The sequence below is a fragment of the Tauraco erythrolophus genome, chromosome 6 (genome assembly GCF_009769465.1).
Source record: "Tauraco erythrolophus isolate bTauEry1 chromosome 6, bTauEry1.pri, whole genome shotgun sequence".
Lineage (NCBI taxonomy): Eukaryota > Metazoa > Chordata > Aves > Musophagiformes > Musophagidae > Tauraco > Tauraco erythrolophus.
In genome coordinates this window covers 27,672,246-27,727,684 of record NC_141470.1, presented here as the reverse complement: position 1 = coordinate 27,727,684, position 55,439 = coordinate 27,672,246, and the positions used below count along the sequence as shown (strand labels likewise).

Here is a 55,439-nt window from a genome sequence, read left to right as displayed (position 1 = left end):
TCGCCTTTATTCTGCAAACCGTGTGTGTATGTGTGTAAAACGGGGTGGGGGGGGTGTGCCATGGACATAGGGTGGGCACAAAGCGTCTGCAACACCCCCCACCCCCACCCTGCATGTGGAGGGGGTATACAGGTGCCGGGATGGGGGGCCTCTGCCATCCTCAGGGGAGAGTGTCCTGGGTTGTCCCTCCCCCCCTGAAACCCACTGCCCCCCCCAATGGGGCCTGCCCCAATGCCACACCAGTGTGCCCCCTCCCCGGGGAGGGAGAGTGTTGGCGGGGGCCCAGGCTTCAACACCAGCAGGTTTTGGGGCTGTCCTCGCTCCCTGGGGGCTGCTGCTCTTCCTCCTCCAGGCTGGCCAGGGCGGGGGCATGGGGGGGACCCCGCAGCACCTCCAGCTCCTTGCGATGTGCCTGCAGCACCAGCTCCGTCAGTCGCGTGAAGGACTGCGGGAGAGGAGGGGGGGGGGTTGATCTGGGGGGATCCCCCATAGTCCCCCCTGACCCACCCCCACCCAGTGCCCCCGCACCTCCTTGATGTTGAGGTTGCTGCAGGCGCTGGTCTCGTAGAAGTCCATCCCGTACTCCCTGGCCAGCTGCAAGGCGAGGGGCCGGCGGCGGCACCATGATTTGGGGGGATCATCTCCCCTTTCCCCTCCCCCCCACTTCCCCACTGACATATACACAGACGGATGAGCTATGCTGCCCGTGGTGGCACTGGGGGGGCTGGTGTACGGGCATCTTCCGGGGCTGGGCACTGGGTGCAGAGGTCCTTGGTGGGGGGCACTGGGTGCTTTGCGGGTGCAGGAGGGTCCTTGGCCATGCTGGAGGTATGGAGGGGTAGGTCCTGGACACCCTGGAAGGGGAACGGGGGGGGGCACAGGGGCAGCCCTGGAGGTGCACAGGCACTGGGGGGACGGGTGTCCCTGTACTCGCTGGGGGGTGCAGGAGCCTGTAGGGGAGTCCCTGGACACCCTGAGGGCTGTGGGGGGGTTGTAGGGGTCCCTAGCTAGAGAGGAGACTGCAGGAAGGTGGGGAGTCCCTGGCCATGCTGGGGGCGGCTGGGGATGCTTGGGGTGCAGTGAGGTCCCTGGGGAGTGTTGGGGGGCTCGGGGGGGCCTTGGCCATGCGGGGTGGTGCAGGGGGGCGACCTGAACCCCCTGGGGGCACATGCCAGCCCCCACTCACCTGCAGCCCTTGCTCTTTGGCCACTTGCCTCTTGTGCTCCTCGTCCGCCTTGTTCCCAATGAGGATTTTCTGGACACCATCGGGTGCGTACTGGGGACGGGAGGAGTTGCATGAGGACAGTGTGTTTCCCCCACCACGGAGGAGATCCCCTTCCCCTACACCCCCACCTCATCCACGTCGCTGGCCCACTTCACGATGTGCTGGTAGGAACGCTCGCTGCTGATGTCGTACACTAGGAAGATGCCCTGCAGGAGGGGGGGTGGGGTTGGCCATTTACCTCCCCTCATGCCTCAGTTTCCCCTCTTCTGCATGCTGGACCGGGACCCCTCCTCGTACCTGTGCCCGCCGGTAGTACTGCTTGGTGATGGTTTGGTACCGCTCCTGGCCTGCTGTGTCCCTGCAGCCGAGGAGAGTGGGTCGATGTCACCACCCATGGCATGAGTTGGTCAGGCCTCAGCCCTTAGCCTGGGTGAGGGTAACGGGATTCAGACTCCCCCCTCAAACCCACCCCCCCACCCCAAGACCAGGCACCAGCACTCACCAGATCTGTATCCGCACCTTAATGCCATCCACTTCGATGGTCTTCATCTTGAAGTCAACGCCTAGGATGGGAAGGGGAGAGGTTCCAGGTGCCCCGGTGTCCCCCCCATCACAGGACCTGCTGTCACCAGGGTCTCTCTGGTCCCCTCATCCTCTCCCTGCCCACCCCCCACCCCAAGCCACACCGGGCTGCCAAAAAGGGTGCCAGGGCTTGCTTGTGCCCATCCTGTGCCCAGAGCCGTATCCTCACCATGGCCCAGTGCCCACAACTGGTCCCAAGCCTGGCAGGGCTGGGTGCTAGGTCACCGTGCCTGTGCCAGCCCCAGCCTTGCTGCCGGGTGGGTGCTCTGGTGCTCCTAATGCCCCTAGTTTCGCCATGCTGTGGCTCCCCAGTGCCACTGGTTCCCCAGTACTGTGGCTCCCTGGTGCTCATGGTTTGTTTCCCTGTGCTGTGGCTGCCTGGTGTTCCCAGTGTCCCAGGTCCCCAGTGCTGTGGCTGCCCAGTGCTCTCCACTCCCCGCTTCCCCACTGCCCCCGATTTCCCGGTGCCGCAGCTCCCCAGTGCTCTAGGTGCTGACGGTTCCCAGCGCCACAGTTTCCTCGTGGCCCTAATTTCCTGATTCCCCAGTGCCGCGGCTTTCCGGTGCCTACAGTTTTCTGGTGCCTACAGTTTCCCAGTGCCGAGGCTGCCCGGTGCCCCTGGTTTCCCCATACTGCGGCTCCCCGGTGCCCCTAGTTTCCAGGTGCTGTTGCTCCCCAGTTCTCCTCGTTCCCCAGCTCCCTGGTGCCCCTGGTTTCCCGGTTCCCCCGTGCCGCGACTGCCCGGTGTTCCCAGTTTTCCGGCGCCGCAGCTTCACAGTTGCCTGGTTCCCCGGTGCCCCCGGTTTCCCAATTCCCCCATGCTGCTGCCCAGTGCTCCCGGTTCCCTGGTGCCTCGGCTTCCTGGTGCCCACGATTTCACAGCACTGCTCTTGCCCAGTGCCCATGGCTCCCCGGTGACCACAGTTTCCCGGTTCCCTGGTGCTCCCGGTTCCCCGGTGCCCATGGCTTCTCAGTGCCCACGGTTTCCCAGTGCTCCCGGTGCCACGGCTCCCCAGTGCCCAGGATTTCTCTGTTCCCTGGTCCTAGGGCTGCCCGGTGCTCCCGGTTCCACGGTGGCACTGCTCTCCAGTTCCCTGGTGCTGCCGGTGCCACGGCTCCCTACTTCCCGGCTGCCCATGGTCTCCCGTTTCCCCGGTGCTGTGGCTCCCCAGTGCTCCCGGTTCCCCGATGCCCACGGTTTTCCTGTCTCCCGGTGCTGCGGCTCCTCAGTGCTCCCGGTGCCCACGGTTTTCCCATTCCCCGGTGCCCACAGCTCCCCGGTACCCCCGGTTCCCCGGTGCCCACGGTTCCCTGGTGCTGCGGCTCCCCAGAGTTCCCAGTTCCCCGTTGCCGCTGCCTTCCCGGCGCCACGGTCCCCTGTTCCCCCCCGCTCCCCGGTGCCGCCGCTGCCGGTTCCCCCGTTCCCCCGCTCCGGTGCGGCGGTACCGATGGTGGAGATGTGGGCGGGGTGGAACTGGTTGTCGGTGAAGCGGCAGAGCAGGCAGGTCTTGCCCACGCCCGAGTCCCCCAGCAGCAGCAGCCGGAACAGCACGTCGTACTGCTTGGCCATGGCGGGCCGGGCCGGGCCGGGCCGGGCCGGGGGCGCCGCTGCCGCCGTTACCGGAGGCGGGAGCGCTGCGCCGCCGCCGCCGCCGCACCGGGCTGGCACCGGGGCGGGGCGCGGGGCGGAGGCGGGATGCACAGGGGGATGCTGCGGGGGGGACACACACGACGCGGGGATGCACCGGCGGGGATACCGGCAGATGGTCTGGGGCAGCGGGAGGGGAACACCGCGGATGGACCGGGGGATGCTGTGGGGAACGGGGAGGGGAACACCGGGGATGCACCGCGGGGGACATCGGGAAATGGTCTGGGGCAGCAGGAGAGGGACACGGGGGATGCGGGGGATCATCGGAGATGCACCGAGGGATGCTCTGGGGAACGGGGGAACACGGGGGGTGCACTGGGGAGTACTCTGGGGGCACCGTGGGGGACAGGGGGGGCTGCAGAGTAGGGGGCAGCCAGGGGACACTGTTGGGGACACCGGGAGATGCTCTGGGGCACGGGGAGGGGGACACACGGGGGATGGACAGGGGAACGCGGGTGGGGACAGCAGGAGATGCTCTGGGGCATCAAGGGAGCATGGGGGATGCAGCGAGGGACACCTGGGGATGCACTAGGGAATAGGGGGAGTGGACATCCAGGGACACACCAGGGACCCCCCCCCGAAGGAGAAAATGGGAGATACAAGAGGGAACGGCTGAGGGCACTGGGGTGACACATGAAGCTCCACCGGGGGAGCCTCAGGGGACCCCACAGAGGGACTGGGGGGGGGGGGCACCCAGGGGTGCACCAGGGGACACAAGCGCGTCCCCGGGGCTGAGGGACCCAGAGCAGAGCAGGAGGCTGGAGGGTCCCGGGGCAGAGCAGGGCACCCCCATGGGCAGGGCTACAGTGGGTGCTGGGGTACAGTGCTGGGGTGCAGCACGCGGCAGACGAGGGTGCAGTGGGGTAGTGCAGGGCAGGGTGGTGCAGTGTGGCCCCTCCAGTGCTGCCTGTGGCAGGGCAGCACCCTGTGATGGCGCAGCATGACGGTTCAGCACACATAGCACCGTTGTGGTGAAGAGGCCATGCAGCGATGCAGGGACGTGGTGCAGTGAGGTGGCACTGCAACAGTGACGCAGTGCAGCGCTTGCACACCGCCATGCAGCAACAGCCTGCTGTGAGGCAGCACCATGGCACATGGGCACGGTGTGATGACGCAGTGCTGTAGCGTGTTGATGATGCAATGCAGTGCTCCAGTGCAACGATACAGCGCTGTAATGTGATGATGCAACACAGCACGGCAGTCCAATGATGCAGGGCCACAGTATGATGATGCAATGCACTGCTGCACTGCGACGATGCAGTGCCATAGCACGATGATGCAACACAGCACGGCAGCGCAACGATGCAGTGCTGTGGCGTGATGACGCAACACAGCGCTGCGATGATGCAATAAGGCAGTGCAGTGCAGCGCGCCAGCCCCGGTCAGGTAGCCGAGCATGACGTCACAGCGCGGTGACGCAGCACCTTCTCTCCCAGCCGGCTCCGCCGCGCACGCGCGCCTGAGCCGGGGCGGTGGTGGGGCGGGGCGAGGCGAGACGGGGCGGGGCGGGGCGAAGGGGCGTGGCCGCGTGTCCCCGCCCGGCCGCCGTCGTCCCGCTGCCCCCGCCGGCGCGAGCCGCCCGCAGCATGGCGGGAGCCTCCCCCCCTCACAGCGGGCGGCGGCGGCTGCGGGACGACGGGCTGCGGACCGCCACCTCCGCCGAGCAGGTGCGGGATCGGCGGCCCGAGGGGGCCGGCCGGGCTGCGGTGGGGCCGGGCTGGGGGGCGCGGTGCGGGGCTGGGCGTGAGGGAACTAGCCAGGGTGCCGGGGTGCGGGGTGCCGGGGGTTCGGTGGTCCCCGCCCCAGCCCCTCCCCGCTCAGCTGCTGGCCCACACCCGCCTGGCACAGCCCCTCGGGCTCCCGGGGTTTTGGCGGGGCTGGGGCGGGGTGGGGGGCGTCACCCACCAGTCACGGCGGCTCCCAGGGGACACCCACCGGGGGCTGTGACATTTGTCACCCGGGGAGAGGGCTGCCCGGATTCCCTCGTGGGCTGCCCACCCGGTGCCTCCTCGGGAGGGGCGAGGGGGTCGGGGGGGACAGCCAGAGCCCCGCCATCCCCCGCTCCCCGATCCGGCTGAGCCCGATCCAGCTCCAGCAGTGCCGACGCTCCCCTGGGCGCCGGGACAGGCCCTGACGGGGTGAAAGGTGACACCGGGTTTCTCAATCTGCGGGGTTCTCACTCGCCTCCGGCCCGGTGGGATGCAGTGCCCCAGGATGAGGCGGCCCGAGATGCCCCTCCCCATTTTTTGAAGGCTGGGGTATTTTTCGGGGGGGAGGCCAGGGGGATTACCCCGGCTTGGGACAGCACCAGCCGCAGCGCTGTGTGTTGAGCTCGAGTCTAAAACGAGGGGACGGTGGCACAAGTGCCCCATTAGCTGGCAACGCTGTCCTGGCGTGAGTGGGAGGACAGAGGCCACGGTGTTTTACATGAGGGTCCTGGGATGAACCGGGGACCATTTTAAAAACGCTGAATTTTAACAGCGACACCGGATGGTGCTGGGGTCCCCGCCTAATCCCGGGCGCAAAGCTCCTCGGCAGCTCCCGCTAAGCCGCTCTGCAGGCAGGCGGGACCAAGCGGCTTTCGGTTGTTTGGTTTTCCCAGTGAACACGATGAGATGATGCCGCTGGTAACAGAAGCGGCCGTGAGCTGGATAAACCCGTGGGACACGGCAGGGCTGGGAGTTGTGGGGGGAGTGTATTTGGGAAGGGCAGAGCCACTTTCCCGAGATCACTGTGGTCTTTGTTCCCCCCCGCCCTCGCCCCGTGTGCCTCCATGCTGCGGCCGGCGGCAGACCAAGGTGGAAGATATCGTGCAGGAGGTCTTTGACGCCTGCAAGACGAACCATCACGCCTCGCAGTAAGTTCCTGTGGCAGCTGGTTCTCGCCAGCTACAGAAATTCAGTAACAATAAATAAATATTGTTTTATTTTTTGCGATTGTTTTATCGCAATTGGGGTGGGATCCTGCCCCTTCTCAAAGACACAAGTCCTGGACGTGGTGCTGTCAGCTTGGGGCTCATGTCCACTTTTGGCCAGGCTGTCCCAGGTGCCGGTGCTTTGCCTGCTGAGCCCTGCTCTGCCTTTCTTCCAGATTTGTCCTGCAGCGGGAGAAGCACTTCCATTACCTGAAGAGAGGCCTCCGGCAGCTCACCGAAGCCTATGAGGTACCCGGCGTGCTGGCGGCACTGCCCGGTGTCCTGCCCTGGGGCTGCCAGCTCCCTGCTCTGCTCTCCGGCTGGGGTGAACCCGTCGCCTTGAGACTGCTGCCAGAGTTGTCACTGGGTGTTTGCCAGCCCCACTGGCCGTGGGGGTGGCCCTGGGGCAGAGGCCGTAGTTCTTAATGTCCCCTTGGGTTGTGGTTGTCTCTGTGGTGATGTTACGGAGCAGCAGCTCTGGGGGGCTCTCCTGCCTGTACCCTCTCCTGCCGGAGCTCTGCCTGCTCCTGCCTGCACCCCCAGGCCCTGCACTGCTCCCCAGCCACCCTGACCGTCCCCTCTCATCCCCGCAGTGTCTGGATGCCAGCCGCCCCTGGCTCTGCTACTGGATCCTGCACAGCTTGGAGCTGCTGGACGAGCCCATTCCCCAGTCAGTTGCCTCTGAGTAAGTAGCACTGGCGCCGTGAGAGCTGGGGGGACCCCAATGGCAGCCTAGACCACCGCAGACCTGGCTGCGGCCAGAGGCCCTGTGGGCCACCCGCGTGATGCTGGAAGTGCCACCTCCCGCTGTCCCCATGCACTGGCAGGAGCAAAGGAGCGCTTTGTCTCCTCCGCAGCTGTCAATGCTGCCTATTCTTCTGGCCAGCGCCTCGCGCTCCAGAGTCTTGTGACGGATGGAGATGGGGGAAGAGAGAACTGCTGGCTTTGACCTTGGGAGGGGGGAACTGGGAGTTGACAGGTCTGGGCTGACCCTGGTCCTGCCACGAGTAGTGGAGCCCCGGCTGCGGAGGGGAGTGAGGTGCGAGGAGGGGGTCTCTCTCGCCTGGGTGGGAAATACCACCCCACTGAGTGCTGAGGATGAGGCCGGGGAGCACCGAGCCCCTTTCCCACCCTCCCCCTGCTTCTCCTGCAGTGTCTGCCAGTTCCTGAGCCGCTGCCAGAGTCCCCAGGGTGGCTTTGGGGGGGGCCCTGGCCAGCACCCCCACCTTGCCCCAACCTACGCTGCCATCAATGCGCTCTGCATCATCGGCACGGAGGAGGCGTTTGGTGTCATCGACAGGTACAGCCGGTGTGCTGGCATCGTGGGGGCTCTGGATGTGTGTCGCCCCCCAGTCACAGCTCGCTGGCTCTTGCAGGAAGAAGCTGCTGGAGTACCTGCACTTGCTGAAGCAGCCCGATGGCTCCTTCCTCATGCATGTTGGTGGCGAGGTGGATGTCAGGTGGGCTCCCAGTGTCAGGGGAAAAAGGCTCTGCCATGCTTCCAGCCGGCTGGGTGCCACAGCAGGAAGCTGGTGCCGCGACCCTGAGCGCCATTCTCCCGCAGGAGCGCCTACTGCGCCGCTTCTGTGGCCTCACTGACCAACGTCCTCACACCCGAGCTCTTTGCCGGGACGGCTGAGTGGATAGCGAGGTGAGAGCCAGCGTACACAGGGATGGGTTGGGGACAGCCCCTCGCGTTGGTGCTGTCCTGACCCTGCTGCCCATGCAGGTGCCAGAATTGGGAGGGCGGCATCGGCGGGGTGCCGGGGATGGAGGCCCACGGCGGGTACACCTTCTGTGGCATGGCGGCCTTGGTCATCCTCAAGAAGGAACATCTGCTGAACCTCCGGAGCTTGCTGGTGAGTGGCACCATGCACATGGCCCCTCGGCTCTGCCGGTGCTAGCTGAGATGGAGGCTCTCAGCCAGTCAGTCATGCCGGCGGGGTCCCTGTCCTCACACTGGCACCCACTCCCGTCTGTCCCGCACAGCACTGGGTGACCAGCCGGCAGATGCGCTTCGAGGGTGGCTTCCAGGGTCGCTGCAACAAGCTGGTGGACGGCTGCTATTCCTTCTGGCAAGCTGGCCTCCTGCCCTTGCTCCACCGTGCCCTCCACGCCAGGGGTGAGTCGACTGCAGGGGACTCCCAGCTTCCTCTGCCCCTAAAACCGGCGTCCCCGGGGAGGGATGAAGGTGCTACAGCGAGGGAACAAAGTGCAGCGAGGGAACAAAGTGCAGAGTAACTCAGCCATCCCCGTGTCCCTGTTCTTGGGGTGCTCGTGCTTCCCCACAGGCTTTTTGGCAGCAAGGCTTCACCATCTGCTGGATGGATGCCTCAGTGGTTCCCTGGGGTATGCAGGAAGACCCTAAGCCAGGGAGGGCAGTTTTGCCACCTTTCCAGGGTCCCCTCAGACATTTCACCAGCTTCTCCCACCAGGTGATGCGGCGCTCAGCATGGCGCGCTGGATGTTCGACCAGTCAGCGCTGCAGGAATACATCCTCCTGTGCTGTCAGTGCCCGGCCGGGGGGCTGCTTGACAAGCCGGGCAAGTGAGTACCAGCTCAGGGACGGTGGTGGTGAGGGGAGCTGCCTGGTGCCTCAGATCCCCGCTCAGTACCCCAATATCCCATCGCCAGGTCCCGGGATTTCTACCACACTTGCTACTGCCTGAGTGGGCTGGCCATCGCCCAGCACTTCGGCAGCGGTGACCTCCACCATGAGGTGGTCCTGGGCGTCCCCGAGAACCGCCTGGTAGGTGCCAGGCATTGCCATGAGCTGCCGGGTCAGACACAGCCTCTGCCTGTCCTCCACGCTGCCAGAAAAGGCATTAACCTCCTCTCTTTCTCTCTTGCAGCAAGCCACGCACCCTGTCTACAACATCACCCCCGAAAAGGTGGTGAGAGCAGTGATGCACTTCTTGCAGCAACCGGTGCCCAGCCTGGAGCCGGTGGCCACTGCCGACTAGGGGTCCTGCTGCCCCCGGACTGTGCGGAGTGGCCCTGCTCTGGAGCCGGCGGGGAGCCACTGTGGTGTCTTGGTACAGACGGGCAGAGCGAGGTCCTCAGGGTGCTAGCAATACCAAAAACCGGCCTGCCCCACAGCTGCCAGTTCCCACTGCCGCTGTGCTGGGCACCTCGCTGACCTCCCGGCAGGAGATGAGCTGGCCGAAGGGGCACACGGGATGTGGCAGAGTTTTTGGCATCAATAAATGAGAACCGACACCTGCCGTCTCCTGTGCGCGGGGAGGGCACGTTCACTGCCACCACCTCTGTGACACCGATGGTGGCCCTGGTGACGCGGGGCAGGAGGTGACACAGAACTCAGGCTGTTTCCAGCCCCTGCCAGGAGCTGCCCTGGTGCCACCTCTCCTCCCGCCCCAAGAATGTGCGACTACCATGGGGAAGGATAAAATAAGTTTGTGGTTTTTTTATTATTTATAGTCTTATAGTAAAGGGAAGCCTTAACTTGCAAGACAACTCTGGGCAGTATGTACAACATACCTTAGATCCATGGAATGAATGGCATCAAAACGGGAACAGGGTCACCTACGGGGCAGGGATGGGACACTAGAGTTCAGAAAATGCCACAGAGGTGGGGAGGGACCAGGGGAGGCATGGAGGGGGCGAGGGAGGGAAGGACGAGGGGGCAGGACACGCACGCAGACCACCCAGCCCAGACCCCTGTCCCGGTGCCGTAAAGAGAGGGGTGCGGGCGCTGCCCCCCCGGCTCTCGCAGGCGCTGGGGACAGGTGGAATTGCACACGCAGAAAATAAATAGCGAGGTCCCCAGCGCTTGCCAGGGGGCAGGAGCAGCTCCCCGCAGGGCCTGGCCTTTTGGGGAGGCACGGGGGGGCTGCCCAGCTCCTGCACAGCCTCACCCTTCAGCTCAGGACTGCTGTGGTCCCCGGGTATAAATAGAAATGCTCATATAAAATCAGAAGGAAGTGGGGAAGAGGGGCTTGCTAGTTGTGGGAGGGCGACGGGGGCATCTCCTCGCGGCCCCTGGATCCCCTCAAGTCTGTCGGGTGGGCGCTGCGAGGCCCTGCCCAGTCGGCTTCCCTCCTGGGGCCACTGTGGTTAGAGTGGGGAAGGGGCCGGGGAGGGCAGGGAAGCTGCAGTCCGAGAGCCTCTACGAGAGAAGGGAGAGTCCTTATGCAGCCGGCAGGCGGGCGGCTGACAGCAGCGGGGGGCCGTGGGGGGGCCTAACTGGCCTCCATGCGCAGTTTCTTCCTGTTCTGCGGCTCATCAGGCTCTGAGTCAGAGCTGGAGTCGGAGCCGCCGTCGAAGGCAGAGATGGTGCTGCCCTTGGGGTTGGTGTAGAGGCTGTTGTCCGTCGAGGGGTAGTTGGCCTGCAGCTGGCCGCTCGACCGGGCCTTCTCCAGCGCACGCACTGCAAGGCAGGGCCACCGCGTCATCTCCCGGCGCTCCAGTACGCGTCACCTCAGGCTCCGCACGTGTGTCACCCCCAGCCCTGGCTCCCACGGGACCCCCGCTCACCTTGCTGCTCCAGGAGGGCGTTCTGCCGCTTGAGGTCGTCGATGTCCTGCTGGTGCGTGTGGTTTTTCCGGCGCATGTACTGGATGTACTCTGTGGCTTTGTCCAGGATTTGGGCCCGGGATGCCTGTTGCAATAGTGGGAAAAGACAGAAGCAAGATAAAGACCTAGCCCGGTGGGGAAAGAATGGGGTTTCATCTGCCCCATCCCACCCAGAGCAGAAAGGATTTTGCTGTTGCTCTGCTGTGCCGACGTCACCAGGCAAACCAAAGCCTGGCTCTTGTCCCCACTGAGGACCCAACTGGGGACCCTCGTGGTGAGACAGAGCCTTGCTGGCACTGGGAAGGGTTGCTTCTGGACTCTGCTGATGGTATTTGGCTTGGGCTGAGAGAGCTGTCTCCAGCCAAAGTGTCCCCCACAGCAGCATCCCGAAACGAGAAGCCACCATTGCGCACGAAGGTGCCAACAGTCCCACCACCGCCTACACAGCTGCCAAGCAAAGTGCCGCTATTCCTGGCAGGCAGAGCTGCCCTGCGGCCAAGCCCACAAGATCCAGCCACGCGAGGTGGATTCACTCCCTCCGCCTTCCCAAAAAAACAGACAGTGCCAGAGGTCGGGTCTGGGCAGCTCGGGCTGGCAGCGAGCAGGCAGGGCCAGGGTGCACAAGCTGCCCCCAGGAATGCGGCTCGGCAGGCCCCGCAGGCGAGAAACCACAGCTCAGCCCTGCTGACGTGGCTTCCCGTCACTGCTGTGGAAATCCCCATCCAGCCTCAGTGCCGTGGGCCAGGACCTCAGGTGGGTGTGTGGTCAGGCTCCCACCACACTCCATAAACTCACCTTCTCTCCTTGAAGGGAAGGGACGGAGTCCCGCAGGCTGTGGAAGCTGTCCTTGATGTGGTCCCTGCGCTTGCGCTCCAGCGCGTTGTGATGAGCCCGTTTGTCAGCCTGCGAGGGAAGGGAGATGGGAGTCTGAGGGGATGGCACCATGGAGAAAACCATGACCTGTTCCCCTCTACTGTGGGTGCTGCGCCCATCAAGTCCCAGAAGTGAATGTGAAAAGCCCTGTTAGCGTTTTGGCAGCCATCCCACGTTGCCCAGTGGAGAGGGCAGGGCAGGAGGAGCCAGGTCACTGACCTTCACCCAAAAACCTGGCGCTGGCAGCTCCGGATAAGGTGCCCAGAGCCAACGGAAGAGGTTGGTTGAACCCCTGAGCCCTCCTTGGCTGGGCCACTATGCGTCCTGCTCCATGGCAGCGCAAGGGCGTGGGAAGGAGGTGGCTCTCATTGCTTTCGGTTTCTCCCGGGCCCATTGGAGCCCATGGGCAGTTTCCTGCTGCCGGGGCAGCCCCAAGCTGCGCCAAGGGTGGCAGAGCCAGGGAGCGGGGACCCAGCATCGTCCAAGGGGAGGGGGGCACCTCGCAGTCCTCTGTCCTGCACCCCCTAGGACATGGCCCCCCTGAACAACCAGGCACAGGCCCCTCTATCTGTCCTCTCCCAAAAAACACAACTCCACGCGCTCCCCACCATATACACCCCCAAGATATAGCCCCACGCATCCCCCCTCCCAGAGGCAGCCCCTCCAGCAGAGATAGCTCCACAAACGCTCCACATGGACACCCCCAACAAACCCCATGTCTCCCCCCCTCTAAAAGAGAGCCCACCCCCCCAAGAAACACCTCCATTCTCCCCCAAAAGCCACATCCCCATGCTCCCCCTCCCCTAAAGAACCCCAGCCCCACAGGTTCCTTCCCAAAAGACACAAACCCACATGTGTGCCCCCACCCCAACCCCTTAAAGAGTCCCAGCCCACAGGTCCCCCTCCCCCACGTCCCCCTAAGAGATGTGGCCCCACAGGTATACCCTCTGCTCACCTAAGACCTAACTCCCCAGGTCCTCCCCAAACACTCCCCCGAGAGCCCCGAGCCCCACATATCACCCCCCAAACCACGACCCCACATCCCCCCTCAAGAGCCTCAGCCCCACAGATGTCTCCCTCACAAAAGACACAAACCCCACAGGTGCCAGCCCCTCTCCAAGAGCCCCAGACCCACAGGTACGCCCATAAACACAGCCCCACGCCCCCCCCCTACCCCCCCACCCCCAAGAGATGTGACCCCACAGGGGAATGCGTGTGTCCCAAAACCCAGCCCCATAGGGCCCCCCCTAAATTCACCCTCCCCGAAGAGACATGGCCCCACAGCACACCCCCGCCCCCCCCCCAAACACGCCCCCCCCGCCGTCACGCGCCCGCCCCCCCTCCCCCGCGCAGGCGCACTGCCCCCGCCGCCCCTCTCGCCCCCACGTGCTCCCGGTACCGGGGGCGGCAGCGACGTACCGCGGACTGAAACCTCGGCTGCTCCTCCTGAGAGGACCGGGACGACGGGGAGGAGGAGGAGAAAGAGGAAGAGGATGGCGGGGGGGACACCGGGAAACGGGGCCGGGAGTAGGGGGAGGAAGAAGGAGAGAGAGAAACCAAACGTTACCCCCCACTGCCCCTTTCCCGGCGCTGCGGGCACCGGGGGGAGCGGCGAGGGGGGTTGTCCCGGTGGCGGGGGCCGACTTACGTCGCTCTCCACCTCGATGTCATCGTTGTCGCTCATCGCTACCGGCCGGGTGAGCCGCGGGCCCCGCCGCCACAACAACAGCCGGCAGCGCGCATGCGCCGCCGCCCGCACACGTGACCGCTCACCCGCCGTCCTTACCGTCTCCGGCGCGGGGGATTATGGGTGATGTAGTCCGCAGAGGAAGACGGCTCACCCATTCCTCAGGGCGGGGACTACAGCTCCCGGCGTGCACCGCCCAGGGTGGTGCTTGACTGCTTCCCCTCATGGAGGGCGGCGAGGCTGCGACGACGCCAAGGCAAGAGTATGGCGGCATTGGGCGTGGAGGCAGCGGGCACAAGAACTTTTATTGAGCCATAGGGGAGCAAAGAGGGGTCGGGCCGGCTTGGATGTGGCACCTCAGGGGGTGGCAGGGGGCCTCAGGCCTGGCTGGGGGACTGTGGGCTCACCTGGGGGAGGTCTGTGGGCCTCTTCTGAGGGCCTGTGGGCCTGCCTGGGGGGTCTGTAGGCCTGCTTAGGGGGCCTGTGGAAGTTTAGGCCCACTTGAGGGAGTTTGGGCAGCTTCAGAGAGGGCTGTGGACCCTCCCCTGTCAGGTTCAGAGAGCAGGGAGGGCCACCGTGGCGGTGAGGCAGGACAGGCTGTCTCTAACCCACTTGGGTCCCATCATCTTCCGGCAACTCATCCCTGCTGGTGGCCTCCTCCACGTGCTCGTCGTTGTTGTCGTTGCCGCCGTCGTCCTCCGAACCGGTCTCGTCTGAGTCGTCCTCGTCCAAGTAGCGGTAGCCGTGCATCTTGTGGCGTGGGCGGGGGATGCGGGGCAGCCGGTATGCCACGTGTTGTGCCACCTTGTGCTCCATCCAGAGGTAAGCGCCCATGGCCACCGCCAGTGTCAGCAGCATGATGGAGAGCTTGGCCTGCAGGAAGACAAAGTGGGAGATTGGTGTGGCACTGCCCCCCCCACCCCGAGGTGGGCAGGTCCCGGAGGTGATGGAGGCAGCTGGGGGTCACTGTGGGGATGGCTGCCCACCCAGCTATGCCTACCTTCATGGGTAGCCCCGACCACAAGTAGACAGTGAAGATTGCCAGGGCCTGCCACCAGTGGTAGATGGTGAAGACGAAGTCTTGGCGCTCCTTGTCCTCATACAGCATGCCCAGGAGGACTGCACCAAAGGAGACTGGCTGTCAGCATCCCCCTCCCATGCCAGTGTCCCCTCTCAGGGCACTGTTTCCAGGACCCTGTCCTGCTCCTTGTCTGTGACTCCAGGAGTTTGCGACCAGCAGGTTGGAGATGCAAGGAGAAGAGGCATCAGGGAGCTGGGGACAACCTGTCCATGCCAGGGGACAAGAGAGGCTGTGTTGGGGACCATCCTGGTACTCACTGCTAATGCTGGTCTTGTTGAGAGCACTCCCCATGCCCCAGAGCACGGCTATGGCGTAGAGCAGAGGCGCCTGGAACAAGTGCCGGGGCTCTGGTGCCCAGCAGAAGAGAGTCACCAGGAGGGCGGCATGGATGAGGGCTCCGGCCAGCAGTGGGATCTGCCGCCGCAGGCGCAGCGTGCAGAGGGCCAGGCTGGAGCAGACCGAGGCAGAGAAGCCGTAGGCCATGAGGAGGTACGCCAACTTCTCCAGCCCCAGGGCACACACACCGTAATTCTGCAGCGAGGATAGGCTCAGTGTCGCCTGGCCAGGCTGTCCTTGCTCTGTCATCCCCCACCCTGTCCCCAGGCCCTACCAGGGAGAAGCCAGTGCAGACGAAGAGCACCTCGAAGCCGCTGTAGATGAATGAGGGGAAGAGGTGGCGCAGGCGGTAGTCCCGCATGTGCTTGAAGGGCAGCTGGAAGATGTTCCCCCAGCCAATGCTGCGCAGGTCGATCTCCTCCGTGGGCCGATATGCTGAGCCACAGAGCACCAGGACCTGCCACGTGGCCATGGGTGAGGCACCGCTGGCATCCCGGCCCTGTTCCCCTGCCCACCCCAGCACTCACCACCAGCATGGCGAGGAAGGCGGCTGCCATCAGGGCACTCTCCACAATGATTAGGTTGACGCTGCGGGGCAGGCTCTGTAGCACCGTCTTGTTGAAGCCAGGCAGCGTGCCGTGGCTCAAGGTCCCTGCCGGGGTGGCACATGCTGCAGATCAGCGCCAACTAGGCAGGTCCCTGTGCCACCATGCCATCCCGTGCCACCATGCCATCCCATACCACCATGCTGTCCCGCGCCTGTGCACTCACCGCAGTGCTTGACCCCGAAGAGCGTGTGGTTGAGCTGGTAGAGGTAGTTGTTGAGGAAGAAGAGCATGGGCATCTGAGCGCAGACGAAGCTCAGCTGAAAGACGTATAGCAGAGGGAGCTCAGCGCCAGGCTGCCCAGTGTGGCCTCCTGCCTGTGCCGCGCGCCCCACCGGCACTCACGTGAAAGCAGGCATAGAAGATGGTCTGGAAGACGATGATGTAGGCATTGCAGGCACCCCGTGGCGCCCGTTGCTGCTCCTGCACGTGCTCCTCCTTGTAGTTGACGTACTCGTAGTACTTCTGGGCCATCCTGTATGGGACAGAGGGTCAGCTGGCACCCTCCAGCCCCCCCATCCATCCCCTCCCGCTGCCTACCGTGTGATGTAGTTGCCCATGGAAGCCCAGAGGGGCACAATGGCCACCCCGATGGCCACGGCGGAGGGCACCAGTGTGTAGTAGCGCTCCCAGTAGTTGCTGGAGACGAAGAGGGCGTAGATCCCCACTGCCAGAAACATGGCCCACTTGGTGCCAAAAAACCTGCCGGGGCGAGGAGGAGGAAGTGTGGGTGCCCGTGCCAATGTGCCGGTGGGGAGCGCGAGTGGCGCCGTACCTGATGAGGACAGGTGTGTAGAGCAGTGCCGCAACGGGGGTGACGTTGATGCCCATCAGGACCTTGTGGTCAATGTCCTCTAGCTGTATGTTGCTGTACTTCACCTCCCGGTAGGTCTCATCGTAATGCAGGATCAGCTGCATCTGCAGCAGGCCTAGGGGGGGTCCCAGCACCCGTCACCCCCCTCCCCAAGCCCCCTGCACTGTGGCGAGGGGTCCCTGGGGAGGGGCAGGGCCATACCCAGGTAGACGCCATAAGTGAGCATGCCGGCCAGGCTGGCGGCCAGCACGTTCTTGACCACGCCGAGGCGCTTGCGGCGGAAATACTTCTGCTCCTCCTCCTCCTCGTTGTAGTCGGGGTTAGCACCCACAAAGTTGTCCAGCTGTGGGTGACCCTAGCTGTCACCCCTGGGGATGGTCACTGCAGGCCCGTCCCCCGTGGGTGCCCCCCCGGCCTCACCTGCGCCTCTGTCCCCTCGGCGCCCAGCCCATCGCCTGCCACCATCTTGGCCGCATCCTGGTAGCAGCTGGGGTCTTTCTCCATCGCTGCCTCTGGTGGAGCTGGGGCCTGGATGGTGTCAGGGGTGGGGGGACCCTGTTGGCAGCCGCCAAGCCCTGCACCCATGTGTCCCGTACCCTCAGAGCTGCACCCATGTGCCCGGCACCCCCCGGACCCTGCACCCATGTGCTTTGCAGCCCTGTGTCCTGCACCCCGAGACCCTGCACCCATGTCTCGCACCCCTACATCCAGCGCCGTGCACCCATGTGCTTTGCACCCCCGGACTGTGCACCCCAGCCCCTTGCTCCCCGGTGCCGGAGCCGTCCGGGGCGGGGCGGGCGCTGCCGCTTCCTCTTTCGGACAGGGCGGGCGGGACGGGGGCGTTTAAAGGGGCCGCTCCCGCACCCCCGCAAGACCCCGCACCCCTGGCCCCCGGACCCAGCCCACCTGCGCTGCAGCCGCACCCCCAGCGCCCCCCACCCGCGTCGATCCTCAGCACCCTGACCCCTCCCTGTACAGCACCCTGACCCCCCCTGCACAGCACCCATTGCACTCCCCCTTGCACAGCACCCACCCTATCCCGCACAGCACTCTGCTGCCCAGCACCCCTGTCCCCCCCAGCACTCCCACCAGGCCCAGCGTGGGTGCTGCCAGCTCGGGGTGGCCCGTGGCGATGGGTGCCGGCCCTGGGCCTGCTGCTCTCACTTCCCCTTCCCGGCCCGTGTGATGTGGCAGGGTGCCTGGGTGGGGGGACACCGTGCTTTGGGGGTGGGGGATAGGCCTGTTCCCGTGTCACACAAAACCAGGGGCCAGGAAGGTGCCTGCACGTGGCAATGCCGTGCCAGTGCCCCGGGGCAGGGTGGGGAGACCTTTGGGCAGGGTGGAGGGGGTGAAATCCCCGTCATGGGGAGCTGAGGCAGGATCCGGCCCAGCCGGTAGCGGGAGATTCTTGAGATGCGGTGGAGGAGCAGCCAGTGCCACAAGGGGATGGTGCTGAGGCCATGGCTCCCATGGAATGGGGGGACGTGGTGGGGGACAGCCCCAGAAGGGCCACGGCAGTGGTGCAGGATGTGTCCTCTGGTCTCCCTTGCCCTGGTCAAGGGCAAGAGGAGCCTTCCTGGGGTGATGGGGGAAAGGGCCCTTCCTGAGCATGCGGTTCTGTGGCCCCGAACTGGAGCGATGGTGGGCAACGAGGCAGGCTGTGAGGGCAACATCCAGCATGTTCCCCCAGGGCCAATTCGGGCCCCCAGCTCCATGCAACCCCTGGGTCTGCAGCTACCTCCACTTGGGCTCCAGTGATGCCGATGGAGAGCTGGTTCCCCAGTTTTCCCCATCCCCAGTGGCTGTGCAGAGCATCTCCTCCTCAGGCACATCCCAAATTGGGGTAGGGGAACCCAGTACCCCCCACGAGCTCACTCGGGGTACTGCTGTCCCTTTCGGGTCTTGCCAGTGGACATGTAGCATCCTCTGTGGAGGCAGGGGCTACTCGGGGGTGGCTGTGCCCCTCTCAGATCCAGGGCTGGCTCCTGGGGCTGCCCCAGGCATCATGGCCAAGCTCACAATGCCAATTTGGGGTGCTGCCACGGAGGAAACCATTCCTCCTTCCCTGGGGGGCTGCTGCGGATCCTCAGGGAGCATGGCTGTGGGGGCTGAGCCTTGGGCACGGCAGCAGGGCACTTGGGGCAGGGCTGCTGCCCTTCCTGTTTACAAAGCAGGGTAATTAGGGCCAGGCAGGAGAGCGGACATCCGGGTGCTGGTGATGTCAGCGGAGGGGAGATGAGGGCTGCTGTGCTGGGCAGGAGGAACCGGTGCTGGTGGGCAGGGATGGGCGTGGGGTGGACTGAGGGCTCAGCCAGCTGGCACTGGGGTGGGAGTGGGCAGCCCTGTGGACTGAGGCAGGGGGTCCGATCTGGGGGTGTCTGTGGGGTCCCCATGGGTCAGAGTGGTCCCGGGGGCAAAGTGAGGGGTGTCTATGGGGTCCCTGTGGGTTAGGGTGGCCCTGGGGAGCACACTGATGGGTGCGTGTGGGGTGCCTGTGAGTCAGCATGCCCCTGAGGAACAGCTTGAGGGGTATCTATGGGTCAGGGTGGCCCAGGGGAGCAGGGTGAGGTGTCTCTGGAGTCCCCGTGGGTCAGGATGGTTCCAGAGAGCAAGGTAAGGGGTGTCTCTGGGGTCCCCATGGGTCAGGGTAGCCCAGGGAAGCAGAGTGAGGGGTATTTGTGGGGTCTCTGTGGGTCAGGGTTCACGGTGGTGGTTTGGTGGCCATGGGAGTTCCTCAGTGCCACCATCCCATGGGGGAGGTCCCATCCCATCCCAACCCAGGCCTTGTCCCCACTGCCAGCCCCACGGAGGCGGGGCACAGTCCTGCCCACCCCTGGCTGTGGGACCCAGCCACCAGCCCCACAGCATTTAGGAGGGGCACCCTGACGCTTGGCAGTTCCAGCTGGGCCTCGCGCTCCTCACGCCACCGCTCAGCCCCCCAGGTAGGCACCCCGGGGACCAGACCCCCTCTGTGCGGCACTCAGCTGGCCCCACAGCTGGGCTTCTCTGGCCTCATGCAGGTGGAGGCTGTGGGCCACTGGGCACCCCGCTGGGTGGGTTCCGTCAAGGAAAGGTGGGTGCATTGGGCATGGAGAGGGGCAGGGGGGATAGATGTGGGGCTGTGGCTGTGCCCCCCAGCTCTGGGCTTGTCTCCGTGTGCTGGTGGAGTGATGATGTGCACAAAGGTGGGCTGGGCTGGCTGCTCCAGTACCGGTGCTGGCTCACACAGCCCCACACCGGGGTCCCTGGGGATCCCCACACTGGGGTCCCTGAGGTCCCTGTGGGGTGACCCAATGTTGGCAGGGCAGCCCAGGGAGGTCCATGGCTGGAGGCTGTCCCACAGCATGGGGAGGGCCCAGGAATCCCAGGCATCCCCAGCTGGGTGCACTGGGGCCTCTGGCAGCTGCGCTGGGCTGAGTCACCCTGCGGCTGGGACAGCCCCAAGCTCCAAGTCACCCTTCAAAGGTGCTGTGGGCAGCTCTGGCCAGCTCGGGGCACAGGTGGCTTGCTGCAGGGTGACGCCTCTTGGGACCAAGCCGGCATCTCCGGTGCTTCCAGCCCCGACGTAACACACCTCGTGTCTCTTTCCAGGGCCACCACACTCTCCATGGAGACTGGCAGCTCCTTCTCACAGCTCAGCATGCACCAGCCCCTCAAGCCCCCCGGGCAGCAGCCCCCAGGCTACGGCGAGTACAACCCCGTGGGCAGTGATGCTGGGAAAGCCGCCGGATTCAGTGCAGGCAGCAGCGGCAGCGGAGGCACTGGGAAGGGACCAGTCATCTGCAGTACTGTAAGGTGAGAGCGAAGAGCCGGGGCATGTGGCTGGGGGCAGAAGGGAGACAGGGTGCTTGGGGTGGGTGCTGTGGCAGTGCTGGGTGATGTGGTCCCCGGGTTGGTGCTGATGAGGTATGCTGGGGGACAAGTTTGGGGTACATTGGCCACCACACCCCAGTGTGGCCCAAAGGAGGAGACAAGGGACTGTGTAGGGGACACAAGTAGCCCTTGCTCTTGGCAGCAAGCGGAAGACTCAGGTGTGTAGGCTCCCTGCCCTCTCCCCAGGGACCCCGGGGCTCCAGTTTGGTGCTGGACTGAGGCAACGCGGAGCTGGGGTGACATGGAGCTCCTCTCCATCCTCACTGGGAGCACGAGGGGCTGGGATGGGGCTGGGATCCCTATGAAATCCCTGTTCCCACAGCAATAACCCCTATGCGGGGCTGGTGAGCCACCTGCGGGCAACCTGGCTCTCTGGGAAGACACGGCCCATGGAGTACCGTGTGGCCCAGCTGGAGGCCCTGGGACGCTTCCTAGACGAGAAGAAGCAGGACATCCTGGAGGCCACTGCCTTGGACATGGGCAAGGTGAGAGGGGGCCGGGTGCTGGCCACTGGGGTCACATCTTTGGGGCCCTTCGTACCCCCTTGTCTGTGTCTTGCGTCCTCCTGGGTGCAGGTGTGGGGCTCTGGGCACGGGGGTCCCCTTGTCAGGGTCCTGCATCCCCCTTGATGTGCTCCAGGGCTGATGTGGGTTACCTGTAGGCACTGGCTCCATGCAGAGCTCTCCACAGCCACAGTTAGCTGGAGCGGATGCAGGGACCGTGCTGCCAGGCAGGCTCAATGACGCTAACCCCATCCCCGGTGCGCTTAAACCGGGCAATGCCCCCGTTGGCCGATGCGAGGTGGGAACCTCGGTGTTACCGAGCTTCACCTTCTGCATCTGCCCCACGCATTGAGTCCCTGGTGGCTTCACGCCACCTCCTCAGAGGACCATGTCCTGGGGTGCTCCTCGCCAGCCTGGTTGCACCTGGGATTATCGGTGTTGTGCAATGTGCTGGCCTTGCACATTCCTCCCAGGGCTGCTCAGGGCCGGGGCAGCTTGACGGCCTCACAGGGACTGGTTTTGCTGGCACAGCGCTGAGCCAGTGGTGGCACAGGTGGGGACCTGGATGTGGCTCTTGGCACACCAGGAACTCCTGGATGGTCTGTTGAGGAAGAGGGAGCATCCCTGCCGTGGCTGTCTAGCTGTTTTTGCTTGTATCTTCTCTGTCTGATTATTTCAAGACCCTGTTCTCCCCCTTTTTCCCTTGCTGGTGTATGCTGCTGCCTAATAGACCAGTGCAGGCTTTGGTCGTGTGGCATTAGGAAACGTTTTCGGAAGGATGGCTTGCCCTGGTGCAGCTTAACTGGTCTTATCTGGTAGTGGTAGTGCTCAGACCCAAAGGACTTGTGTCTGTGGGTGTATCAGTGCAGCAGCTGTGCCCACAGACGTGGGTTTCAACATCCTGATGTCTCCCCAGGCTTGTAATTGCCTTGTTTGTTTGAGGTGAGGGCCTTCTCCTTCAGCCAGGGGTTGATAGGCATCAGTACTCAAAGTGCGTCCTTCATCTCTCCTAATTGTATGTAATTAGAACTGGTTGTCTAGTAATATGCTTGTTATGCAGTCGAGCCTTCATAGTTAGATGGACAATTCATCTGGTCTTACGTATCTGAGGTGGGTACCTCACCTCCAGGGATGCCGGTTTCTCTCCACTGACTATTGAAGGAACTTGGATGACCTCAGACTTAATGTCCCATATTACAACCTCCATGTCCTATCAAAACCCTTAATGGCCCATCTTCACCAGCAATTTCCTCATCTTCCTAGTGATGCAACTGTCAGCCCAGGCCGAGAGCGGCCCCGTTGCTTCACCGGACAACTGATGTGCCTGCTGAGCCCTCACGTTTACAACCTGGCAGCTGCGTGTGTCCAGGCGCTTGAGCGGCGGTTGGGGTCTCAAAGGTCTCTTGAGTGGGGCTTGGTAGTGGAACACGAGAGGTTACCACCTGGGAGTCAGCAACTAGACTTTCCAACCCCAAAGCAGTGTTTTGCTGCATCGATGGAGGATGGCTGCCACCCAGGGATGCTTTTAAGTTGGAGAACTCTAAAGGATGTTGCAGTGGAGGGTGTCGGTTGCACCCACCACACTTCGCAAACGCGGCCTCAAAGCACAGGAGCTTTGCTCCTCCTGCTTTCCAGGGTGACAGAGCGGCTTTACTGAGCCTGCTGAGTTATCTTCTTGTGTCTTCACACTTCTCCTGCAAGAATGGTCCTGAGCTGTGGTTACGGCAGCGGAGAGGATCCACTGCATGCAGGAAATGCCTTGGCGGCCCCTGTGATCTAGTTCTGATGTCCCGCCACTGCTCCCAAGTCACTGTCCATTTAGTCATTGCCTGTTGGGATGGTGTATCTTGGAGAATCCTGGTGGGTTTGTTTAATTCCCTGGCCTGCCTTTCCCAGCTGCGTGCTGGCTCAGTGCAGGAGCCCGTGAGCTATAGAGGGTTTCTGCCTGGGGCGGGAGCCTGGTGGCATTCAGCCGAGCTCCATCACGAGGTGTTTAATTAAGTGTTTGCTCTTCTTCGTATTTCTCTTTGAACAAAGCAAGGTCTTAAGATCAGCTTTCATGCACAGGCTGTGGGAGGGAGCTTAGGGCTTTGCTTCCAGCTTGTGTGTCCAAGCGGTCGGGACACAAATGCACCAGTGCAAGAGCACTGTCCTATCCCACGTCAGCAGCGCGGAGCTACCTCTGACACCAGTACCAGCTTTTCTGTAGCTTGTGGGCCTCTGGTGACATTGCTCGGTCCCCCCTTGGCTCAGGGCTCTGTTGCCAGGTGAGCAGTTCACAGATGCTGAGCTCAAGAGGCTGTTAAATATTGTGAAGATGTAAAATACTGTTTTTTTTCTTATGGCCAGATACTTATTTTCATAAAATTTCAGGGACTCTGATATTCACTCAGGGTTGCAGGAGGTGATAGCAACTTCTGCTTAATAGCTTCTACTTAATAGCTTCTCCTGCTCTTCATGGGCAGAAGAGGAGAGAGACGTCTGCTGCAGAAGGGGAGGAGATGAGGTCAGTATTGGGGTGATGTTTATGTGATGTCTGTCCCCAGCCGTCCTTTGAGGCCTACTTCACTGAGATCCTCCTCTGCAAGAACGAGCTCAATGACACCCTGAATAACCTGTGCCACTGGATGAAGGATGAGCACGTGGACAAGAACCTGGTAAGGCAGAAGCTCTGGGCTGACCTGGGAAGGGAAGAGGGGCAGAGTGGGCTGGGGAAGGCAGCACTGTGTGCTGGGCTGAGACAGAGCAAAAGGCAGTGAGGATGGCACTGAAATCGTGGCCTTTCTTGCAGGTGACACAGTTGGACTCGGTCTTCATCCGCAAGGACCCGTACGGGGTGGTGCTCATCATCGCACCCTGGAACTACCCCATCCACCTCTTCCTGGTGCCCCTCATCGGGGCCATTGCTGCCGGTGAGCCAAACCTGTCCTCTGGCTGGGAGGATCCAGGCAGTGCTGGGCACCAGCAAGGGCACCTTGTCCCCAGGCTGGCGTGCCAAAAGGGCTGACTGTCACCATGTTGCTGCTCTGATGTCCTGTGGATCTCCCCCCAGGTAACTGTGTCATTGTCAAACCCTCGGAGACAACCAAGAACACTGAGAGACTTGTTGCTGAAACGCTGACCTGCTACCTGGACAATGTAAGAAGCTCTCCCTGTCTTTGTCCTTGTCCCTGCCCTAGGGCCATGGTGTTCCCAACTCTGCCTTGCACATACCAGCGCCACACCATCCTCAGTCTCACATGCTGCTGTACCTCCTTCCTCCACACTCAGCTGATGTCCACACATCCAGCAGCCTGGGATGTTCTTGGTGGGGACAGGGACAGAGTGGCCTGGGCAGATGCTGACAGAGGTGGACCCTTCCTCTTATGTTGCAGGACTGCTTTGCCGTGGTGACCGCTGGCGTGGAGGAGACCACGAGACTGCTGGAGAACAAGTTTGACTACATCTTCTTCACTGGTACGTCCTGAGGGCCAGAGCAGAGCCCTGCCTGGTTTTTGTGCAAAGTGGGATGAGGGTTCCCTCTGGACACCCCTGCTGTGGCTTACCCTGCCCTTCAATGTGAGATGGTGGGCAGCCTGCCTGCAAGCAGGACCCCTTCTCTCCCCTCTAAGATGGCAGGGTTCTTTGTGTTGGGGGATCTGATGTCAGGATCTGTTGGAAGATCTGGAGTGTGTGTGTGTCAGAGGGTCTGGTGGGACTTAGTGTGTTTCCACTGGACCTGGCTCCCTAGAGTGCTACATCCCAGAGCTATGCCACAGCTGGCGAGATCCTTGCCATGATCCATCTCTTTCCCTGCCCACAGGCAGCCCCTCCGTGGGGAGGATCATAATGACAGCCGCTGCCAAGCACCTGACGCCTGTGACGCTGGAGCTGGGAGGCAAGAACCCCTGCTATGTGTCCGACACCTGTGATGTGCAGAACGTGGCCCGGCGGGTGGCCTGGGGCCGCTTCTTCAACGCAGGGCAGACCTGCATCGCGCCCGACTACGTGCTGTGCACCGTGGAGATGCAGGAGAAGCTGATGCCTGCCCTGCGTGAGGCCATCACTGAGTTTTTTGGCTCCAACCCTCAGGAATCCCCCGACTTTGGCCGCATCGTGGGGGACAAGCAGTTCCGCCGCGTCCGAGCGCTGCTGCGCAGTGGGCGTGTGGCCATTGGAGGACAGACAGATGAGAAGGAACGCTACATCGGTGAGCGATTGGGGTCTAGGGCTTGTGGGACCACCTGTGCCCGTGCACTGAGTGATGCGTTGCCATAACCCTTCTCCACAGCTCCCACGGTGCTGGCGGACGTGCTGCCCTCTGATCCTGCCATGCAGGAAGAGATCTTTGGGCCCATCCTACCCATTGTTGTCATTGCCAACATGGATGAAGCCATTGACTTTATCAATGCGCGGCCGCGGCCGTTGGCCATCTATGCCTTCTCCTGTGACAGCAAGGTGCGTGTGGTCTGTGGACCAGAAAGGGAAATGAGGGAAACGGGGCAGTTTTCAGCCCACCACACTGACACTCCATGGCATGGTCTGGAAGAGTCTTTTGAGCCCAGCTGCTCTGGGCACACCAGGCTGATGGATGAGTTGGGTGATGTTTGACGAGTGCTGCCTGTGCAAGACCCAGATCCCCTTCTCTGCTTCCTTCCCAGGTGGTGAACCAGGTCCTGGAGCGGACGAGTAGCGGTGGTTTCTGCGGCAACGATACCCTGATGCACGTGACATTGACTTCGCTGCCGTTCGGTGGCATCGGTAGGTCCAAATCCAACTTGCCTGCCCCTGGCCAACATGAGACAGACCTGATCCTACTTGTGATGTCTGAGCCATGGCGGCTGTGGTGAGGAAGGGTCTCAGGGCAGATGTGGCACCCAGGCCTGGGCCCCAGGTCCATAGGGCTCAGTGGTCTGTAGGGAAATCCTTCTACACCAGATAGGACCCCACCAGAAGCCCTTTGCTTCACTGCGCCAGGGCTGAACTCTTGAGCTTTGTAGCCCTGTTTCTGCTGAGCACACGTGGAGCGCTGTGAGGTTCCCTCTCTGTTCTTGCTGTCCCAAGCATAGTGTCCCTGAGTACGTGCAAATACTTCATATAAAAGGTAGGGAAATCTGTACCATTTGATTATTTCCCTGCTATTTCTGAGCAGCATGAGCACCATGAGTGAATTTTGTGCCAGAGTTGGGTTCCTGCCTTGCTCAGGCTTACCTGGGAGCTCCTCAAATGCTGCTCCCTTTGGCCTATCCATCACTCTGCTCCTCCTGTGGGAGCACACCCGACTCGTCGTGCTTCTCGGGTAGGTGAAGTTCCTCCTGCAGACAGCGTGGTGCTGGTAGGAGCCCTTAACGTCACTCGGGCAGGCTTGTACGCTCATTCTGCCTTTTAGAAGTAAGCAGGAGGAGCAAAACACTTATAAATGTTTGGAGAAACTGCTTATGGTAACTTGGAGATCCTCCCCGACAAAGATGAAGAGCTTCTGCTCACCAGGGGCAACAACAATTGGTTTCTCAGGTGAAAAGTGAGGTCTTCTCAGCCCTGGGCCCTGGTTGTAGCATTTTCCAGGGAAGAGCAGAGGAATACAGGAAGCTTCTGCTGATGTTTCCGCAGAATATTTTCGCAATCTCCTGGTCTCTCCCAGAATATTGTCTGGGGAAAATATCTCAGTTTTTGCTGCCCATGCTCAGCATCTCTGTCGGGGCTGACGGCTGGTTCAGACTTAATGGGACACCGTGACAGCAAAGCACAATTAATTCCTCACCTGACTGTGGCTCAGGGAACAATTTTTGGTGGCTCCCATATCATAACTTATCTTTATGAAAATGATTCAGACAAACTGCCTCAGATTACCAGGTGAAGCCATTTTATAGCAGCCTGGTCAGATGAAGGGTCTGAAATCATCAGGGTGAGATGGCATTCGCCAAAGTTTCCACAGTAGCTCGGGTATGAAATCATTGGGCTATTAACTGTGATGTGCAACCTCAAGCTTAAACCAGCCACAGGAATCAGGAGAACCAGTGCTGCTGATGCAGCTCCCAATTTTTAAGAGCTCCAAGAAGAAGCTGACCTTTGTAGGGGCCACGCTGGTAGCTCCTAACCATGGGTAGATATGGTAAAGCACCATAGAGGTAGAGGGAACAACCTCTATGTAGAGGTTGTAGACCCAGCAAAGCTTATGCAGATAAAAGTAGTCCAGCAAAAATGATGCACTTGGATCTCCAAATAGTGATGACCTGCAGAAGGATTTATTTGCTGGACTGAGTAGCTGTAGAGCTGGAAAAGGCACAGGAAAGGGTGAGAGCTCCTCCACCAAGTCTGCGTTGCCCAGCAGCTGGAGCATTCGCAAGAGAAAAGCCTGTAAAGTTTTTCTTGTGTTGATGCCCAGACATGGGCAGGAGCAGAGTCCTGTAGCAAGTTTGGACCTGTGCTGTGTGTTGCAGGAAACAGTGGCTTGGGGAAATACCACGGCAAATTCACCTTCGACACCTTCACTCACCACCGTGGCTGCCTGCACCGCAACATGGGCCTGGAGGCCCTCAACGCCCTGCGCTACCCACCCTACAGCCAGCAGAAACAAGGGCTGTTGACGACCACCTTTGAGATCAAGCGCAAGGGCATGTGCACCCTGCTCTGAGGGCTACCCCGCGCTGCTGGACTGAGGGGGAGACTCCTGGCTGGGTCCCCCTGGGGAGCAAAACCACCCTCCCTGGGAGGCTGGTATCCTCCTCCCTCCTCAGCACTGGTCCCCTGTTCCCTTGCCACGTCCTTTGCCTCGCTGCCACCTCGATGCATCTCAGATGGCGGAGATGGACATCTCCTCCTGCATGCTCACTCCTGCCCAGCTGCCTCTGCTCTGGACCGTTTGCCAGGACACATCTGAAGTGGCGAAAAGTTCTTTTTCTCAGCCTGTAATTCTCTTCCCAGCAGAGAAATGGTCCCCGCGAGGCTGAGGGCTAGCAGTTAGCCCCATCTCCCCTTAGATGGACCTCTCCTTCCGGATGAACCTCCCTCTCCCTCCTTGCAGTACCAGCTGTTGTTTTTCCCTTGTCCCTGCTTGTAGTAAAGACTTTGCTTTGAGCTCTCCTGCCTGGCCTTGCCTTGCGCCTCTGTGTCCCAGCTTGGGCGTTGCTGGGCAGGAATCCGGTAGCTGAGCCCCAGCGGCGTGGGTGCCCAGACCCCCGGTGTCCCCATCCATCACACGGACACCCTCAGCAACACCATTGCACCCTGTCGCGGTCGTGTCTGCCTCCACCACCCTGTGCCTGGTGGCTGCGTGGCGTGGTAGGGCTGTGTGGTGCCCTGGGCTGAGTTTGGGGTGCGTTTTGCATCCCAAGTGGTTTGGGCTGGGGTGGAGCAGTCATGTGTGGGGAGGCAGGCAGCCAAGGGGCAGGGCAGGAAGCTAGCAGCTTCCCTCCTCCAGGAGAGCAGGGACCAGAACGGCTGCCTGCCTGCACCCTGCCAGCTCCACAGGCAGCCGCAGAGCTCAGCAGGGTCCTCGCTGCGGTGCCGGGGTGCTGGCTGGGCTCCCCGAGGTCACCTCCTTTGGGTAAGGCACCCTGTTAGCTGGGGTGGGGAACCCGCGGTTTGCAGCCCAGCCGGTGTGAGGCTGTGGGCAGCCTGCCCAGCCCGTGGGCAGCCTTGGCGTAACCTGCCCCACGTTGCTCCTTTGGGACCGTGGAGACCGGCAGCGTCTTCCCACAGCGCGGCATGCAGCAGCTCCTCGAGCCCCCTGCACAGCAGCCCCTGGGCAGTGGGACTGGGAAAGCTGCCAAGGATGACGGTGGTGGCAGGGAGGGGAGCATGGACGGCGAGGCCACAAGGTGAGAGCGTGTGGCTGGGACCGAAGGGAGACAGGAGGGGTCTGGATGCTCTGCCCCCTGCCCAGGGCTTCGGTTTGATGCTGGGCTGGGGTGACATGGAGCTCCTCTCCCTTGTCACTGGGAACATGAGGGGCTGGGACAGTGACGGGGGTCCCTCTGACAACTTTGTCCCTGCAGGGAGAACCCCTACGCAGGGCTGGTGAGCCGCCTGCGGGCAGCCTGGCTTTCGGGGAAGACGCGGCCCATGGAGTACCGTGTGGCTCAGCTGGAGGCCCTGGGGTGTTTCTTGAACAAGAAGAAGCAGGACATCCTGGAGGCCACTGCCTTGGACATGGGCAAGGTGAGAAGGGGCCAGGAACCAGGGGACCCAGCAGCTGGGGGAGCTGAGGGGCTGCCCACAGCCCTGCTGGCTCCTGCTGTCACACAGAAGGTTGACATGAAACCCCAGCGGAGCTTCCTCACCCCTCCGGTGCTCCCTTCTGGGTGTTGGGTGCACTGGGCTTGGAGCCAGTGGATGTGGGTGGAGGCAGTGAAGAGGAGATGGAGCTAGAGCTTGTCCCTGCCCCCGGGACAGACACAGCAGGGCTGTGGGGAGCATCCGGACATAATCAGCCATTCTCAAATCCATCAGCCTCAGTTTACCTCTGTTCTGGGCAGGTCCATCCCCAACTCCTGTCACCCCCTTTTTGCGCTCCCTGCCTTGGGCTTTCCACCAAAGGTTGTCCCCTCTCCTCTCTCGGTACCCACCCAGGCTGCAGCTCCCAGAGCCCGGACCCTCCGGTTTTGCATCATCCCCTGCCTCCAGTCTACATCAGGATCACCAAGGGCAAGGGCAGAGCAGACCTGTCACCTGCGTCTCCATAAATCCTCAAATTGCTCCAGCCCCACAGTTCCCCCTTTGGTAACAGCTCACTTGCCTGCAGCCAGAGCCTCGTGCATCATGCAGGGCTCATCATCCGTCATTCTCCATCCTAGTTCACCACTTCCCTTTGGACACCCTCCCCATCCTCACCGAAGTCTGTATTGACAGCATCCGCAGCATTTTTCCTATTTTTAAGCAGCCAGCTCTTGTGTTGTGGGGAGACCCAGAGTAACACCCAATCCCATCAGGGAAAGGTGTGCTGCATTTCACCCTGTTCCCTGTTTGCTCCTGCACCCTCTGGGCTTCTCCTTTCCCAACCTGGCTGGGTGCCTGACACTCGCCTGTGTTGGGAAGCCTCCAACGTGGCGTTTGGGAAGCACTGCCTGTGCACAGTGCTGCCGGTGCCGACTTGATCCTGAGCAAGATGCTCCCTCGGTGGAGGGAAACAGGACCACCATCCCTGGCCTGTGTGGTGCTCAGCATCTCCGGTCAGGTCTGGCTGGTGCAGTGCTTTGCAGCTGGCGCAGTGCCCAGGGCTGTGGTTGGTGCTCCAGTGAAGGTCTTACCCATCCAACCTTCAGCATGAGATAAGAAAACGGCCGACAACTGCTCTCACCCAAGGGATAAATCTGACACGGAAAAACTTTTCCAGCGAACCCAAGACAGCACACCATTGAGGGTTCGGTTGGTACAATTATTAACTATTTTACAGTAGTACAGTCATGACTTGTTTTTAATCACATGGTTTCCTCTGCATCTGCCTGCGCTGAGCCTGGGCTGGCAGCACCTTGCTGAAGGTTGTCCCCAAGCCACCGGCGATAGCTACGGCTTAGCAAACCCCCCAGCTCATCCATGGACATGAGGATGGCGCATCAAGTGAGATCAAAGGTCTGTCCAGCCCAGGCTCACTGAAGGATGCTCAGAAACAGGGCAAACATGCACAATACTTCCAAATATTTTTGGAAGCCAGCAGCGCTGCCTCCTGACCATAATGAGAGGCGTGTGCGTGCTCCAAACCGGCTGCTGCAGCACCGCGGGCAGCACTGGCCACCCAGCGATACGAGCCCACCTTGGGGCCACGACTCCCCTGAATGGAAAAACAAGATCTCCAACATCTGCTGCTGCTCCCTTACCAGGAGAGCGACTTGTGCTGTCGGACGACTGGGTCAGAGCAGCCTTCGTCTTATCTCTTCTTGGGGACACGTTGGAGACCTCCCGTGATAGCCTCCTTGGCTGTTGAGTCTCTGCTTCTTCTTTCTTCTACTCCACAGTGAGGAACTAGGCTCAGACTTTCTTGGGCTCCATCTCGGAAAGCCCCATGCAGGGCTCTGCTCCTCCTTGGGCTGCATCTCCTGGCACTGAGCCCACCTGAGCCACTCCAGTCACCCACCACAGCAGGCCAACAGCTATCCTTAGTGTTGGTCATGCTTCCTCATTTGCCCGAAGTTCCTTTTTCCTTGGAAGAGACATCCAATGTGTCAGTCGACTCATGTTATCTGCTTTATCTCTCCCTGGAGAAGCAGCCCAGCTTCTTCCTTGATCTTGCTTCTCCTCCCAGTGTCGTGCCGAGCCACTTTCTCAGCTCACTTTGCCAAAAAAGCCCTGCACAAACAGGCTCAAAAAATCTAAATATTCCCTTTTCTTCCGTATTTCCTCCCAAATCTTGACACCTGGATGGTGGATATCCCCCGGGACCGGCTGGTTTTATCCATCAAACCTGCCATTTCCTCACCAGTCCCCATCCACTGTACCCCCAGGGAGAGAAGAAACCCAGCTGTAGGACAAATGTTGAGGGGTCCCCAGTTGATTGAAGGGGAGGAGCTGCTGGCAGAGCCAGACATCAGCGCTGGTGCTGTTCCCATGCCGATGACACGTCCATGGTGGGAAAGTCACAGCCAGGTGAAGGGGGGTGGTGGCGGGATTTGCACCTGGATCTCTTCTGAGCTTTTATTTATTAGGTGAAATCCTTGAAGACTCACCTGAGCTTCTCTCTGGCAGGTCCTGAAAAAATAGCCCATCCTGCTGGAGCCTATCAACTTGTTTTGTTTGGGTGTGAAAACGCGGGTGATAGAAAAAGGAGTTGTGACTTGGGATGCTCTTGTCTCCAGAGCAAATGGGATTCAATAGCCAGACCAGCCCTTTCTTCCCCCAAAACACCACCACTGCCCTCACAGACCCCTCTCCTCCCCAAATACTAAATTTTCCCAAACTTCAACCGAGCTCCCAGCAGGGGAAGCCCAGTCACAGGTAGGTTACTGCCGACAGGACTGGCCCGGCAAGATCACAGTGGGATTTCGGAGCACAGACGTGGTGGGGCTCACCCCCTCCCTGTGGTGGGCTGTACTGGGCAGTTCAGGGGGAGAGCAAAGTGGGCATCCAGCACAGGACATGAAGGGCTTGGGTGCCCAAATCCTGGATCAAAAAGCCATTCAGGGTAAGGATTAGAGGCGCTGCTGCGCTGCGGGATGTGTGGAGCTGATGCGTAGGGTGGTCTCTGTCCCCAGCCGCCCTTTGAAGCCGAATTCTGCGAGATCCTCCTCTGCAAGAATGAGCTCCACGAGACGCTGAACAACCTGTCCCGCTGGATGAAGGACGAGCACGTGGACAAGAACCTGGTAAGGTGGAAGATGGCGAGAGGATGGAAGGAATGATGCACCTGCCGGGCAGAGATGGGTGGGATAGGAACATGGAGATGGTGGTGCAAGAAAGCACTCCTGACACAGTGGGTGTCCCGCAGGTGACCCGGCTGGACTCAGCTTTCATCCGCAAAGACCCGTATGGGGTAGTGCTCATCATCGGGCCCTGGAACTACCCCATCAACCTCCTTCTGGGGCCCCTCATTGGGGCCATTGCTGCCGGTGAGCCAAACCTGTCCTCTGGCCTGGAGGATCCAGGCAGTGCTGGGCACCAGCAAGGGCACCTTGTCCCCAGGCTGGCGTGCCAAAAGGGCTGACTGTCACCATGTCACTGCTCTGACGTCCCGTTTCTCTCCCCCCCAGGTAACTGTGTCATTGTCAAACCCTCGGAGATGACCAAGAACATTGAGAGACTTGTGGCTGAAACACTGCCCAGCTACCTGGACAAGGCAAGATGCTCTCTCTGTCCTCGTCTCATTGTTAGGGTGTTCCCACCCCCTGCACACACCAAGCTGTGCCCTGTGCCCTCCCGGCACTGTGCCTGCCTTGCACACACCAGCACCACACCATTGCTCGTCTCAGACGTTATCATACCTCCTTCCTCCACACTCAGCTGGTGTCCACACACCCAGCAACCCGGGGATGCTGTTGGTGGGGACAGGGACAGAGTGGCCTGGGTACATGCTGACAGAGGTGGATCCTTCCTCTTATGTTGCAGGACTGCTTTGCCGTGGTGACTGCTGGCGTGGAGGAGACCACGAGACTGCTGGAGAACAAGTTTGACTACATCTTCTACACTGGTACATCTTGAGGGCCAGAGCTGAGCTGGTTTCTTGTGCAAAGTGGGATGAGGGTTCCCACTGAGGCTTACCCTGCCCATCAATGTGAAGAGCATGGTTGGTTGTGTTGGGGATCCGGTAGAGGATCTGCCACCAACGTGTCTGAGGATCTAGTGGCCATAACTGGGTTTTGTAATAGCTGAGCTGGGGATGCCATGGTTGAGCTGGAGGTGAGGGCTCAGCTGCGTGCTGCACACCAAGGTGGGTGCAGGACAGGAGTGGGACTTGACACGTCTGCCCTGGCCTTGGCTCCTCATAAGGCTAAGGCCATGGGTTGGGCTATAGCATGGTGGGATCCTCACCGTGATGTAATCTTTTCCTGGCTCTCAGGCAGCCCCTCCGTGGGGAGGATCGTGATGACTGCCGCTGCCAAACATCTGACACCTGTGACGCTGGAGCTGGGGGGCAAGAACCCCTGCTACGTGTCTGACACCTGTGACGTGCAGAACGTGGCTCAGCGGGTGGCCTGGGGCCGCTTCTTCAACACAGGGCAGACCTGCATCGCACCCGACTACGTGCTGTGCAGCGCAGAAATGCGGGAGAAGCTGCTGCCCGCTCTGCGTAAGGCCATCACTGATTTTTATGGCCCCAACCCTCAGGAATCCCCCGACTTCGGCCGCATCGTGGGGGACAAGCAGTTCCAGCGGGTACAGACGCTTCTGCGCAGTGGGCGGGTGGTCATCGGAGGACAGACGGATGAAAAGGAGCGCTACATTGGTGAGGGCTTGAATTTCACATAAATCTTCATCCATGCATAAGAGTGGACTTGGATTTAGGAGAGGGTCTTGCAACTGGAGGGGAGGTTCTAAATGAAGGTGACGTTTAGGGAAGGTTTGCACAGGAACCGGGAAGCTTGGCAAGGTGTCCTATCTTAAATGAGGCATGGATCTTGGGGAGAGGACCAAGGCACCATCTACAACCTCTCTGCATGGCTGATGCCTTTGGGTTTCTTTCTTTGCAGCTCCCACGGTGCTTGTGGACTTGCAGCCCTCTGATCCTATCATGCAGGAGGAGATCTTCGGGCCCATCCTGCCCATTGTCACTGTGGCCAACATGGATGAAGCCATTGACTTTATCAATAGCCGTGAGCGGCCGCTGGTTGTGTATGCCTTCTCCTCCAACAACAAGGTATAGCGTACAGGCTGTGTGAAGCCAGGGCTATGCTTGTTCCGTGCTCCTTGGCAGGCATATTCAGCTGTGTTCATGCTCCAAAAATGTTCTTTAGAGCAGACAGCCCTGGTTATGGGGGAAGGATTGCAGCTGGAGGTGCGGGACAGGGTGCAAGACCCACATCCCCTGCTCTGCTTCCCTCCCAGGTGGTGAACCAGGTCCTGGAGCAGACAAGCAGTGGTGGCTTCTGCGGCAACGACACCCTGATGCATGTGACGTTGACCTCGCTGCCCTTCGGTGGCATCGGTAGGTCCAAATCCAATTTACCTGCCCCTGGCCAACATGAGCCAGGCCTGATCCTACCCATGGTGCCTGAGCCATGGTGGCCGTGGTGAGGAAGAGTTTCAGGGCAGATGTGGCACCCAGGCCTGGGACTCAGGTCCAGAGGGCTCAATGGTCTGTAGGGAAGTCCTTCTGCACTGATCCTGAAAAGGTCTAAATTTTATTCTGAACCTTTTGCTGAAGTTTCCTGCTGGGGAAAAGCAGCCAAGGAGGCTGTCGCTCTGCTTCCTAGAGTATCGCAGTCTTCTCCATATCTACACTGGCCACCAGACATTGGTTTTAAATTTACACTTGATGAACTCAAGCAATCATGAGGATTCTCTGCAATGTGAAGCAAGGAAATTAAGGCTGCCCAGGGAAGTGGTTGAGTCACCATCCCTGGAAGTATTTAAAAGACATGTACATGTCCCCCATGTAGGGCCATGGTTTAGTGATGGACCTGGCAGTGTTAGGTTTATGGTTGGACTCGATGATCTTAAAGGTGTTTTCCAGCCTAAAAGATCCTATGATTCTTGTATCAGCTGTAAGTTGTGTAGCTCTCACGTTTCCGTTGATGTATGCGATTCTGAGCTCCCATGGGATGTTTTCTATCCAGAGTATCAGCTGGAAAACAATCCTTTCATTCTTCTAAGAGCTTCAGAACAAAGCTGTGCCTAGTTCTGCATCCCTTCACCACAACCCTATGCAGATGAATGAGTAAGAACAGGGCAAGCACGCACAATACTTCTTCCTGGAAGTCTTCCAGCCTCCATCTGTCACCAACTCAGATGATTTGCTAAGCCAGAAGAGTCGTGCATGTTCGGTAAGGGGTGCTGGACTCCACAAACTTACCCAGGCTCTCCTGGAATCCAGGGAAACTTTCAGTTATCACGATACCCATTGAAAACAATGGCATTTGACAGCTCATGGACAGAAACAGCACTTTGGGGCTGTTATTTCTTCTGGTCTGTTCAGAATGTCTATTTAGGCTTAAAAAAAAAACACGTCCAGAAATGCTTCTCTCTTCCCTCGGAGAGGAAGGAGTCTAGGTGATGGAGATGCCTACTTTTGATCAGATGATCTTCACTTCTGTGGAAAACCAGCTCCTATTCTCTACCCGAGACTCAGCCACTCAGCTGGCCAAGAGCCATCCACTGACCTTCCTCCATAATGGGGCTGCTGGCATGCAAGATACCAAACATAACTCATCAGCTTGACCTGGATTTGCATTTTATCAGGAAGACTGACGGGCTCAAGCTGACTCACAGAATTTTATCACTTCAACTATCAGCAATTTCCTTATTTTCTGCCAGCTTGCCTGGCTTTCTCGTGCTTGTTCTTGACCAGACAGCTTTGACCTCCCAACAGCCATTTCACTCATCCTTGGAGATCACAGAATGGTTTGGGTTGGACAGGACCTTAAAGATCACCTAGCTCCAACCCCCCCCCGCCATTGGCAAGGACACCTGCCACTAGACCAGGTTGCTCAAAGCCTCACCCAATCTGGCCTTGAACACTTCCAGGGATGGGGCAGCCACAACTTCTCTGGGCAACCTGTTCCAGTGCCTCACCACCCTCAGAGGGAAGAATTTCTTCCTTAGATATGATCAAAATCTCCCCTCTTTCAGTTTAAAGCCATTGCCCCTTGTCCTATTGCTACACACACCTTTGCCAAATGCCCCTCTCCAGCTTTCTTGTAGGCCCCTTTAGGTACTGGAAGGCTGCTATAAGATCAGCCGGGAGCCTTCTCTTCTCCAGGCTGAACAGCCACAACTCTCTCAGCCTGTCTTCATAGAAGAGGTGCTCCAGCCCTTGAATCATCTTTTTGACCACCTCTGGACTCGCTCCAACAGTCACATCTTCACCAAAGACAGAATGAGATGGCTCACATCCTCACCAAAGCCACCTTGTTGGGAACCTTTCCTCCTCCCAGCCTGGTCTTCCTCCTCCAAACATCCCTCAAGCACCATTTGGCCAGCTAGGCCACCACCATGATCCTCTTTAGATGGCTTTCCGGGGAAGCTTGGCCACAGCCAGCCTTCCCCACCAACCATGGTGTTAGGAATCAGCTGGATGAAGACGTTCTGCCCAGAGACACAAATGGTCTCCATCACCAGTGCCTCCTCCATGCTGCCCTTGAGAGGGGAGCTGGGAGCTTAATTTTGGGCTCGGTGGCCCAACAGGTAGGTGACCGATGACCAGATCCAGCCACCAACCGAGGACCTGTGCTGTGTGTTGCAGGAAGCAGCGGCCTGGGGATGTACCACGGCAAGTTCACCTTCGACACCTTCACCCACCACCGTGGCTGCCTGCACCGTAGCATGGGCTGGGAGGCCATCAATGCCCTGCGCTACCCGCCCTACAGCCAGAAGAAGCTGGGCATCGTCTGCGCTGCCTCTGAGGTGAAGCGCAAGGGCACCTGCACCCTGCTTTGAGTGTCCGCCGCTGCCACCATGATGTCTTCTGCCGCTGGTTGCGGTGATTTCGGCGGCCATAAGCAATGAAAGGCCTTTCCCTGCAACCAGAGACCTTCTGGCTGCTTCCCTTCCACCTCCTGCCTGCCCCTGCCTGCATGGAAACTTACCAATCAGGGCACGAGATGGAGCCCACTGGCCAAGAGGAGGGAGAGAACTGGGGAGGGGTGGGGCTTGTGGGAGGGCAGAAGGTAGGGGGGAGCCCCCCCAGGGAGTCCCTGTGCCCCGCACAAGCCCCACAACCCCCTGGACACCTTCGTGGTTTCCAGCCACACCTGATGCCGCAGCCTGCTGCTCTGTCGCTGCTGGCCCCACCGTGGCGGAGGGGTCAAAGGGATGGTGGGGTGCTCCGGGGTGATGCCAGTGGTCACCTCCTGCTGCCTGTGCCCCCCTAACTGCCCCTTACCTTGGGGGCTCTTCCCTGAAAAGGTCCACACCATTTTCTCATTGGACATGTCCCACCTAGCATAGCATGTAGCATGGGAAAGACGTGGTCCATGGAGTACCATGTGGCCCAGCTGCAGGCCCTGGGATGCTTCCTGGACGAGAAGTAGCAGGACATCCTGAAGGCCACCGTCTTGGACGAGACCACCATGGCCAGGGTGGCTGGTGGGAGATGGGGAGTGCTTTCCTTTCCATCGCTTGACTTTTTTCTACCTTCTTTCCTTGACTTATAAAACCGTCCATATCTCAACTCAAGTCTTCTTGCTTTTGCTTTTCCGAGTCTCTCCCTGTCCTGCTGCGGGGTAGTGGCAAATGGCCGGGTGTGCACTCGATGCTGGCCAGGGCCAGCCCACTGCACCCGAGAAGTGGCAGCCTTAGTTTTTTGTAGTTATCTTCAGCTTAGCCTTTGGGGACGCTCCTCAGGGGGAACCATACAGCAACCCCCTCTGGCTGCACAGAAACGGGATGAATTAGCTCTGGAGGAGCCTTCACTGAAAGCAATCAGGGGCCCTTGTTCTCATGTCCATCTCCAGAACTGCGTCTGCATCATGCTGCGTCTGGTGTAGCTGAAGCTCTTGACATACTGAATTCATGTCTTCAGTCATGGCCTTCTACTGCTGACATGGGGCCAGGCAGCATGCTGTGATGCGGGTGGCATGCTGGGGAGGCGGCTGGGCCACCCATCCTTGCCACTGCAATGCTGTAGGGTGTCCCTGGGGGTATCTGCCCCAGCCGAGATGGTCACATCCTGCTATCGCTGCCAGGAGACCCCGTGCTGACCTCTGTGAGGAGAGCCACCATGGGGTGGCTATGAGGCTGTGCCCATGATGACCTCCTGTGTGTCCCCAGCTGCCCTTTGAAGGGGAGCTCTCCAAGATCTGTTTGCAGGGGTGAGCTCAACCACATGCTCAACAACCTGGGCACCTGGATGAATGACAAGCACGTGGAGAAGTGGCTATGGAGCAGTGGCTAGCCAGGGACGTGCAGGATGGGAGGCATGTGTCCTCACACCATCCTTCCCTCTGCTGGTGAGGCAGCTGGACTCAGCCTTCATCTGCAAAGACTCATATGGGTTGGTGCTCATCATCGGACCCTGGAACTACCCCAGTAACCTCCTCCTGGTGCCCCTCATTGAGGCCATCACTGCTGGTGAGGCTGGGCTGTGTACATGCTGGGGGGTACCAGAACCTCACTGGGGACAAGTCCTGTGCCCTCTCTGGAGTGGGAATGGGGTGATGGTGGTGGAGCTGCACTGGGGGCAGGCCTTCTGCTCCCCATAGCAAGGTCCTCCCCAAGAGGGAGCTCCGGTCCTGCAGGTGACTGCGCTGCCATGAAACTCTGAAATCAGCAGAACCACAGAGAGGTTAGTAGCCAAGACGCTGCCCAGGTACTTGGACAAGGTAGGAGAGCCCTCCCCTGCAGCCACCTCCCTCTCCTTGGACACTTGCCCCTATGTCCCAAATGCACTTGGCCGAGCCACGTCCCACCCATGCGCTCCCTCTGCTCCTGCCCTGCTCTGGTGCCAGGCTCCCTATCGTGTCACAGAACTCCTTTGCTGTGGTGACCGCTGGCGTGGAGGCCACCAGACTGCTGGAGAACGAGTTTGACTACATCTTCTTCACCAGTACATCCCACAGAGACACTCCAGTCCCATCTCTCTCTTCCAGGCAGGGACACAGGCGTGGATCCGTTGGGAGGTCTTGACCACGCTGGGTTCATGCTACTGCTTCTGCCCACAGGCAGCTGCTGCCAAGCACCTGACACCCGTGACGCTGGAGGGCAAGAACCCCTGCTATGTGTCCGACTCCAGCAATGTGCAGAATGTGGCCCAACTGGTGGCCTGGGGCCACTTCAACGTGGGGAACACCTGTGCAGCACTCAACTACGTGCTTTGCAGCGCTGGTTGTGCAAGACAAGCTGCTGCCCACCCCTGTCATGGTTTGATGTGGAGGGGGTGGGGGTTCTGGTGGCAGGAGAGGGGCTTTGCTCCCTGTGACCTCCCCGGTTTTGGAACTGGGTTAGACTTGGTTCTGGCCACCAGATCAGACTCCCATCCCTCTCGGGGTTGAGCCAATAGGGCGCCTCTGCGAATATCCCTGTTTAAGTCGGGACAAAGGAACTGGAAAAGGTGCTTTGCCCAGGAGTGAGGAGAGAAGGGAGGAGGGCACTGCCCCCGCTCCCTGGCTCCCGGCTGGGCAGCTGCCTGCGTCGGGCACCACCCACGGAGAATGGAGGCGGCGGAGCTGGCTGGGGAACTCGGGGGCACCCCACTCCCAGGGTGCCCACTGGGCTGAGTTCACCTGGAAAGGACTGAGATCTGAGAGAAACAGCCACATCGACAGCAGGTCAGTGAGGATGGAGCGGGAGGAGGTGTGCCGGAGCCAAGTTTCCCCTGCAGCTGGTGGTGAGATGGCAGGCGGCCCCCCTGCAACCAGGACGGCCTCGGTGGAGTAGAGATCCACTTGCAGCCCGTGGAGAGAAGATGCCTGAGCCTGAGGATGGTCGTGTTGGGATGCACGACAAGGCAGAGAGGCATCTGGAGTCTGCTTGACGACCCACGCTGGACCGAGTGGCTACAACTCCCTAAGTATCTGAGACTGTGGTAAAGGCCACACTGGGGCAATCTGTGGGGAAGGATTGCTTCCTGTGGGCTGGACTCACATTGGAGAAGTTTGTGGATTTTTCCTCGTGGGTAGGGGATCCACTGGAGCAGGGGAAAAGGGTGTAAGGACTCCTCCTCCTTTAAGAGAGAAGCAGCAGTAACAGCACGGAATGAACTGACCTGCACTCCCCCAGTCCCTGCTCCCTGCGCCGCTGGGGGGGGGGTGGGGGGGAGGAAGGTGTCGGTTTTTAAGATCTGGCTTTGTTTCTTTTTATCCTCTCACGTAACCGGTTTTGTTTCCCTTTGTCCTTTTAAGTAACCGTCAATAAATTGTTTTGCTTTTAAGAAAGCCAAGTCTGTTTTGCCCAGGACCATGGTTGGTGGGTGCTCCCTCTGTTCTTGTCTCATCCCTCAGTCCCTTTATTATATTTTTCTCCTCTCCACTTTACTGGAGAAGGAGAGACTGTGTGAGTTTTAGTTGCTGGATCAGCCTAAAACCACGACAACCCCACATGAGGCCATCGCCGAGTTTTACAGCCCCAGCCCTCAGGATTCCAAGACTTTGGTTGCATCGCAGGGACAAGCAGTTTCAGTGGGTGCAGGTGCTGCTGCATAGCAGGCGTGTGGTTATCGGAGAACAGACAGATGTGGAGCCACACTACATTGGTGAGGGCATGGTGGGAGGGCAGAAGTGCAAGGTGGAGGTACTGCGAGATGCGGAGCATGAGACCCAGCCAGATAGCCCAGGCTCAGCTCCGCCCCCCACAGTCCCCTCAGTGCTGGTGGACACACAGCAGGACGACCCCTGTTATGCATGAGATCTTCTGGGCCATTCTCCACAGCATGGACAACACCATTGCCTTCATCAAAGCCCAGGAACAGCCACTGGCCCTCTACATCTTCTCCTCCTGCAAGAAGGCGCAGAGCTGGGCAGGGAGCAGCATTCCCCTTGGCCTGGGTCGCATCCTGCTGTGTGGGTCTGGACAGCCACAGGCACCCTCCACAGTCAGGGCTGTGCCTTTGGCCGTGCCCCTGGTCACAGGACGAAAGAGCCTCCCCACCGTGTCTCCAGCCACCTGTGTCCTGGTGTATCGCAAGCAACAAGGAGGAGGCAGACAAGGAGCACTCGCTGGGTGCTCGGCATCCCCCAGGCGGTGAACCGGGTGCTGGAGCAGACGAGCAGCAGCAGCTTCTGCACCGGCGCCATCGTGCACAAGACGCTCACCTCGCCCATCCCCAGGAACGGGATGCTGCCAGGGCCCTGCCTGCTCCCGCGGGAATCCTGCCCAGAGCCCTCCCAGCTCTGCCACCACCCACCACCCCGCCTGCAGCAGGTCCCGCCAGCGCTGGTCCCGGATCTGTCCTCTACCCAGCGCCTCCTGGGACCCCCGTCCCAGGACCGTGCCTGGTGCTGGTGCGGACCCTCTCGCCTCCAGGGGCTGTGCCGGGGGTCAGTGCTTGATGCCAACGTTGGCCCCCGGGGCTGAGCCCCTGTACCGATGCCCGCTTTTCCTGCCCTTGGAGCCCCGGTTCCTCTCCGGAATTCCCCAGCGCCGGTTCCCTCCGTCCGTGCCCGAGCCGAGGCCGGTGCCGGGCTCTGAAGCACGGTGGTCCGCACAGCCGAGCCTCCACCACGGCTGCTCCGGCTTCGAGACCTCCGCTCCCCCGCGGAGCCGGCCGGGAGGCCCCCAACGCCATCCGCCACCGGCAGCAAGCACCGCGCCGCCGCAACAAACCTCCGCTTCCGCCTACGCTTTGGACCCGCCCCGCCACCTCACGCTCGGCCAATCGCCGCGCCGTCCTGCTGCCACCCCGCCCAATCCACGAAGCTCCCCCCATCTTCTCCCCGCCCTCCCCTCCCCCCGGCGGCCTCCGACCAATGGAAAGCGAATCTGGCGCGGCCTGCCCCGCCCACTCACCCTTGGGGCCCCGCCCCTAGCGCGACGGGCCGCCCCCTCCCCGGCCCGTGACCCCGGCGCCGCTCTGCGCCTGCGCCGCTGCCCTTCGCGCCTGCGCGCTGCGCTTTGGGGGCGGGCCAGGGGTCAGGACGCCTGGGTCCTTGGGGGAGGTGAGCGGGGGGCCCGGCAGCCCTAGGGCGGCGGGGCGCTCTTGGGATGGGGCTGGTTGGGGCGCCCGAGGTGGCTTGTCGTGGTCCTCGGAGCCCTCCTGGGGGAGAGAGGTCGGCCTAAACGCCTGGGCCCCCCCGGGGGTACATACACGGGTGCCTGGGGCCTTTTTGGGGACGGGCTGTCGGGGCAGCTCGGTCCTTCTGGCGGGGGATGTCACCTGGCTGCTGGAGAGCGGGGAGGGGGGCTTGGGGCAGGGCTTTTGGGTCCCATGGCGGGGGGGAGGCTGCCTGGGTCTCTCGGGGAGGGCGCGGGGGGCCAGGGCGCCTTGGTCCCTTGGGGGCGATAGCCAGGTCTTTATGGGAAGTGGCGGGGGAAATGGGAGTAGATCCTATAACGGGGGAGGGGTAGGACGTCTGGGTTCCTTGTTGGAGGTGGTGGGGGATAACTGGACGCCTGGGTCCCTTTGGCGGTGGACAGCCAGGTGCCATGTGGGAAGTGGAGGGAGAGGGGAAGAGGACCCCCGGGTCCCTTGGGGTGCCTAGGGGATCTGAGTCTTTTCTGGGGGAGGGATGGGGGTCAGGACCCCTGGGTCCCCTGTGGGAAGTGGGGAGGCCCAGGCCTGGCCCCCACTCCAGCCGCCTGCTGGCCCAGCACCTGAGGGCTGGCAGCGAGCATCAGGGTGGGCCCCTCTGCTGGCAGCAGGACCGGACATGGCGGCGCTGCGTTTGCTGTACCAGGCTGCCCGCACAGGTGAGGGTTGCGCCGGGCACTCCCTCGTCCCCCCTCTTCCCGCCCTGAACCCTCCCGACCCCTCTCTCTCCCTTTCCCCCAGGCCCACCGGCCCCCCTGGGCCACCTGCGCCTGCTCAGCACCACCACCCCCAGGGACTGCTACAGTGAGTAGGGGCACGCTGCCCCCCGTCCCTTCTCTTCCCACCCTGGGGCTGTCTCCGCGCACCCCCTCCCCACAGGGTGGGCACAGCTGCTCTTTCCCCACAGAGTACGTCAACGTCCAGGAGCCGGCCATGGACATGCGATCCATCACTGACCGGGCTGCGCAGACCCTGCTGTGGACAGAGCTCATCCGAGGCGAGTCCCGGCTGGATGCTTCCGCAGGCAGAACAAACCCTTCCCAGCCTCCCCACACATGGCCTCCGGCCCATCTGCGGGATGCTAGTCCCCCTGAGCATGCCATATACCCCCCTTTCTGTCCTTCAGGCCTGGCTATGACACTGAGCTACCTTTTCCGGGAGCCGGCCACCATCAACTACCCCTTCGAGAAGGGCCCGCTGAGCCCACGCTTCCGCGGGGAGCATGCCCTGCGCCGCTACCCCTCGGGGGAGGAGAGGTGCATCGCCTGCAAGCTCTGTGAGGCCGTCTGCCCGGCACAGGTGAGCCATCATCCACCCTCATTCTCCTCCCACTGGCTCCACGGGATGACATGTTCCCTGTGAGCTGAAGGTGTCTTCCCTGGCCCCGTGGCAGGCAATCACCATTGAGGCCGAGCCCCGAGCCGACGGCAGCCGCCGCACCACCCGTTACGACATTGACATGACCAAGTGCATCTACTGCGGGTTCTGCCAGGAGGCCTGCCCTGTGGATGCCATCGTGGAGGTGAGCTGGGGGCAACGAGATCCCTGCCTGGGGAGGTGGAGGTCCAGTGAGCCTTAAGGGCAAACGTCTCCCATCCCGGCAGGGCCCCAACTTTGAGTTCTCGACGGAGACGCACGAGGAGCTGCTCTACAACAAGGAGAAGCTGCTCAACAACGGTGACAAGTGGGAAGCTGAGATCGCGGCCAACATCCAGGCTGATTACCTGTACCGGTGACAGCCGGGTGCCACCACGTCTTCTTCCCACTCCCCTAATAAAGGGTCTGGGGGGTTCTGCCACCCCCACCTGCACTGGAGCACCGGCCCCTTCCTAACCTGGAGCTCCGTGTTTCTGTGTGTCTCTTCCTTTCCAGCGCTGGGACAGGGGAGAGGTTGAACCACCTGGACAGGCACAGCCCTAGGGTGCATGGTTGCATCTTGGGGAGTGGGACAGGGGTCCTGGGGATGCCATTGCTGACACTGGAGTGGAGGCACAGGAATGTGGGGAGTCCCAGTCGCAGGGAAAGGTGTGGGATGTGGAGGGGATGTGGAGGCTGGTTGGGGTGGTGGGGGCAGGCAGGGATAGAGAGGCAGGGCTGGGGTGGGGGGGGGGGTTAGGGGTCACGTGTCTCTCTCCCAGGGAGGGGATGCCCCTGCCTGCAGCTGCCTCTGGGGCCGCGGGGGTCATTCCTGGCCCCCTGCTTCCCGGGGCAGCCACGGAGGGGGGTCTAAGTGGTACCGGCTGGGGGTTTCCCGGCTCCAGGGGGCGAGTTTCCGTATCCATGCTCCTCGGAGGATGGTCTGGGGAGTCCCGGCCACCTGCTTCCCGGGGGAGTCCTGGGAATTTCCCGGAAGATGCGTTCCCGGTCCCGTGCGCCAGGGGAAGGGGGTTCCCGGGAAGTGGCGGTGCCGGTTCCCGGGGCCGGGCGGGCCGGTCCCTCCCCGCGGCCGGGCCCTTCCTGGGGAAGAGGAAGTGCCGAGCCCGGCCGGCCGCGCGCTGCCGGGTAGGGGCGGGCGGCACCGCCGCACCCCGGGGGGCGGCCCCGTTCCTCGGCCGGCGCCGGGCAGCACCCACGGGGAGGGTGGGTCCTGCGGGGGGGTGGTGGGGTGCGGAGGGGAGGTCCGGGGCAGCCTCCTTCCCCCCTTCGCTCCCCGCCGTGCTCGAGGGGGCGGCCGGTGCCCAGTGCGGCCCCGGGGGATGCGGTGGCCCTGACTCAGACGCAGCTGAGCGGGGCGGGGGGAGGGTGAAGGGAGTGTGGGGGATAGAGCCGGGGCGGGGGACGGACTGGAAAGTGTTTTGCAAGCCTGGTGCTGGGAAAAGCCGCGTGTGACCGGGGCGAGTCACTTCCCCCTGGCCACGGCAGCGGGGACACCCCGGCTCCGCCACCGCAGCCCGCCGGGGTGACCCCCCAGCCCTGCTGCCGCCCCCCCAGCCCTGCTGCCGCCCCCCCAGCCTTGACCGCCCCTCCTCCCGCCGTCCTCATCCCCTCCCTCTGTTCCCCCCTCGTCCCCAGGCGAGTGCCCTCATCCCTCCGCAGCCCAGGGCCGGAGCGGGGTCCCGGGGGTTGCCATGGGGTCCCTGTTCCGCAGCGAGGAGGTTTGCCTGGCGCAGCTCTTCCTCCAGTCCGCCTCGGCCTACAGCTGCGTCAGCGAGCTGGGGGAGCGCGGGCTGCTCGAGTTCAGGGACGTACGTAGGGGCCGGGGGGTGGGTTTGGGTGTCCTGGGGGCCGGGGGTGGGTGCAGGTGGGATGAGGTCCCCTGGGTGCAGGGGGGTTCGTCTGGGTGGGTTTGGGTGCTGTGGATGCAGGGAGTTTGGAGTGGGTGGTTTGGGGTGCTCTGGGTGCAGGGGATTTGGGATGGGTGGGTTTGGGTGCCGTGGGTGCAGGGGATGGGCGTAGGTGGGATGGAGTGCTCTGGGTGCAAGGTTGTTGTTCTGAGTGGGTTTGGGGTGCCCTGGGTGCAGGGGGGTAATTCTGGGTTGGTTTGGGTGCCATGGGTGCAGGGAGTTTGAGGTGGGTAATTCGAGGTGTCCTGGGTGCAAGGTTGTTGGTCTGAGTGGGTTTGGGGTGGATTTGGGTACAGGGGGTTTGGGGTGGGTGGTTTGGGGTGTTCTGGGTGCAGGAGGGGTTGGTCGGGGTGCCATGGGTGCAGAGAGTTTGGGGTGGGTGGTTTGGGGTGTTCTGGGTGCAGGAGGGGTTGGTCGGGGTGCCATGGGTGCAGAGAGTTTGGGGTGGGTGGTTTGGGGTGTTCTGGGTGCAGGAGGGGTTGGTCGGGGTGCCATGGGTGCAGAGAGTTTGGGGTGCTCTGGGTACGGAGGGCTTGGTCTGGGTGGGTTTGGGTGCTGTAGGTGCAGGGGATTTGGCGTGGGTAATTTGGGGTACTCGGGGTGCAGGGGGCTAGTTCTGGGTGAGTTTGGGTGCCATGGGTGCAGTGAGTGTGGGGTGGGTAGTTTCGGGTGTCCTGGGTGCAGAGTTGTTGGTCTGAATCGGTCTGAGGTGGGTTTGGGTACAGGGGGGTTGGGGTGGGTAGCTTGGAGTGCTCTGGGGGCAGGGAGTCGGGCTGGGTGGGTTTGGGTGTCCTGGGTGCAGATGGGATGGGGTGTCTTGGGTGCAGGGTTGTTGTTCTGGGTGGTTTTGGGTGTTCTGGGTGCAGGGGGTTTGTTCTGTGTGGGTTCAGGTGCCACCGAGTGTAGGGAGTTTGGCATGGGTAATGTGGGATGTTCTGGATACAGGGGGGGGTTTCTGGGTGGGTTTGGGTGCTGTGGGTTCAGGGAGTTTGGGGTGGGTGGTTTGGCTTGCAGTGGGTCCAAGGAGTAGATGCAGGTGGGTTGGGGTGCCTTGGGTGCAGAGGTTGGATGTAGCGGGGTTGGGGTGGGTGGTTTGGGGTACCCTGTGTTCAGGGGGTTTAGGGTGGGTGGTTTGGGGTGCCATTGGTGCAGGGACTGTGTGCAGATGGTTTGGGGTGCCCTGGGTTTGGTCTGGGTGGTTTGGGATGCTGTGGGTGCTGGGGGTTTTGTGTGGTGGGTTTGGTGTGCCATGGGTGCAGGGGTTGGGCGCGGGTGGTTTTGGAGTGCAGTGGGTGCACGGGAGCGTGTGGATGATTTGGAGTGCTATTGGGTGCAAGGGTCTGGATTTGGGTGTTTTGAGGTGCTCTCGGTGCAGGGGGTGGGTGATTTGGGGTGCCCCACGTACTGAGGGCTACGGCATGGTGCTGGGCCAGGTGTGTTGGGGCTACCCAACCCCCTGGGCTGCTCGACCCCCCCCACCTTGGCTCTCACTGGGGCTGTGCTGTGACCATGCCCCCCACCCCGGCAGCTGAACCCCAAGGTGAGTGCCTTCCAGCGGCGCTTTGTGGGAGAGGTGCGGCGCTGCGAGGAGATGGAGAAGACCTTCAGTGAGTGCCGGGGGGCTGTGGGGCTGGCTGGGGCAGGGGACTGCGTCCCCCCATTTCCTCCTTATCCCCCCCCAGTCTGACCGCAGCTCTCGCAGCCTTCCTGCAGCAGGAGCTGCGGGGTGCTGGGCGGGTGCTGGAGCCATGTCCCGACAACCCACGGGCGCCGCTGGCGCGGGAAGCGCTGCGGGTGCAGGAGCAGTCAGAGCAGCTGGCACAGGAGCTGCGGGAGGTCAGCCGCAACCACGCTTCCCTGCGCGAGCGCCTGCGGGAGCTGCGCCGCTACCTCCATGTCCTGCACGAGAGCCAGCGCTTCACCAGCCTGCCGGTGGGTCCACGGGGCGGCCCTGTACCCCACTTCTCTCCCACCCGTCATCCAGAGCCTCATCTCTTTGCTCCCCGTCACCACAGGCCCCCTTGGGCTCCCCGCCACGGCCCCGGGTGCTCTCTGAGCGTGAGCCCATCCTCGATCCCTCCCTGCACCAGCACCTTGACCGCAAGATCAAGTAAGGGGCTGGTGTGTGGGGCGGGGGTTGAAGAGGGGCCGTGAGCAGTGACGTGGCCATGGGGCAGCTGGGAAGGCTGTAGGATAAGGATTGGAGATGGGCCATGGGTCAATGGGATGGCCATGGGGCAGCTGGGAAAGATGTGGGATAATGGTTGGAGATGGGCCTTGGGGCAACAGTATGGTCGTGGGGCAGGAATCATGAGTAAGGCTGTATGGTAAGGGTTGGAGATGGACCATGGGGCAACAGGATGGCCATGGGGCAGGGACAGTGGGTAAAGGTATAGGGTAAGAGTTGGAGATGTGCCGTGGGGCAGTGGCATGGCCATGGGGTATATGGGCATCACCATAGGATAAGGTTTGGAGATGGGCCATGGGGAAACAGGATGGTGATGGGGCACGGATGGTGGGTAAGGGTACAGGGTGAGAATTGGAGATGAGCTGTGGGACAGTGGCTTGGCTATGGGTTATATGGGCATCACCATAGGATAGGGGTTGGAGATGGGCCATGGGACAATGACATGGCCTTGGGCAACTGAGAATGCTGTGAGATTAGGGTTGGAGATGGCCTACTGGGCAGTGGCACAGCCCTGGGGCATGGCTGTAGGATGAGGTCTGGGGAGGAGCCATGGGGCAGGGGCCTGGCCATGGGGCAGGGGCAGCAGTGGAGCCGTGTCTGTCCCAGCACCCCTGCCACGTCCCCACAGCTTCGTGGCTGGCGTCATTCACCCATGGCGGGTGAGCGCCTTTGAGCGGCTGCTGTGGCGTGCCTGCCGCGGCTACCTGGTGGCCAGCTTCGTGGAGATGCCTGAGCCCATGGAGGACCCGGCCACGGTGAGTGGGGCACCAGGGTGGGGGGCTGTCAGGGAAGAGGGGGCTGGGGCTGACGTGGGCTGTGTTGTCCCCAGGGTGAGAGCATCACCTGGGTCATCTTCGTCATCTCCTACTGGGGCGAGCAGATCGGGCAGAAGATCCGCAAGATCTCAGACTGGTGAGCCAGCGGCCACGCATCTGGCCGCGCAGAGCTTTATTTAGCAAGACCCACTCCAGCATCCCCAGGGACAGGCTGAACCACCTTGGGGAGCCCTGGCACCCCCCAACACAGCGGTGTCCGTCTGTCCCAGCTTCCACTGCCACGTGTACCCCTACCCGGAGAGTGAGGCCAGCCGGGCAGACACCATGAGTGAGTTGAACAGCCAGATCCAGGACCTCAGCGTGGTGAGCTGGGCACTGTAGGAGGGACTGGGGGGTAGGAGGACACCACGCTAGGACCCCCCTGTCCCTGACATGCTGCCGGGTGCCCGCAGGTGCTGGAGGAGACGGAGCAGTACCTAGCTCAGGTGCTGGACAAGGTGGTGCTGGCGCTGCCCACCTGGCGGGTGCAGGTGCAGAAGATGAAGGCTGTCTACCTCATCCTCAACCAGTGCAGCTTCGATGTTACTGAGAAGTGCCTCATCGCTGAGGTCTGGTGCCCCGTGCGGGACCTCACCCAAGTGCAGGATGCCCTGCGCCAGGGATCGGTGGGTTGCCTGGTATCCCCATGTCCTCCTACTAGGGATTGCTTGGTGTCCCCATGTCCTCATGCCAGGGGTTGCTTGGTGTCTTCATGTCCCTGTGCTAGGGGTTGCTTGGTGTCCCGATGTCCTTGTACCAGGGGTTACTTGGTGTCTCCATGTCCTTCTACCAGGAGTTGCTTGGTGTCCGCATGTCCTCGTGCTGGGGTTTGCTCGGCATCCCGATGTCCTCGTGCCAGAGATCACTTGGTGTCCCTGTGCCCTCCTGCCATGGTAGGGCAGGCAGGTGCCAGGCAGGAGGATGCGGTGGCTCAGGCGCCGAGTGTTTTCTCTGCAGTACCAGAGCGGCTCGAGCGTGGAGTGCTTCGTGCAGCGCGTCCCCACCTCGGAGAGCCCCCCCACCCTCATCCGCACCAACAAGTTCACCGCCGGCTTCCAGAGCATTGTGGACGCTTACGGAGTGGCCAGCTACCAGGAGGTGAACCCTGGTAAGGTCCCCCTCCGCAGCCCTCGCCACAGTCCAGGGCTGGGGGGTGTTTGTGGCGAGGTGTCTTGTGACATGGTCCCTGTGCCCCTGCAGCACCCTACGCCATCATCACCTTCCCCTTCATCTTTGCCATCATGTTTGGGGATGTGGGGCACGGGCTGCTCATGTTCCTCTTCGCTCTCTGGATGGTGCTGTACGAGAACAGCCCCAGCCTGCGGCAGGCCAGCAACGAGGTTGGGGGACGTGGGGCGTGAGACGGGGTTGGGGGCATGGGGCAATGTTGGGGGCAAGGGATGGGGCTGGAGATGAGTGATGGGGTTGGTGGTAGAGGATGAGGTTGGAGATGTGGGATGGGGTTGGTGGTAGAGGATGGGGTTGGAGGTGTGGGACAGGGCTGGTGGTAGAGAATGGGGTTAGAGGTGTGGGAGGGAGATGACCTGGGGCAGAGGAGGTGGTGCGGGATGTAGGAGCCACATTTGTCCCCTCCTTTTCCCCAGATCTGGCTGACGTTCTTTGAGGGACGCTACCTCATCTTGCTCATGGGGGCCTTCTCCATCTACACTGGCTTCATCTACAATGAATGCTTCAGCAAAGCCACTGTCATCTTCCCCTCTGCCTGGAGTGTGGCTGCCATGGCCAACCACTCCTCCTGGAGGTGAGATCCCATCCATCTGTGAATGCCTCTCCCAGGTCCCTGCCTGCACTGACACCCTCTTGCTCTGCCCACAGCTCTGACTACCTTGCCACCCACCCGTCCCTCACCCTGGACCCCAATGTCACCGGTGTCTTCCAAGGGCCCTATCCTTTTGGGATCGACCCAGTGAGTGTCCTGTGAGGGAGAGGATGGGGTTGGACCCTTGATGGGGTGGCCCAGAGCCTCACCCACCTTGTCCATGATAGATCTGGAGCTTGGCCACCAACCACCTCAACTTCCTCAACTCCTTCAAGATGAAGATGTCGGTGGTGCTGGGTGTCGTGCACATGGGCTTTGGCGTGTTGCTGGGGGTCTTCAACCATGTGTGAGTCGCCGTGGCTGCGCCCGTGGGCTCTGGCCACCCACGGTCATGCTCTAAGGGGACCGGAGCTGGACTTACTTGGGTGGATGGGGTGGGTGAGCAGAGTCCCGTACCTCTTCCTCCAGGTGGGATGCCAGGATGTGTGGGGACGTGCCATGCCAGGCTGAGCCCGGCTGATGTCCCCCCTGTCCAGGCACTTCCAGCAATGGCACCGGTTGGTGCTGGAGCTCCTTCCCCAGATGATTTTCCTCCTGGCGCTCTTTGGCTACCTCGTCTTCCTCATCTTCTACAAGTGGATCAAGTTCAGTGCTGCTGACTCCCGGGTGGCTCCCAGCATCCTCATCCACTTCATCGACATGTTCCTCTTCACCTCCAATGCCGACAACCTCCCACTCTACCGGGGGCAGGTAGAACATCCACCCGGGGACCCTTCCCTTTGTCCAGGCTGGGAGCAGTGGTGACGGGGTCCCCGGTGCCAGAGAGGACCCTGAAACGTTGTTCCCGTGACTCAGGTGCCGGTGCAGACCGTGTTGGTGGTGCTGGCGCTGGCGTCAGTGCCCGTCCTGCTCCTGGGGACGCCACTCTACCTGCGCTGCCGGCAACGCACGCTGAGGACGGGCGGCCCCACGGTAAGGCTGGGGTCGTGGCGGCGGCAGTGGCGGTGGTGGGGAGCTCAGCTGGGCGGGCACAGTGGGGTCTCACTGTCGGTGCTGTCTTCATGCAGCCAGTGGCCGGCGGGGAGCAGGAGCCGCTGCTGGAGGGGCAGGAGGCTGGCAACTCCGTCAATGCCACCAAGGAGGATGTTGAGAGCGGTGGGCGCAGCACCGATGCCGAGGTGAGGGGCACCAGCTCGGCGGGCTTGGGTGTTGCGGGGTGACGGGGGTGACGTCCCATGTCCTCTGTCACCACAGCACTTGGACTTTGCTGAGATCTTCATGCACCAGGCGATCCACACCATCGAGTACTGCCTGGGCTGCATCTCCAACACTGCGTCCTACCTGCGGCTCTGGGCACTCAGCCTGGCCCATGCCCGTGAGTGTCCCCTCTGTGTGCCACCACCCCCCATCCCTTTGGGGCCGGGCAGAGCCTCATCCTCCTCCTCCTGTCCCTGTCCCTCACCCCGCAGAGCTCTCGGAGGTGCTGTGGACCATGGTGATGCGCAACGGCTTCGTGGGGCTGAGCTACGTGGGCGGTGTGGTGCTGGTGCCTGTCTTCGCTGCCTTTGCTGTGCTGACAGTGGCCATCCTCCTGGTGATGGAGGGGCTCTCCGCCTTCCTACACGCCCTGCGCCTGCACTGGTGAGCCCGGCCGAGGGGGTGCCGGTGGGATGGGTGCCTGACTGCCCCCCTCCCCATCCAGCGCCACTCCTCACTGGCCCCTCTCCTTGCCAGGGTGGAGTTCCAGAATAAGTTCTATGTGGGCGGCGGGTACAAGCTGTGCCCCTTCGCCTTCGCACACGACACCTGTGAGTAGCTGTGCTGCGCGGATGCCGGGGGGGCTCGGAGTGTTGCCTGGACCCAATCCCCCACCTCGCTGCCAGGAGCTTGGCTTGGCGGGGGGCAGGATTCCCCCCTCCCCAACCCCAAACCCCTGGGGTTGGGGGGGCAGCGGCTGCAGCATTGTCCCTGGCAGCGAATAAAGCTGTCCCTGTGGCTCATCCCCAGCTCTGTGTCTGCGTCCCCTCTGCTGTGGTCTGGGTAGGGGATCCCATGGGATTGGGGGTACCCCCCCATCACTGCTGCCCGTAGCCGAAGGCAGGGGCTGCAGCGGTGCTGTAGGTGCTGAGCGGGGGGAAGGTGGGCAGGGGGTAGGGCAGGATGCGGGGCTTGGCCCCCGCGTACATGGCGGGGGGGCAGGCAAGGGGCTGGAAGGGAGGCGCAGACAGCTCGGGGAAGCTGGGGGGAGCTGCTGGCGGGGCAGGTTGTGGAGGTGTGGTGGTGGCCGGCGGTCTGCGGCTGCAGGGAGCCCCTGTGGGGGGCAGAGACAGCAACAGGGAGTCAGCTCCCCCCCCAGCCCCCCTACCTTTCTCCTGCTTCTCGAGGTGGGAGGGCAGTGCGGTGGCCCGGGTGTGGGGTGTCGCACTCAGCAGGGACCCCGCCGGCACCCCACACCTGCGAGAGATGGAGGAAGGCTCAGGGTGGGGCAGTGCAGAGCCCCTCACCATGGTGTTGGGGCTGGGGGAGCCTTACCACGGCTCGGGGTCGCCATCCCGAAAGCCCTTGGCGAAGGGGTTGCTGGCGATCTTCAGCTGGGTGATCTGCAGAGGGAAACGGGATCAGGTCGTGGAGGGGGAGCCTGCTGTCCCCTCAGCCCAGTGCTCACCCGGTGGTTCTGGTAAGCTGTCACCGCCATGAACTGAGTCTCGGGGAAGCTGAAGGACTTGAAGTTCTGGTGGGCGAAGCGCTCGCTGTCCTGGCGCGGATCCACGAAGACCACATGGAAGCGGGGCTGGTAGCGGTGCATGGAGTTGAGGATGATCTGGGGGGTGGTGGAGAGAGAGGGAGAGAGAGAGGGAAGGTGGGCAGGACCCCCCCCCTCCACCTCCATCATCGCCCACCCCGGGACGGGTCCTCACGTGGCCGTTGTCATCCAAGAGATTGTTGGTCAACTTGAGCTTGTCAAAGGAGACGATCTGCCGCATCCATTGGGCCCCCTTGGCTGGGGAGTCGGGGTGGAAATGGACACGGCCGGGGGCCGCCGGGTCGGCCCGTCCTGCTGCCAGCCAGGAGGAGCTGTGGAAGGCGTACCTGTGGGGCACGGGGTACTCAGCACTGCCAGGATCTGCCCCCCACCGCCAGCGTCCCCATCACACCGTCCCCACCTGTATCTCTTGTCATCTAATGGGATGAAGTCCATGAGCAGGACGTAGTCGGCCAACGGGTCCAACCCTGACAGCTTCACCTGGAAGGTGGGGAACATCCTCCTGGGAGGAAAAGGTGGGGTGGGAAGCAGCACCCCAGCAGCCCACCCTCACCCCGCAGCGGTACCTACCTGCCTGCCTTGGTGACGATCATCTCGGTGCCGAGGCGGTTGAACTCTTCCCAGAGGCTGCCCATCTCCAGCCGTGCTGCGGCATGGCACACGTGCCGGTTCTTGCCACTGGTCCCCGGCCCCTCACCTGCCCAACTGGGGCTGGTACTGCAGAGGGGTCCCTCGCCCGGCCCCCCCAGGAAGGCTGTGGAGAGGTGAGAGGGTGTTGGGGGACCCGATCATTCGCCCCAGGTTTGGGGCGCTGGCCACCCTGTCGCATCCTCCATCTGTGGGGGGGGGGTAGGAGGACGGGGGGAGTCCTGGCCCCCCGTTGTAGTGGGGTTTTATCCTACCCCTCATTGTGACCCCACTTTCTTGTGGGGCTGGGCAACCCACTGCACCCCGAAAACACTGCAAGACCCCACTGCTGGGTGGAGGGGAGTGTTGCCGCGGCGGGGATTTACCTGCCATGGGTGCAAAAGGTGAGCAGGAGATGTCTGTGGCTTCGTCCCCCGGCACGGTGGCAGTGGGGACCCCAGTGAAGCCCCCTTCAGCGCAGTACCGACTCTGCATCGGCCCCCGCAGCCTGCCGGGGGTTTTATGCCCCAACTCAGGGGTGGAGTCGCAGGGGCCAGAGCACAGCCCCCCCCTTCCCCGACCTGCCTTCACGCCTTGATACGATGATGATGGACGGGAGGCGAGTGGTGGGGTATCCTGGGTTGGGGGGGGACAGGTCTCTCGGGGTCTTCTTGTCCTCTTCATGTCACATGTCTGAGCTGTGAGGGGGGAGATGGGGGCCGTTCCCACCCTCTCCTCTGAGCGAAGCCTCTCTCAGCACGCAGCAGCCACCCGTGCGCCGGTGGCTCGTCCGACAGCCGCCATCAACACCTGCTATTAAAAACATGGCAAGGTGTTGAGACTCCAGGTCTGGGGGAGGACAGTGCTACCCCTTCCCCTGTACCCATCCCAAATGCTGGTGCTGTCTCTGCCCTGGTGCCCGGGACCCCCAGTCCTGCCCTGGGGCTGAGCCCCCTCCACCTGTCGCGATGCTCAGTAGCGACGTGACAGCGGGAGATGGATGGGGACAAGCCAGTGCCGCGGGGGCGAGGGATGCCTGTGCGGAGGTGGCTGACGCAGGGGTGGGGAGGGAAGCAGAGAGTCTACTCTGGAGCCCCCTGCTTCCTTCTAAACTGAAACGGGGCCATGGACACTGTCCTGCGGCACACTGTGGGCAGGATGGGGAATGCTGGGGCTCTGGGGGGAGCAGGGGACATCCCTGTGGGGATGCTGATGGCTTTCTGTCCCCAGCGGTACCCAAGTGATGGTGGCACCGGACAAGGGCTGAAATCCCACCTTGCTGGGGGCTTTGCTCAGAGCTGGCTGTTTTCTCCAAACTGGGACTCAACCTTCGCTTCTGCTTTGGGATCCTTCCCGTGGCCATCGGAGCAGAGACGGGACCCTCCGGCCCCTGTCTGCTCTGGGGCGGCCAAGGGGGCTGCGTGGGCAGTGCAGGAGTTTTGGGACAGGGACTGATGTGAAGTGGGGAGATACCATCTCCCCAAGCCCCCGCCACATCCGTCACGTCCCCACGTGTCCTGCGGCACTGGCTCGGCCCCATCCATCTCCTGCTGTCAGCCGGGCTGTGGCCACGGGGCTGGTATTGAGCGGGGAGATGAGGAGGTGCGAGAGGCGGCACTGACAGCAGGGAGGAGGATGGAGGGGGCTCAGCCCCGGGCAGGATTGCACCTGCCAACACTTGTCTGTGGCATTGCACCATGTTCTGTAGCATCTGTAGCTGGTTTTTCTGCTGGAGACAAAAGGAAAGGTGAGGACGTTGGCCCTGGAAGGGTTTTAAACCCCAAACGCTGCCCAGATCGGGGGGGTTGGCTCCCAGCAGTCGCTGTCGGTGGAAGGGCAGCCTCTGGGTCCAAGTCTGTAAAACCCCAATTCTCGATGTCCGAGGTGATGTCCAATCTGACTCTGGCTTTTGGCAGTTTTTTTCCTCTCAGAGAGCAGAGGGAGAGCCTGAATCTGACTGAATTCTGGTGGGAACCCATGTGACCGTGTGACGTTTACTTTCTTTTCATGTTTGGTGCTGGGAGGTTTGAGCCCGCTGCCCTGCTCAGTGCTCAGCAAGG

At 61.8% G+C, this 55,439-nt stretch overlaps 9 protein-coding genes across 16 annotated transcripts; 5 read left to right on the top strand and 4 right to left on the bottom strand.

Annotated features, from left to right (window-relative positions):
- Positions 1-289: 289 nt before the first annotated feature.
- RAB15 (RAB15, member RAS oncogene family) lies at positions 290-3,377 on the bottom strand. The gene is made up of 7 exons (XM_086613297.1): positions 3,254-3,377; positions 1,728-1,788; positions 1,523-1,583; positions 1,354-1,431; positions 1,187-1,276; positions 529-594; positions 290-445 (listed from the first exon to the last, which is right to left on the bottom strand). The coding sequence occupies exons 1-7, from the start codon at positions 3,375-3,377 to the stop codon at positions 290-292; spliced, it is 636 nt and encodes a 211-aa protein (XP_086469423.1).
- Positions 3,378-5,041: 1,664 nt separating this feature from the next.
- On the top strand, positions 5,042-9,574 carry FNTB (farnesyltransferase, CAAX box, subunit beta). The gene is made up of 12 exons (XM_086613272.1): positions 5,042-5,122; positions 6,248-6,312; positions 6,546-6,618; positions 6,963-7,054; positions 7,523-7,669; positions 7,746-7,829; positions 7,934-8,020; positions 8,099-8,228; positions 8,359-8,491; positions 8,805-8,916; positions 9,004-9,118; positions 9,222-9,574. The coding sequence occupies exons 1-12, from the start codon at positions 5,042-5,044 to the stop codon at positions 9,330-9,332; spliced, it is 1,230 nt and encodes a 409-aa protein (XP_086469398.1). The 3' UTR covers positions 9,333-9,574.
- Positions 9,575-10,518: 944 nt separating this feature from the next.
- On the bottom strand, positions 10,519-13,509 carry MAX (MYC associated transcriptional regulator X). 5 transcript variants are annotated; one of them, XM_086613299.1, is made up of 5 exons: positions 13,424-13,509; positions 13,195-13,221; positions 11,698-11,805; positions 10,864-10,987; positions 10,519-10,756 (listed from the first exon to the last, which is right to left on the bottom strand). In XM_086613299.1, exons 1-5 carry the CDS (start codon positions 13,457-13,459, stop codon positions 10,569-10,571), a joined length of 483 nt encoding a protein of 160 aa, XP_086469425.1. In that variant the 5' UTR covers positions 13,460-13,509; the 3' UTR covers positions 10,519-10,568. The 5 variants fall into 5 exon arrangements, with proteins under 5 accessions (XP_086469425.1, XP_086469424.1, XP_086469429.1 ...); XM_086613298.1 differs by having other exon boundaries at positions 10,864-10,994; positions 11,699-11,805; XM_086613303.1 differs by lacking the exon at positions 11,698-11,805.
- Positions 13,510-14,065: 556 nt separating this feature from the next.
- On the bottom strand, positions 14,066-16,883 carry UNC93B1 (unc-93B1 regulator of TLR signaling). The gene is made up of 11 exons (XM_086613266.1): positions 16,719-16,883; positions 16,500-16,641; positions 16,260-16,413; positions 16,025-16,186; positions 15,830-15,959; positions 15,651-15,744; positions 15,407-15,531; positions 15,154-15,336; positions 14,801-15,074; positions 14,463-14,581; positions 14,066-14,335 (listed from the first exon to the last, which is right to left on the bottom strand). Exons 1-11 carry the CDS (start codon positions 16,881-16,883, stop codon positions 14,066-14,068), a joined length of 1,818 nt encoding a protein of 605 aa, XP_086469392.1.
- Positions 16,884-19,905: 3,022 nt separating this feature from the next.
- On the top strand, positions 19,906-27,668 carry LOC104382267 (aldehyde dehydrogenase family 3 member B1-like). Its single transcript, XM_086613269.1, has 10 exons — positions 19,906-20,093; positions 20,494-20,656; positions 23,221-23,331; positions 23,466-23,586; positions 23,727-23,812; positions 24,049-24,130; positions 24,477-24,863; positions 24,945-25,111; positions 25,315-25,414; positions 27,094-27,668. The coding sequence occupies exons 1-10, from the start codon at positions 19,906-19,908 to the stop codon at positions 27,285-27,287; spliced, it is 1,599 nt and encodes a 532-aa protein (XP_086469395.1). The 3' UTR covers positions 27,288-27,668.
- A 665-nt stretch (positions 27,669-28,333) lies between these two features.
- Positions 28,334-36,676, top strand: LOC104382268 (aldehyde dehydrogenase family 3 member B1). The gene is made up of 10 exons (XM_009990182.2): positions 28,334-28,473; positions 28,651-28,813; positions 31,840-31,950; positions 32,073-32,193; positions 32,335-32,420; positions 32,690-32,771; positions 33,141-33,527; positions 33,772-33,938; positions 34,127-34,226; positions 36,483-36,676. The coding sequence occupies exons 1-10, from the start codon at positions 28,361-28,363 to the stop codon at positions 36,674-36,676; spliced, it is 1,524 nt and encodes a 507-aa protein (XP_009988484.2). The 5' UTR covers positions 28,334-28,360.
- Positions 36,677-41,640: 4,964 nt separating this feature from the next.
- NDUFS8 (NADH:ubiquinone oxidoreductase core subunit S8) lies at positions 41,641-43,755 on the top strand. Of its 3 annotated transcripts, XM_086613288.1 has the most exons (8): positions 41,641-41,692; positions 41,725-41,829; positions 42,530-42,580; positions 42,663-42,725; positions 42,829-42,918; positions 43,048-43,220; positions 43,315-43,443; positions 43,526-43,755. In XM_086613288.1, exons 1-8 carry the CDS (start codon positions 41,641-41,643, stop codon positions 43,655-43,657), a joined length of 795 nt encoding a protein of 264 aa, XP_086469414.1. In that variant the 3' UTR covers positions 43,658-43,755. The 3 variants fall into 3 exon arrangements, with proteins under 3 accessions (XP_086469414.1, XP_086469415.1, XP_086469416.1); XM_086613289.1 differs by lacking the exon at positions 41,641-41,692 and having other exon boundaries at positions 41,804-41,829; positions 42,533-42,580; XM_086613290.1 differs by lacking the exons at positions 41,641-41,692; positions 41,725-41,829 and adding an exon at positions 41,851-41,982 and having other exon boundaries at positions 42,533-42,580.
- Positions 43,756-44,989: 1,234 nt separating this feature from the next.
- TCIRG1 (T cell immune regulator 1, ATPase H+ transporting V0 subunit a3) lies at positions 44,990-51,804 on the top strand. Of its 2 annotated transcripts, none has more exons than XM_086613263.1 (19): positions 44,990-45,106; positions 46,734-46,812; positions 46,908-47,137; positions 47,221-47,315; positions 48,022-48,148; positions 48,223-48,305; positions 48,439-48,532; positions 48,622-48,834; positions 49,166-49,316; positions 49,409-49,548; positions 49,813-49,970; positions 50,045-50,135; positions 50,216-50,334; positions 50,525-50,738; positions 50,844-50,960; positions 51,056-51,166; positions 51,243-51,363; positions 51,458-51,629; positions 51,723-51,804. In XM_086613263.1, exons 1-19 carry the CDS (start codon positions 44,990-44,992, stop codon positions 51,802-51,804), a joined length of 2,514 nt encoding a protein of 837 aa, XP_086469389.1. The 2 variants fall into 2 exon arrangements, with proteins under 2 accessions (XP_086469389.1, XP_086469391.1); XM_086613265.1 differs by having other exon boundaries at positions 50,844-50,967; positions 51,063-51,166.
- Positions 51,805-52,063: 259 nt separating this feature from the next.
- TBX10 (T-box transcription factor 10) lies at positions 52,064-53,874 on the bottom strand. The gene is made up of 7 exons (XM_086612963.1): positions 53,766-53,874; positions 53,323-53,506; positions 53,153-53,254; positions 52,907-53,078; positions 52,654-52,809; positions 52,521-52,588; positions 52,064-52,442 (listed from the first exon to the last, which is right to left on the bottom strand). Exons 1-7 carry the CDS (start codon positions 53,872-53,874, stop codon positions 52,064-52,066), a joined length of 1,170 nt encoding a protein of 389 aa, XP_086469089.1.
- Positions 53,875-55,439: the final 1,565 nt, after the last annotated feature.

Excerpts from the sequence above, each read along its gene's own strand:
- NDUFS8 (XM_086613288.1), top strand. The coding sequence starts at position 41,641 with ATGGAAAGCGAATCTGGCGCGGCCTGCCCCGCCCACTCACCCTTGGGG. Across the intron at positions 41,693-41,724 it reads CCACTCACCCTTGGGGCCCC|CCCGTGACCCCGGCGCCGCT; the intron begins GCCCCTAGCGCG and ends CCCCCTCCCCGG. Across the intron at positions 42,581-42,662 it reads GTACCAGGCTGCCCGCACAG|GCCCACCGGCCCCCCTGGGC; the intron begins GTGAGGGTTGCG and ends CCTTTCCCCCAG.
- LOC104382267 (XM_086613269.1), top strand. The coding sequence starts at position 19,906 with ATGGAGACTGGCAGCTCCTTCTCACAGCTCAGCATGCACCAGCCCCTC. Across the intron at positions 23,587-23,726 it reads CATCGGGGCCATTGCTGCCG|GTAACTGTGTCATTGTCAAA; the intron begins GTGAGCCAAACC and ends ATCTCCCCCCAG. Across the intron at positions 25,415-27,093 it reads GCTGCCGTTCGGTGGCATCG|GAAACAGTGGCTTGGGGAAA; the intron begins GTAGGTCCAAAT and ends TGTGTGTTGCAG.
- FNTB (XM_086613272.1), top strand. The coding sequence starts at position 5,042 with ATGGCGGGAGCCTCCCCCCCTCACAGCGGGCGGCGGCGGCTGCGGGAC. Across the intron at positions 7,055-7,522 it reads CCCCAGTCAGTTGCCTCTGA|TGTCTGCCAGTTCCTGAGCC; the intron begins GTAAGTAGCACT and ends CTTCTCCTGCAG. Across the intron at positions 7,670-7,745 it reads GCGTTTGGTGTCATCGACAG|GAAGAAGCTGCTGGAGTACC; the intron begins GTACAGCCGGTG and ends TGGCTCTTGCAG.
- UNC93B1 (XM_086613266.1), bottom strand. The coding sequence starts at position 16,883 with ATGGGTGCAGGGCTTGGCGGCTGCCAACAGGGTCCCCCCACCCCTGAC. Across the intron at positions 15,960-16,024 it reads ATGGGCAACTACATCACACG|GATGGCCCAGAAGTACTACG; the intron begins GTAGGCAGCGGG and ends TGTCCCATACAG. Across the intron at positions 15,532-15,650 it reads CTTCGGGGTCAAGCACTGCG|GGACCTTGAGCCACGGCACG; the intron begins GTGAGTGCACAG and ends CCACCCCGGCAG.
- RAB15 (XM_086613297.1), bottom strand. The coding sequence starts at position 3,377 with ATGGCCAAGCAGTACGACGTGCTGTTCCGGCTGCTGCTGCTGGGGGAC. Across the intron at positions 1,277-1,353 it reads GGGCCAGCGACGTGGATGAG|TACGCACCCGATGGTGTCCA; the intron begins GTGGGGGTGTAG and ends TCCCGTCCCCAG. Across the intron at positions 595-1,186 it reads CCAAAGAGCAAGGGCTGCAG|CTGGCCAGGGAGTACGGGAT; the intron begins GTGAGTGGGGGC and ends CTCGCCTTGCAG.
- LOC104382268 (XM_009990182.2), top strand. The coding sequence starts at position 28,361 with ATGCAGCAGCTCCTCGAGCCCCCTGCACAGCAGCCCCTGGGCAGTGGG. Across the intron at positions 31,951-32,072 it reads AGCACGTGGACAAGAACCTG|GTGACCCGGCTGGACTCAGC; the intron begins GTAAGGTGGAAG and ends GGTGTCCCGCAG. Across the intron at positions 32,772-33,140 it reads TGACTACATCTTCTACACTG|GCAGCCCCTCCGTGGGGAGG; the intron begins GTACATCTTGAG and ends CCTGGCTCTCAG.
- TBX10 (XM_086612963.1), bottom strand. The coding sequence starts at position 53,874 with ATGCAGAGTCGGTACTGCGCTGAAGGGGGCTTCACTGGGGTCCCCACT. Across the intron at positions 53,507-53,765 it reads ACCTTTTGCACCCATGGCAG|CCTTCCTGGGGGGGCCGGGC; the intron begins GTAAATCCCCGC and ends ACCTCTCCACAG. Across the intron at positions 53,255-53,322 it reads ATCGTCACCAAGGCAGGCAG|GAGGATGTTCCCCACCTTCC; the intron begins GTAGGTACCGCT and ends TTTTCCTCCCAG.
- TCIRG1 (XM_086613263.1), top strand. The coding sequence starts at position 44,990 with ATGGGGTCCCTGTTCCGCAGCGAGGAGGTTTGCCTGGCGCAGCTCTTC. Across the intron at positions 45,107-46,733 it reads GGCTGCTCGAGTTCAGGGAC|CTGAACCCCAAGGTGAGTGC; the intron begins GTACGTAGGGGC and ends CCACCCCGGCAG. Across the intron at positions 48,835-49,165 it reads ATGCCCTGCGCCAGGGATCG|TACCAGAGCGGCTCGAGCGT; the intron begins GTGGGTTGCCTG and ends TTTTCTCTGCAG.
- MAX (XM_086613298.1), bottom strand. The coding sequence starts at position 13,459 with ATGAGCGACAACGATGACATCGAGGTGGAGAGCGAC. Across the intron at positions 13,222-13,423 it reads ACATCGAGGTGGAGAGCGAC|GAGGAGCAGCCGAGGTTTCA; the intron begins GTAAGTCGGCCC and ends CGGTCCTCTCAG. Across the intron at positions 10,757-10,863 it reads CGCCCTCCTGGAGCAGCAAG|TGCGTGCGCTGGAGAAGGCC; the intron begins GTGAGCGGGGGT and ends CCTGCCTTGCAG.